Consider the following 72,089-nt stretch of genomic DNA (forward strand, 5'->3'; position numbering starts at 1 on the left):
TATGAATTTAAAATTTTTTTGTTCTAGTTCTGTGAAAAATGCCATTGGTAATTTGATAGGGATTGCAGTAAACCTGTAGATTACCTAGGATAGTATAGTCATTTAACAATATTGATTCTTCCAATCCAAGAGCATAGTATATCTTACCTTCTGTGTCATTTTTTATTTCTTTCATCACTGTCTTATAGTTTTCAGAATACAGGTCTTTGGCCTCTTTGTTGTTGTTCAGTCACTAAGTTGTGTCTGAAACTTTGCAACCCCATGGACTGCAGCACACCAGGCTTCCCTGTCCTTCATAATCTCCCAGAGTTTGCTCAAATTCATGTCCATTGAGTCACTGATGCCTTCCAACCACCTCATGCTCTGTCTCCCTCTTCTCCTCTTGTCCTCAGTCATACCCAGCATTAGGATATTTTCCACTGAGTCAGTTCTTCATGTCAGTTGGCCAAAATATTGGAGCTTCAGCTTCAGCATCAGTCCTTCCAATGAATGTTCAAGGTTGATTTCTTTTAGGATTGACTAGTTTGATCTCCTTGCTGTCCAAGGGACTCTCAAGAATCTTCTCCAACACCACAGTTAGAAAGCATCAATTCTTTGGCATCCAGCCTTCTTTATGGTCCAACTCTCATATCTGTACATGACTACTGGAAAAAACATAGCTTTGACTAGACAGACCTTTATCAGCAAAGCACTATCTCTGCTTTCTAATATGTTGTCTAGGTTTGTCATAGCTTTTCTTTCAAGGAGCAAGTGTCTTTTAATTTCATGGCTGCAGTCACCGTTCAGTCATTTTGAGCCCAAGAAAATAAAATCTGTCACTGTGTCCTCTTTCTCCACATCTTTTTGCCATGAAATGATGAGACTGGATGCCATGATCTTTGTTTTCTGAATGCTGAGTTTTAAGCCAGTTTTTTAAACTCTCTTCTTTCACCTTCACCAAGAGGCTCTTTAGTTCCTCTTCATTTTCTGGCATTAAAATAGTATCATCCGCATATCTGAGGTTGTTGATATTTCTCCCAGCAATCTTGATTCCAGCTTGTGAGGCATCCAACCCAGCATTTCGTATGATGTAATCTGCATATAAGTTAAATAAGCAGGGTGACAGTATACAGCTTTGACATACTCTTTTCCCAGCTCCAGGAGTTGGTGATGGACTGGGAAGCCTGGCATGCTACAGTTCATGGGGCGGCAAAGAGTCAGACACAACTGAGAGACTGACCTGAACTTTCCCAGTTTTGAACCAATCCATTGTTCTATGTCTGGTTCTAACTGTTCCTTCTTGACATGCATTCATGTTTCTCAGGAGACAGATGAGGTGGTCTGGTATTCCCATCTCTTTAAGAATTTTCCAGTTTGTTATGATCCACACAGTCAAAAACTTTAGTGTAGTCAATAAAGCAGAAGTAGATGTTTTTGGAATTGCCTTGCTTTTTCTATGATCCAGCGGATATTGGCAATTTGATCTCTGGTTCCTCTCCTCTAAATCCAGCTTGTACATCTGGAAGTTCTCAGTTCACACACTGTTGAAGCCTAGTTTGAAGGATTTTGAACATAATCTTGCTAACATGGGAAATGTGAATTGTGTGGTAATTTGAACATTCTTTGGCATTGCCTTTCTTTGAGATTGGGATGAAAACTGACCTTTTACAGTGCTGTGGCCACTGCTGAGTTCTCCAAATTTGCTGACATGCAGCACTTTCACAGCATCATCTTTTAGGAGATGGAATAGCTCAGCTGGAATGCCACCACCTCCACTAGCTTTGTTCATAGCAATCCTTCCTAAGGCCCACTTGACTTCACACTTCAGGATGTCTGGCTCTGAATGAATGACCACACCATCTTGGTTATCTGGGTCATTAAGATCTTTTTTGTACAGTTCTTCTGTGTATTCTTGCCACCTCTTCTTAATATCTTCTGCTTCTGTTAGGTCCTTGCCATTTCTGTCCTTTATGTGCCCATCTGAAATGTTTCCTTGGTATCTCTAATTTTCTTGGAGAGATGTCCAGTCTTTCCCATTCTGTTATTTTCCTCTATTTCTTTGCATTGTTCACTTAAGGCTTTCTTATCTCTCCTTGCTCTAGAACTCTGCATTCAGTTAGGTCTATCTTTCCCTTTCTCCTTTGTACTTCTGTTTTTTCAGCTATTTGGAAGGCCTCCTTAGACAGCCACTTTGCCTTCTTGCATTTCCTTTTCTTGTGGATCATTCTGGTCACCACCTCCTGTACAATGTTACAAACCTCCATCAATATTTCTTCAGGTACTTTACCAGATTTAGTCCTTTGAATCTATTTGGCACCCCCACTGTATAATCATAAGGGATTTGATTTTTATATATGTTTTATATTTTTATGTATTTTATATATATTTTCTATGTAATCATAAAGAATTTGCCTTCTTAGGTAGGTTTATTCTTAGATATTTTATACTTTTAATGCCACAGTAAACTAGATTGTTTCCTTAATTTCTCTTTCTGACCTTTGGTTGGTTGTGTATAGAAATCCAACTGATAACTTTGTGCAAATTTTGTATCCTGCCAAATTCACTGATGACTTGTAAATTTGTGGTAGCATCTGTAGGATTTTTTATGTATCATAGCATGTCATCTGCAAACAGTGACAGTTTTGCTGCTTCTCTTACAATTTGGATTACTTTCCTTTTTCTTCTCTGATTACTATGGCTAGGACTTCCAAAACTATGTTGAATAAAAGTAGCAAGAGTGGACATCTTGTCTCTTTCCCGATCTTAGAGGAAATGCTTTCAGCTTTCACCATTGAGAAATATGGTTTGTCACATATGGCCTTCGTTATGTTGAGAGGTAGTTTCCCTTTATGCCCACTTTCTGGAGAGTGTTTATCATAAATAGGTGTTGAATTTTATCAAAAGCTTTTTCTGCATCTATTCAGGTGATCATTTGATTTTTATTCTTTAATTTGTGATGTGTATCACACTGATTGGAGATACAGAAAAATCCTTGCATCCCTGAGAGAAACCCCACTTGATCATGGTGGTGGTATTTAGTCAGTAAGTCATGTTGGACTCTTTGTGACCCCAGGGACTGTAGCCCATCAGGCTTCTCTGTCCATGGGATTTCCCAGGCAAGAATACTGGAGTGGGTTGCCACTGTCTTCTCCAGGGTATCTTCCCAACCCAGGGATCGAATCCATGTCTCTTGCATTTCCTGCATTGGCAGGTGGATTCTTTACCATTGAGTTGCCTGGGAAGCCCATTATAAGAGTTAAGCAACCACTAATCTGAAAACAGACGTCCACAGAGGTAGACTAAATGTCTTATACTGGTGGCTTTGGTACACTGTTCTTTTGTACTTAATATGAAATACCAAGCAAGATAGAAGGCATGTCTTACCAAACACTCAGAAAATTTGGAACACTCACAAACACACACCTAGGATTCTGAAAGTATGAGGAGGTCTGACATGCCCTCTGACTCTAGTCATATGTTTACTGGAGAAGACAGAAATGGGAAAAGATTTCAGAGATCAGAGATACTTTGCCTTTATTGGGGGGGGAGGGGTTGGGTGGGCAGAAATCATCTGACACCATTTAGCATGGATACCCTGGAGATTAAAAAATAATAAAGCTTTAGAAATTATCCTTGGTTATGGATCCAGCCTTTCCTTTTTTTTTTTTTTTTTTAGGGGAATCTCACTAAAATACACCAGAGGACAATGTGTGTGAGCATAAGAATGTACAATGTGTTTATGTATTTGGTGCTAAGGAAAGAGGGTTTTAAACATACTTGACCTGAGAAGATGACTTAAAATGCATATTCCTGAACACCATCCTAAAGCATCTGGGGTAAAACCATAATACTGTAGCTTAATGCGCTTCTCAGGTGATTCTAATGATAAGTGAGAATTGTCTTCTAGTCTTTATTTTACTGATATCCTCTATTATCCTAATAATTGTTCCTTTGTATGTTATCTTTTTTCCCTACTTGCTCTTCAATTAGAGTTTGCTTTTCTTCAGTGTTCCACTCTTCACAGGATTAGCAGTGGATTTCTATATTGTGTAAGACTCAGTGTGGTTCTTCAGTCTGAGGTTTCACGGCTGTTCTTAGTTCTGGAAAGTTCATAGCCATTTTCACTTAAAATATTGACCCTTCCCCATTTTCTCCTTCTGAAATTCCCACTAGTCCTAAATCAAAACTTCACATTTAGTCATTCATTTCTCTCAGCCTCTCTTTTGGGTTTTATAACTCTTTAACTGTCCCAATCTGATTTTCAATTGGCCATTATATTTTATTCACAGCTTTTCATTTTGAATTGTTCTATTTGGTGGTTGTTCCTATATGCCTGTTCTTTTTAAACTCCCTGGTTGTTTTTCATGAGGGTTTTTTATTTCTCCTTTTATTTCTTCAATGATTATAAATATACTTAATTTATAGATAGCTTTAGCTCATTACATCTCAGGTTCTTGTGCTCATTCCTCCCACATGTATCTGCTGACTCTCTCTTGTGGTGAACCACTTCCTTGGTTAGACTGTACTTCTTAATTGTGAGAATATTTTCAGCCAAGTTGTTTTCCTTGTGGAGTCCCTGTGTGTACTTGTACTATTTGATAGTAACTATTCAGAGAAATTTACATTTGATTCTTCTGAGAATTCCAGGAGTTTCACTGGTATGAAATATTTCCAGTATCTACATGTCGATTCTAGCTCTGTGCATAACTTAGATCTTTAAATTGACATTTATCACGGGGAAATTTTTCCCATCCAGATATCTCATCAGTGAGAACTCTGCCAGTTGCTTTTGTCGTAAGTGAACGAAGCATCATAGTCACCTTCTGTAGTGAGAGCAGTTCTTTCTCAGTCCCAGCTTTATGCATGAATTTCACAGTTCTACCTCCTCACCTTTCACAGACCCAAGGGAAAGTTATTCTAGTTGTGTGTTTAAAAACCACAACCCCTAGCTCTTTGGTCCTATCCAACACAGACATCCTTCTGTGTACTACAGGGTGTCTAGTTGGAACTAGAAACCTGCATTAGTCAGGTCAGAAGACTACCAGCAAGTGCAGTAGAGAATACGTGACCTTTGACACTGGAACCAGAGTTTGAACTGTTTACTATTTATTCTTGAATAGGTGTGCTGCGGTTCATGGGGTCGCAAAGAGTCGGACACGACTGAGTGACTAAACTGAACTGAAGCTCTGCTAAGTCATATATTCACTCTAAGTTTTTATTTTTCTCATCAAGAAAATAGCGATAATATTATTACTGATTTTTCCTTATATGTTCTTCCTTATTGCTCTCAATTCCTTCCTTTATAAATTCAAACCATTTTCTCCATCCTCCATTCCTACCAGAGTTGAAGCAGACTGAAAGTTTCTTAGAGGCAAGAACCATAGACTATTCAATATTTTCTCTTACAAAACAAATAATGAGATAGTAGTTGATTGAGTGACCTCATTAATTTCCTTTTATTAATGTACTGTTTTTCTGTACCACCTGACTGAGAAAAACTGGTTAAAAAAAGAGACACACCTGAGGTTGAAAGAAATGATGCATTTCATTTCTCAAATTTGCAAGAGTAAAGTGAGTGGTGGACTTACATCTCTGCAGAGTTCCACCCCTTAGACTTCTCCTCCCCCTTTCCCTAGAGTGTGTGTGAGTGAAATGTATATTGGTTTAGAGGTTCTGCTTGGATAAATGTTTCAGAGCCAATAAATCTGTCACAGTAGCTCTCAGGCTGAGCCAAGGTGAACGATCGCACAGTCATTTCTCCAAAGCCTCAGGGTACCAGGCAGCACAAGCAGAGAGGTCACCAGATGCCTCCTCACCTTATGCCCAGAAGCAGAGATATCACCCCACAGGAACAGGAGCTTTCCTCAGATGCTGCGCCTACCATGTGGCAAAATTCCTTGTCAAACAGCAGAGCAATCAGATGTAAAACACAGAGGAGAGAACAGAAGCACATAAAAATAACCGGTGCTCTCAGTGATTCTGGTGATTGGTAGACTTCAGGTGAAAATAAGTGTTCATTATGCAAGGCAATGTGGTGGTGTTGCTCAAAAAAGGTTAGTGTATACCTCCTTTGTTTCAGCTTCATATGCCATAGACACCCACTCACACAAAAGTGCTAGGTTGCCCATAATGGTTTAATTTTTTGCAGTTTATTTCTAGTAGTGAAAAAATCTGGAAGAGAATAAAAATTCTCATAAGATAGGAGTTGATAAGCTACATCATACAATGGAGTGTTCTGTAAGTACTCAAATTACACAGATCTATATATACACAAATGGAAGGTTTCTGAGATATACTCTTCATAGTGACTGGGAGCATGAACTTTGGAGCCAGTCTGCCTGAGCTCAAACGCCTGTGTGACACTGGGCCATTAGCTTCCCAACTCTGTGCCTCAGTTTGTTCGCATATAAAATGAGGGTAACAGTAATACGTAAGCAGTAGAGTCATCGTGAGCATCAAAATGAGCTCCTATGAAAAGTGCTTATAACAATCTTGGATTCACATAATAATACTAAACTGCTAATTATGTGAGCTATTACGTTATATATGAGCTATTATGAGTAGTAGTGGTAGTAACTAAAAATAATAAGCTAATGCTTACTGCTTATGTCTGGGGCTTATACTTGTGGGGCTTGAAGTGAAAGAGTAGCACTTTCCATTTTCATTTTAGACCATTGGGATTAGTTACAGTGAACATAGTACTTATGTTAAAAAGTAATTAAAAGTATTCAGAAGTATATTGGATAAGAAGACTGCTGTTTTGAAAGTCTGACATGTAACAAACAGGGACTTAACCAAAATCACAATTACTGAGGGCTGTATTTTTAAAACATTAGAAACTGAGTAACATAAGCAGTTGCTGACACTGAATCCCTTGTGGCTGTATTGCATTTCACACTTAGCAAAATGTTTTCACGTTCATGAGTTGATTCAATCCAACTAACTGGATTATTAACGAATTCACTTAATCCTTATAAAGTGAATGTTCATATTTATTATTCCAAATAAGGGAAGAGAGAGAGGAAGTGAGAGAGTTGGCTGTTGGTTGTTTGGGTTTTGTTGTCATTTTTGTTGTTTCCCTGCTCACGGCAAAGCTGGACAGGCTACGAGATTGAAGCTTAGAGTATTAAGGGCTTGCTTAAACTCAGACAACTTCTGAGTAATAGAAATGGAGAAAATCCAGGTTTCCCAAAGCAAAGCTCTTTCTACCAAACCATAATTACCCTGTAAACATGATAGATTTATAATTCTACCCTATACACAGAAACTATCACGTATTTAGTTTGGTAAGAAGGTGGGATTTTAGTGGATCAGCAGGAGAAAACATCTAAAAAGTCAGTTCTCCAAGTTTATAAACAAAGCTTATGACTGCCCCAGGAAATTATGACCTGTGGGAATGGCAGCTGACAATATAACATATAGTTGACTCCTGTCCAAAGCACCCTCAGGTGGGATAATGCTAATAAGATATGACCCTAGGGTGAGATGATAAACAGATGAAATTGGTAGAGCCAAGAGTGTAATTAAAGATAGTTGCTTTGGGATGTGGCTGAGGTCACTAAAACAATGAACAAATTTTAAAAAGTAAGCCAAATAGCAAGATAACTATAAGACCTTTGGCAAGTTGCTTTTCTCTCTGGTTTCTTACCTCTAAAAGTGAAGATGTTGGACTAGCTGACCTCTAAGATGCCTTTCATCCATCTATTCATCCATTCAACAAATAGGGATTGAGATTTTGTTTGTTTGTAGATCCAGGTACTAATGATACAAATTGAATGAGATTGATGAGGTCACTTTTCTCAAGGAGTGGTGGGGGCTGGACAAGAAAGAAAAATATCAGACAGTGATAAGTGTTACCCAAAGAATTAAAAATAGGCTGATGGTAAAGAAAGTGATTAAATGAGTAGTCTAGGTGGGTCCCTATGAAGGATTCTCTGAGGAGGTGACTTTTTACATGAGAATATTGAATGTACCCTGTAAGAATGAGAGAAGCTCCTAGGCAGAAGAAGAGCTGGTTCAAAGACTCTAGGGAGCGAATGAGCTTGTGTTGTGAGGAACCAAATGAAGGATTGATAGGCAAGTGAGCACATGTACGGTTCTGTAAATCATAAAGACTTTTGGAGGATTTCAAGCAGCAGCATGGTCTGATTTATGCCTCTAAAAAGTTTACCAGGATTGCTATGTACAAGCCTGGAAGTAGGTATCCCAGGTAAGAAGCTACTGCAGTAGCCCAGAAGAAATACTATGATCTCTTTAAGGTAAGAGTCAAGAAAATGCATAAAATTGGACAGATTTAAGACATTTATGGGAGTAGAATCAATAGTATTTATAGATAAATGGCTTTTGTGGGTTAAGTGAAAGAAGAATTTCAAGGGTAATTGTCAGATTTGGAGCTTGAGCAAGTGGCTGGATGTTAGTGCCATTTTCCAAAATGGGAAAAAAGAAAGAGATATATAAGGGTTAGTTAGGATGTGTACAGATAGCAGTGACTCTGGAGTTCGATAGTGGTCATGCTAAGCACTGGATGTCGATTGAACACCTGTATAAAGATGTGAGAGTAGGCAACTAGAGTCAGGAGTCATGAAAATACAATATGTTGTTGTTTAATTGTGTGTAACTTTTGCGACCCCATGGACTGTAGCCTGCTAGGCTTCTCTGTCCATGGGATTTTCCAGGCAAGCATACTGGAGAGGGCTGCCATTTCCTTCTCCAGGGGATCTTCCCAACCCAGAGATTGAACCCGAGTCTCCTGCATTGGCAGGATGATGCTTTACTATTGAGTCACCAGGGAAGATTGTATCTGGAGATACAATAGAGTTGAAGATAAATGTGTGGGAGTCATTAGTATAAAAATATGAACTAGATGGAATCACCTAAAGAGACATGATAGACAGTAGAGATGGGGTGAGTAAACAGGATCCTGGAGTAATCTTGACCTTGAGGATGTCAACCTAATAAAGGAGGAGAGGAAAGAGTGGCTAGTGTGATAGGAGATAGAAACACAACCAGGAAAATGTGGTATCCAGGGAAACTTTAAGAAGCAATCCAGTGTATTAAATGTTGCTAGGAGGTCCACTTAAAATAACACCAGAAAATCAAGTATTTGATTCCACATGAAGGAAATCATGTTTAAGATCCAGCTATGTCTATCACTACTGTGTTTCTAGATCTTGAGGACTTGGGGAGGAATTCCTGGCAAATGTATTGTTGAGAGGTCTAGAGCATTGAATTGAAAGTCCTATCCAGGACAGTTTGGTGTGACTGTTCCAATATGTAGAAAATCTTAATCATCAAGAGGATAAACAAACATGTGGTTTCAGCAGAACCATTGAAAAAGGAGATGACTGTGTACATCAAGATAAATGTAATTAATATGTATGTAATTATCTTAATGAGTAGAATGGATCTACATGCAGTAATTACATGTTATACAGAAGTAAGGATTATATATAAGTTGGCATCAATCCAGAAGTCAAGTTTATAATAGCTATCGTGTAACTATTAGATTTTTTACCTCAACAGTTGATGTTTCGGTATGTGGCAGAAACTGAAGAATGATCCTTCTATTGGTTAGATTGCCTTCCTGTAGGAAAATAATTTATAAAGCTGACTAGGGGTAGAAAGAGAATTCTGAGGACATAGGTGAGCAAGAACCAAAGAGCTCTGCCTTAAGATGAGTAAGAATTTAGTAGTGGGAAGAGAAGAATTTGAAAAGCAATATAGTGGGGAGACAGAGTTGAAGATGCAGACATAACAGGAGACGTTTTAGGAACCGCATATCTCACACTCAATTTTTAGTTGTTTGTGCTGCCGTAATAGAAATTGTCTCAGTCTTGTCAAGACTTCAATTTTACATAAATAAATACATTATATGCTTAGAGAAAATCCTGTAGGTCCTGACATTTAGAAATCTCTCAATTAAAAAACCAATTCATCACCCAGTTATTCTACAGTCCACTTTAGAGTTAACAAAAGTCTAAGCACATGGAGCATCCAGAATTTATTTTAACATAACCTTAAAAAAAAATAAGTACAGAAAACCAATGATTGCTTGACAGTTGAAAAAAGACTGTGATGTAAAAAAGACATCAAAACAGGAGCAAGGAAGAAAGAAAACTCAAAAGAGACAGCACACTAAAAAGAAGAAAACTTTAATAGAATTATATTTAATGACCTTGGAAAGAGAAGATAAGCTATTGCTAAAACAAGGTCAGGATACTATTGAAGGAGGAAACAGAACAGGCTCCATCTTGAAAGCAGGACTCCATCTTGGGCCAGACTGTGGACTTTGCGCTATATGCCCAGCATCTATGAAAATGACATACCAACTAGAAGACCAGACCTCCCAGATGGAAGAGCCCCAGGGCTCGTACCTAGACTCTCTGTCACCTAAAAGAATACCCTAATTATCTGCGTAACCAAACAGAATCATAAATTCTATTATGCTTATTGGGGTATGACCACAGGCCTATTGATAATTGTCCTCTGTTAACTACCTAGGCTTAAGGCATAGGAATTATGGGTTAACTTTGATTGTATCTTTCTTTTCCTTTGTTCAAACTAGTTTCAGAGGATTTGGGAATGTTGGTTTGAGCACGTACACTTAGGGTACATAAGGTCGGGGTCCTTGGCTAAGAAGGGACTCTGCCTTGGGTCCACCAGTGTAATAAACTGCACTCCATTATCTGCATTGTCCTGAGTGAGTTTGTTTCCTGGAATGCATGGCTACAACATTCTCAAAATGCATGTTGTAGGTGAGGGGCCTGGTGCCATTCTCTGAGTTTTGAGACATTTCCTTTCTTTAATTAGCAGACTGCTAGTAGCTATGTAACATTCAGCTAAAGACTAGCAGGGGGGCACTCTTTCTGCCCTCTTCTGATGTCTATGTCAGAAGCTTTCTCTATCTCTTTATACTTTAATAAAACTTTATTACATAAAAGCTCTGAGCGATCAAGCCTCATCTCTGGCCCTAGATTGAATTCTTCTCCTCTGCAGGCCAAGAATCCCAGCGTCTTTTGTGGTTCGGCAACAACCATTCAATATCCCCTCACACCCAGTTAAAATGACCATCATTAAAAACATCTACAAACAAAAAATGCTGGAGAGGGTATAGAGAAAAGGGAACCCTCCTGCATGGTTGATGGGGATGTAAATTGATACAACCACTATGGAGAACAGCATGGGGGTTTCTTTAAAAACTAAAAATGGAGCTACCGTTTGACCCTACTGGTACATACCCTGAGAAAACCCTAATTCAAAAAGACATATGCTAGTATAAGAAAATTACTACAGTTAATTAGTGAGTTTAGCAAAGTTGCAGGATATAAAATCAATACACAAAAATCACTTGCATTTCTATATACTAACAATGAAAAATCAAAAAGAGAAATTAAGGAATCAATCCCATTCACCACTGCAACAAAAAGAACTAAATAATGAGGAATAAGCTTACCTAAGGAGACAAAAGAACTGTACACAGAAAATTAAATAAGACACTGATGAAAGAAATCAAAGACGACATAAACAGATGGCGAGATATTCCATGTTCCTGGATAAGAAGAATCAATATTGTGACAGTGACTATATTACCAAATGCAATCTACAGACTCAATGCAATCCTTATCAAATTACCAATGGCATTTTTCACAGAATTAGAACAAAAAAAACCACAATTCATATGGAAACGCAAAAGATCCCGAATAGCCAAAGCAGTCTTGAGAAAGAAGAATGGAGCTGGAGGAATCAACCTTCCTGACTTCAGGTTATACTACAAAGCTACAGTCATCAAGACAGTATGGTACTGGCACAAAAACAGAAATATAGAACAATGGAACAAGATAGAAAGCCCACAATAAACCCATGCACCTATGGGTATCTTGTTTTTGACAAAGGAGGCAAGAATATACAATGTGGCAAAGACAGCCTATTCAATAAATGGTGCTGGGAAAACTGGACAGCTACATGTATAAGATTGAAATTAGAACACTTCCTAACACCATACACAAAGATAAACTCAAATGGATTAAAGACCTAAATGTAAGAGCAGAAACTATAAAACTCTTAGAGGAAAACATAGGCAGAATACTCGATGACACAAATCAAAGCAAGATCCTCTACAACCCACCTCCTAGAGTAATGGAAATAAAAACAAAAGTAAACAAGTGGGACCTGATTAAACTTAAAAGCTTTTGCACAGCAAAGGAAACTATAAGCAAGGTGAATAGACAACTCTCAGAATGGGAGAAGATAATAGTAAATGAAACAATTGACAAAGGATTAATTTCCAAAATACACAAGCAGCTCATACAACCCAATACCAGGAAAACAAACAACCCACTCAAAAAGTGGGAAAAAGACCTAAACAGACATTTCTCCAAAGGAGACATACAGATGTCTCATGAAAAGATGCTCAACATCACTCATTATTAGAGAAATGCAAATCAAAACTACAATGAGATATCAGCTCACACTGGTCAGAATGGCCATCAAAAAGTTTACAAACAAATGCTGGAGAAGCTGTGGAGAAAAGGGAATGTTCTTGCACTGTTGGTGGGAGTGTAAATTGATACAGTCACTATGAAAGACGGTATGGAGATTCCTTAAAAAACTAGGACTAAAACCACTATATGACCCAGCAATCCCACTCCGAGGCATATACCCTGAGGAAACAAATTTGAAAAAGACACATGTATCCCATTGTTCACTGCAGCACTATTTACAATAGCTAGAACATGGAACCTAGATGTGCTAGAACAATAGCATGTCCTAGATGCTATATAGATGGCCTAGAACCTAGAACAATAGCAACCTAGATGTCCATCGACAGACAAATGGATAAAGAAGTTGTGGTACATATACAGAATGGAATATTACTCAGTCACAAAAAGGAATGCATTTGAGTCAGTTCTGATGAGGTAGATGAACCTATAACTTATTATACAGAGTGAAGTAGTTAGAGAAAGAGAAAGATCATATTCTAATGCACATATACAGAATCTAGAAAAATGGTACTGAAGAATTTATTTACAGGGCAGCAGTGGACAGACAGACATAGAGAATAGACTTATGGACATGGGGAGAGGAGAGGAGAGGGTGAGATGTATGGAAAGAGGAACATGGAAACTTACATTACCATATGTAAAATAGATAGCCCGTGGGAATTTGCTGTATGGCTTAGGAAACTCAAAGAGGGGCTCTGTATCAACCCAGAGGGGTGAGATGGGGAGGGAGATGGGAGGGAGGTTCAATGGGAGGGGATATATGTATACCTATGGCTGATTCATGTTGAGGTTTGACAGAAAACAAAATTCTGTAAAGCAATTATCCTTCAATTAAAAAATAAATTTTAAAAAATGAATTAAAAAAAAAAGACATATGCTCTCCAATGTTCATTGACAGCATTATTTACAATAGCCTAGACATGGAACAACCTAAATGTCCATCAACATGCGTGGATGGGGAAGATGTGGTACATATATACAACGGAATATTACTCAGCCATAAAAAGGAACAAAACTGGGTAATTTGTAGAGATATGGATGGACTTGGAGCCTGTTATACAGAGTGAAGTCAGTCAGGAAAAGAAAAACAAATATTTTATACTAATGCATTTATGTGGAATCTAGAAAACTGGTCCTGCTGTGCTTAGTCACTTAAGGCAGGAATAGAGACGCACATGTAGAGAATGGACGTGTGGACATGGGGTTGGGATGGACTGGGAAACAGGGATTGACATAAATATGCTACAGTGTGCAAAATAGACAGCTAATGGGAACCTGCTATATGGCACAGGGAACTCAACTCATCAGTGCTCTCTGGGGACCTAGATGGGTGTGATGGGGAGTGGGAGGGAGATCTAAGGAGGGAGGGGCGATATTATACGTATAGCTGATTCACTTCATTGTACTGCATAGACTAACAGCAGTATAAAGCAATTACAGTCCAATAAAAAAATTAGTACCTTGAATCTTATGGGCTCATGGAGGGGCTGAAAGTGAAGTTGTGTCTGACTCTGTGCAATCCCATGGACTGTAGCCTACTGTCTCCTCCGTGCATGGAATTTTCCAGGCAAGAGTAACTGGAGTGAGCGCTGGGAAACTGTAATACACACGCAGAGAAAACTAAGTCCAGTTTTTAAAACATAAGTAATTTATTAGCTCTAGGAAAAAATGATAAGTGAATAAGAAAGGAAACATAATAATTCTAGGTTTCTTGGCTCAACAGTGACCATTCCAAAGTCAGAAACTGCAAAAGAGTGAAAACTGTAGTGTAACAAACTGGAAGGACAGAGGAAGGATAAAGGATATGAGATAACTCTTTACCACAATAGGAAGTGAATATAGGTAGCATTCTATTTGGAATGAGGAATTAAATACTAAAAGGAATGAGGAAGTATGTTTAAAATAGCCCTGAAAGAATAGGACATTGTAACGATGGCCATTCAGGTACCACGGTAAATGACTGAGTGGGTGAGACAGACTCAAGAGGAGCGGAGGCTGCTGCTGGGGACCCAGAGCACCAGCTTCCACGAGCAGCCTCAGGCTTAGGGGTCCACTGTGGGGTTGGCACCGCTGGAAACAATGGGAGGAAGAGAAGAGCTGCCCCACTGAGCATTCTAACCCAGAGACCCTGAATATGGATCCTCCCCATCCCGGGAAGGTTCTTGGCCTGTCTGGAATAGGGCCCTACAGGGCAATCTAATTCTAAAAATTGATGGGGAAGACTTACCTTTTAGACCTCCACCACCTTGGCTTGACACTACCACCCTTCCTATATATTAACAAAAAAAAAAAAAAAAAGATTACATTTTGTGTTGAAATCATACTTTCTAAAACAGAAAGTCATGACAAAATCAATATTTGAAGACACCTAACTGACATATAAATGAAGCGATAAATATTTCTGTTGTGCTATGATATTAAACAGATTAAAAGGATTGTGCCCATGAACAACCAGAAGAACGAGAGAGAAGGCATACAGGTTGCCCATGCAAGGGTGAAGCTTAAGGAAGATCTGATATTGTCTGAGCTCCAGCTGATGTTTCAAAGACAAGCCAAGTGGTGAGTACTCTGACGGCTGCCCCACAGGTATCAATGTTGGCTGGCATGCTTCCACGCCAGTGACCCATCCCTGGGGTTTGCCTCCATTCCTGAAAAGGCTCCCTTTTCACTCAGGCCCCACACTGTCTTTAAGGGCTGAATAAAACCACAAGGCTAGCCAGCATGGAGGAAGTCACTTAATAAGCATTTTCCTGTCTCGGGGACAGATGTGTTTGGATTTCAGTGAAGGAGCTGAAATTTCAGCAGCTGAGCTGGAGAAGGCTGCTCCAGAAGCCCGGAGGGAGATGTAGGGGTCTTATGTTTTGTACCGTCTCTTGGCAACCCTCCTGACTGCTGCTGACCTGTGGCAGAGACCCAGCTCCTTTGCAATGGGCCTTGAAGTAATCACATTTCCATCTGTGTCCAGAAGAAACAGTGTGGTAAAGTCACAGGGACTTCTTGCTTGGGTCACAGAAACACCAGACACCAGCCGAGAATGAAACCCCACACAAAACAGAAATCCATAGGCATTTTACAGCAGCCATGGTAAATGAGGATTTTTTAAGAAACAAAGTAAGTGCAGATTTTTTTTTTTTAGAATGTTTGAAATCCTAAGTAAATGGCCTTCGATTTATAATGCCCGTGGATTTTTGGTGTTTTCAACAATAAACAGGAATACTGAGTTTTGGGGTTTTTTCCCAACAATAAGCAGGAATATTGAGTTTGGGGTTTTAATTCCTCTAAGCATTTTCCTATAAAACTATTTCTAAAAAAAGCATTTTCTAGAAAGTATTTCCAATTTCTCCCCTTTTTGCCCTCTAGGTTAGAGCTATGATAAAAAAGAAGCCAGACGAAAGGAACAAATATTTGTAATGTGCTCATTTTGTGTTGGCATGGGCTCAGAAGCTTTGCCTATATACCAAGTTTCTTCTCACAAATCCAAACCCAGACCTTTGTTTCCTTGTAGGCACTGCCAGTAACAAAGAGATTACATTCCATTTATTCACAGAATTCATCTAGGACAACACCATCAGTTCAAACTGTGAGAGCGAATGCACTTGTCTCTAAGTTATCAATTAAGATTCGTGCTGCGACTCATTTCTCTCTTTTGCCAAGTATTTAAAAATCCTCATTATTCGCTGCTCCTCACCTTTCCCAGTGAAAGTTGGCAAGCACTGTTATCCTCACTTAATAACCCATGTTACCCAGGGAATAGCCTGGCTTAGAAGCTATGATACCCAAAGCTCCTGGATAAGCGCTCTGAGTCTCCTGTCTAGACTTGATGAATAATTCACGGGTCTAGTTGGTGGAAGTCCAGTCAGGAGTCTGGCAGAGTTGATTGCTTCAGAGCCGTGACATCCAGGGCCCTACTCTTGCCTCATTTTCCTTCTCTCTCTCTGATGCTTCAGCTTAAGGGAAATTCTCTTATTTCTCTATTTTTTTAAGAGTTGGGGAAGCACGAGATTCAGATCCCAGCCCTCTGCTTGGTGGTTCTCTTCACGCATTCAGCCAAAAAAGGAATGAAAGTGGGTCATTTGCAGAGATGTGGACGAACCCAGAATCTCTCACATAGGGTGAGGGAAGTCAGAAAGAGAAAAATATTGTATATTAATGCATACATGTGGAATCTAGAAAAATGGTACAGGTGAACCTATTTCCAGGGCAGGAATAGCGATGCAGATGTAGAGAATGGAGATTTGGACAAAGGGTGGGGGAAGGGGTGGGAAGACAGATTGGGAGATTAGGATTAATATATATACACTACCATGTGCAAAATGCATAGCTAGTGGGAAACTGCTGCATAGAACAGGGAGGTCAGCTTGGGGCTCCCTGGTGACCTAGATGGACGGGGTGGGGGTGGGAGGGAGATTCAAGAGGGAGGGGATATATGTATACATCATACAGCTGATTCTTCTCTTTGTATAGCATAAACACAGCATGGCAAAGCAATTATACTCTTAATAAAAAATTTTTTTAATTAAAGTATTTGGGCTTCTAGGACATGGGCATGTCAACTGCCTGTTGGCTTTCAGAACTATTTCTGGCTCTTCCTCTATTCTGCTGTGTCCTACAGGCTCCCTTGCCCTCTAGCTTCTGGTAGTTATTTACACTTTTTGGGAGGAATGGTATAAAGTTGGAGACAGAGAAAAAGAAAGAAGACCAGATCTTTCTTTCTCTCCCTCTCACCCTTCCTTCCTTTGAGTTTCCAGATCCTGGATCCCACTGGTCCCCCCTCTAGGCACCCCTGTGTGGTTCTAGCTCCTGTCAGACAATGGGCTCCCTTCCTCCCCCACCCCTCCAACCCTGGTGAAGATAGCAGCTTCCAGCTATTACTGACCTGCAGATTGCTTTGTTTCTCCATTTCTTGCCAGATTTTCCGTCACCCTTTTAACCAATTATCTATATTAAATCCCATCTGCCTGAAAGATGCAGAAGACTGTTCTCCTGGCTCTATCCTGACAGACACCATTCTTAGTTACAAGTTATAGAAACCAACCTTGACATGTTGGCAAGAAAGAATTTTGTTATGAAAGATACTGGAGAGATCAAAGGATCTCTGGGAGGACTGCAGAGATTTCCAGGCTCGGAAATTGCAAGGGAAGGAGAAATGCTCGAAAATCTGCAAGTGAAATTGTGTGGGTGCGGGCATGCTTGATGTCTTGGGTCATGCTATGTGCCATCACCAACACTGGATGCTGGAAGGTACCATTTGAATTGTTGTCTGTGCTCTCATCTCTCAACAGAATCAACTCTGGGCCCTTCCTACTTCTCTATGACATTTGCTTCCAATTTGGAGAGAGTGGAGGTGGGTACATCTGATGGTCAATGCCTAGGTCATGTGCCCACCTGTGGCCACAAAAGTATCTGACATTTTCCATTCCTATCATGTGAGATGGGCTCTTTTTAGGCAGAATTCCCTAAATACAGGAGAGAGACTTGGCAGCTGGAGAGACTTTGAGGGAATGAGTGATAGTTGCTCAGTTGTGTCTGACTCTTTGCAACCCCATGGACTGTAGCCTGCCAGGCTCCTTTGTCCAAGGAATTCTCCAGGCAAGAACACTGGAGTGAGTAGCCATTCCCTTCTCCAGGGGATCTTCCTGACCCAGGGATTGAACACAGGTCTCCTGCGTTGCAGATTCTTTACCATCTGAGTCACCAGGTATGTCTACTATTAAGAGACATTTCCAAGTATAAAGACAGGTCAATTTAAAAAGTACCTGCGGATATATGCTTGACTTAATCTTATAATCTATAGATAAAACATTAGAATATGTAATGAATCCATACACCTTTTCCAAAGGAATACCCAAGACAGAAGTAGCAATACAGTTATAAATGACAATCATCAGTCAGATGAAATAATTTAGATGAAGCTTATCTCTCTCGAAGAGATGGGGACTGGGTGGATTCAAATGTAACTAGCTTCTTTGGGAGCTATGGTAATCCCTGGAATCGCTGGTAAGGAAGTGGAGAAAGTAAGATAAGAAGTGAGTGAGTGAGAGTTGCCCAGTCATGCCTGACTCTTTGCAACCCCATGTAGCCTGCCAGGCTCCTCTGTCCATGGAATTCTCCAGGCAAGATTACTGGAGTGGGTTGCTATTTCCATCTCCAAAGATAAGGAAGGGAGTGTAAATTATCCATCGAGTTATTGCTCTGGGGTAACTGGATCTAAATCCTCTAAGGAGAACATGGAGCCAGTGTAGAAGACATGCCTGAGAGTCATCCCAGGCGCTGCAAGCTGAGGTTTTCTACACCAACTATATACCCCCTGCCACTGAGAGCCGCTGGGGTGGCGCTTAAATTCTGCACTCATATGCGAACCGAGTGGACCTAATCGGACAGAGAAAAGCTTCGGGCAAACAAAAGCTGCCAGGGAGAGGAGTTAAAAGTTGGACAGGTGTAAGCTGAAAAGGTAAGGGAGAAATGTAACAGGGAACCTGACCCCATCTGTTACGGGGGTAAGATGAATATAAACGTCCACTAGGAACTGCTCAGCATTAAAGATACCACAGTGCCCATCAGACAAGCATTCCTGACTTCGCGATACTGGTGGTCTCAAGACATGGGAACAGGCAAGCACAATACAGTGGGGACGAGAGCAGTAATAGAGGCCGCCTACACAGCTAGAGGTGAACCTCGGGCTGCTGAGACCCAAGAGGACAAAGACGGTATCCTACTCATTTTTGCATCTCCAATGTCTAGGATGGTACCTGGTCTGTATATGCTTTCTGACTCAGTACTGACCTGTCAGACGCACTCCTGGTGTGTTATATTCACTGTCTCTGTTTCATGCTATAACCCAACAACCTAGGAGTGTCAAGGTAGTCACGATTATTCCTAACCATCTGACCGCCCCCAGTCATTCTTCATATATGAGGCTTGATGTAATTTCTCCAAAAGTTTTGCCTACACAGTGTGCCCCATTTCCACGCCTGGGCTATCCCTATCAGAGAACTTAGCCTCTGAAAGGTCACTGGCAACTCATTCTCATGTATCTTCAGAAACTAAGCTCTTGGAGAGCAGGAAATATACTAGTTGTGTTTCACAACGTACACTCAGTGTCCAGGCTAGTGCTGGCACATTCTGTATGGACAAGCTTCATTTACACCAGTGATTTTTTGGATGACTTGAATAAACGAATAAAGGTTATAGATGTTGAGTAATGACCAGCTGCACATCTAAGACATGGCAGAAGTGAGACTTGAACTGCAGTCTGTCTGACCCCCAAATATCTCTTATATTTTGCTGCTCATTAAGCAACTTACCTGTCCATGGTAACTAGAAAATTTAACCTGGTTTAAAGGTTGCTATTCTGAGGTCAAAAGTAATGGGGTACGAATTGTGTAAGAACTTACTATAATCATCAGGCTGAGGGATTATCAAGCAAAACTCTGGACCTAAAGTTGGAAGAAGGTTCTTAGAGGATTTGACAGGACTGGACAATATTTAAAATTCCCAGAAGTGAGAACACTGTTTAACACCATACATAATAATAAAGCAGATTAAAAACCTAAATGTAAGACCTGATACTATGAAACTCTTTGAGGAAAACATAGGCAGAACATTCTGACATAAATTGCAGCAATATCCCTTTGGATCTGTCTCCTAGAGTAATGGAAATAAAAACAAAGCTAAACAGGACCTAACTAAGCTTATAAGATTTTGCACAGCAAAGGAAATCATTAAAAAAAAAAAAAAAAGACAGTATACAGAATGGAGAAAATATTTGCAAATGATGCGACCAAGGGATTAATGTCCAAAATATACAGTTTTTGCAGCTCAATATCAAAAAACCCAATCCAAAAATGAACAGAAGACCTAAATAGACATTTCCCCAAAGATGCCATACAGCTGACTAAGAGGCACATGAAAAGATGCTCAACATCACTAATTATTAGAGAATGCAAATCAAGACTACAGTGAGATATCATCTCACACTAATCAGAATGGCCATCATCAGAAAAAAATTTTTAAGTTTAAAAAAAAAAACTAGAAGTAGAACTACCATATGACCCAACAATGCCATTCTGGGGCATGTAGGTGAAGAAAACCATAATTTGAAAAGATACATGCCCCCAGTGTCCACTGCAGCACTATTCACAACAGCCAAGACATGGAAGCAGTCTAAATGGACATCAACAGATGAATGGATTGAGAAGATGTGGTACATAATATACAATGTACTATTACTCGCCCATAAAAAAAATGAAGTAATGCAGTTTGTAGCAATGTGGATGGACCTACAGATTATCATACTAAGTGAAGTAAGAGACAAATATCCTATGATATTGCTTACACACAGAATCTAAAAAAATGATACAAATGAATTTATAAAACAGAAACAGACTCACAGACTTTGAAAACAAACTCATGGTTAGCAAAAAGAAAAGGGAGGGCAGAGGGATAAATTGGGAGTTTGGGATTAAAATATAAATAAACATGCACAAAGTAGATAAACTGCATGGCACAGAGAACTATACCCAATATCTTGTAATAACCTATAAAGGAAAAAAATCTAAAAAAGTATATATATACATAAACATATATATATAACTGAATCACTTTTCTGGACACCTGAAACAAACATTATAAATCAATAATATTGAAATAAAAATTTTAAAAAATTTTAATATCATATCTTTTTCTTTTTTTTTTTTTAATAAAATTGGTGATCTTATCAGAAGGGAGAATATTGGAGGAAGGAGAGGCAGAACATTCTCTGCAGGATAGTGAGATACTTGAAGGAGGCAGGAAGTCTGGACAGTGGCAGTGGACATGGAGGAGACAGTATCAGAGCATATACACACTGCTATATGTAAAATAGGAAACCAACAAGGATCTACTCTATAGCACGGGGAACTCTGCTCAATATTCGATAAAAACCTAAACGGGAAAAGAATTAGAAAACAGATACACGTATCACTGACTGTACACCTGAAACTAAGGCATTGTTAAAAAACTATAGCTCCAATATAAAATAATTTTTTTAAAAGATTTTACCATTCCAAAGTTTTATACTTAATCTCTAGGTAAAAATGCCCCTTCTAACATCAGTAACAATTGACATCGTTAGGTTACTAAACCGATTTTAAAATATTGGAAATAAAGTGATAGTAAGGCACCTGATCCATCTTTTGTTGCTCCTTTAGGCACTGCAGAAAAAGTCATCACCAACTTCTAGCTGTCAGATGTATACGGAACCATGTTCAAAATACAGAGGAAGAGGGAGGTATAGTTTTGAAATCTTCAGTCAAAGCAATTCTTCTGCCTTATTTACCATGTTCTCATTCTTTCCTTTTGACAGAATCAAAGTCTTGCATCCTCCATGCATGCATTTCCCACACTTTCTTGATTCTAAAATGGCCAAGCAGTAGCGTAAATTTAACAACAGTTTTTGGTTTGGGGAGGTGGGAGGGAAAGTGCTCCATGAAATGTCCAGAGATTACAATGTACACAGCTCATTTTTAGAGTGCTAAAATGTGGCCCCAAGAAAGTCTTGGAAGTAACAGACAATACATGTAATCAAATATAAAATCTTCAAGTAGCATTAATGAGGAGCCTATATATTTTGTCCAAATGTGACTGCTAGATATAACTACAAAATAGTGGGAACAACAAAAAGAGTTTTCACAGTAATTACAGTTTTGAGGAAGTAAACATGCATTTTAAAATTTCCTGAAGCATATAAACTATTTGGATTTGTTTCTGAAAACTAGTAAATTGAAAAATTATTAGGCTAATCAATATTTAAATATATAAAAAAACAGGTGCTTAACTAGATCTAATTTCTATGTTAGCTCTTTGACTTCTGGAGAAACAAAATGTCTGTGCGCCATCATCTTTTAAATGGAAATCTATAAATGCAAAACATCAGATTAACTGTTCATTAGTTACCTTTTGACTTGATCACTGATTCAGAAATTCAGAAGTGGAACACTGGGTTATAGTCATCTAGTTCTCACTGCTTCATTATGACGTTCCAGCCAAGCCCACCCACAGTGCCCACCAACAGAGCTAGAAGAGCAGTCAAAGGAAAACACCTTTCTCAAAGGATCAGCACATCATAAACCCCGCAAGGATCTCACTCAATAATCTGAGATACCACAGGGAGAATTAAAACCAGGACAAAGACATTGAATGTATATACCAAATTAAGAGAAGGGGTGGAAGAAAAACATATACTTCTGCTTTATTGACTATGCCAAAGCCTTTGACTGTGTGGATCACCACAAACTCTGGAAAGTTGTTAAAGAGCTGGGAATACCAGACCACCTGACCTGCCTCTTGAGAAACCTATATGCAGGTCAGGAAGCAACAGTTAGAACTGGACATAGAACAACAGACTAGTTCCAAATAGGGAAAGGAGTACATCAAGGCTGTATATTGTCACCCTGCTTATTTAACTTATATGCAGAGTACATCATGAGAAATGCTGGGCTGAAGGAAGCACAAGTTGGAATCAAGATTGCCGGGAGAAATATCAATAACCTCAGATATGCAGATGACACTACCCTTATGGCAGAAAGCGAAGAACTAAAGAGCCTTTTGATGAAAGTGACAGAGGAGAGAGGGAAAAGTTGGCTTAAAGCTCAACATTAAGAAAACTAAGAGCATGGCATCTGGTCCCATCAGTTCATGGCATATAGACGGGGAAACAGTGACAGACTTTATTTCGGGGGGTTCCAAAATCACTGCAGATGGTGACTGCAGCCATGAAATTAAAGAGAAGCTTGCTCCTTGGAAGGAAAGTTATGACCAGCCTAGACAGTACATTAAAAAGCAGAAACATTACTTTGCCAACAAAGGTCTGTCTAGTCAAGGCTATGGTTTTCCAGTAGTCATGTATGGATGTGAGATTTAGACTATAAAGCAAGCTGAATGCCAAAGAATTGATGCTTTTGAACTGTGGTGTTGGAGAAGACTCTTGAGAGTCCCTTGGACTGCAAGGAGATCCAACCAGTCCATCCTAAAGGAAATCAGTCCTGAATATTCATTGAAAGGACTGATGTTACAGCTGAAATTCTAATACTTTGCCCACCTGATGCAAAGAACTGACTTATTTGAAAAGACCCCGATGCTGGGAAAGATTGTAGGCAGGAGGAGACGAGGACAACAGAAGATGAGATGGTTGGATGGCATCACCGACTCAATGGACATGAGTTTACTAACTACGGGAATTGGTGATGGACAGGGAGGCCTGGTGTGCTGCAGTCCATGTGGACGCAAAGAATCAGACACAACTGAGCAACTGAATTGAACTGTGGGAAAAAAAACACTAAGATCAAGAATACAGCGATACAGCAGGGGGCGGGGTGGGGGGGAGATATATGGCAGAAACCAACACGATATTGTAAAGCAATTATCCTCCAATTGAAAATTTTTTTAAAAGGATAAACAAAAAAAGAACACATGCCCAAATTTTACATCATGGAGACTAAGACTAGAAAATACCCTGATATTCTGTTGCCTCCTTTTTTGCCCATTAGCTGAGCCCTGATCAACCTCAGGGCCAGAAGCACACTCAGAACCCATCTTAACGTATTTCCTCAAAATACCACTCCAGAAAACGGGAAATAGAACCAAGAAAGAATTCTTTGCCCCCACCCCTGCCGCTGATATCTCCCATTTATCTTGTATCTGGCCTGCACTGAGCTACTCACCATCCTGAAGTGTGCCAGACAGCTTCAAGCACCTGCACCTTTGTTTCTTCTGTTTCCTCTATCTGTAGATATTTTTGTATCCTATGTGGCTCTACACACAAAAAATTCCACTTTTATGAGGCAAGTCCCATTCATATCCTCTAACCATAATTAATTGTTAATAGCTGTTCCTTTATTTCAAGAGTTCCAGCTAGAGGGCCTGAAGGATCAAGAAGAAAAAGTTTACCAAATAATGAAAGTAATCATTATATATAACATATATATATATATATATATATATATATATAAATAATACATTTCAGCCCAAACACAAAGCTGAAGAGGAAAATAATGATGAGACTTATGAACTAGAATTTCTTTCCCCATTTTGTTTATAAAGCTGTAGCTTCTACTATAAATATATAAAAGTTTAGGGTAAGCCTGGATTCCTATTGTAAAATGTAATAAGGAGAGAAATTCAAGCATAATATCACTTTGTTTTGAGCTATAAAAACTCTATCAAGGCAGAACACCTTACCTTACAAAAGTTACTTCAAAAGTTAGCAAATATTCCTATTCAGTCATTCCCACCCTGGGCCGACACCCAGAATTTTAAGAGGAACTTTTGAAGGATATGGATTTCTTGGCTTCATTCATGGCCTGTGAGCCAGCATTTTAGGGGAGTGGGTCCAAGAATCAGTATTTTATAAAGGTTCCCCTAGGTGAACTGAAGAACAACCAGGTTTACTCTCTTAACTGATGGTTTTAATAATTGTCTGAGCTGGGCATATCAGTAAATGTTCTTTACAAGGACACATCAATAAACATAAGCATTGGGGGTCACAATATCTGAATTCCATGTATGATGTCAGTTTCAGGAAAGATACAAGCACCAAGTTTGCATTGTTTGCTACTTTGGCATTGTTGTGATGGGGGGAAAAGGACTGGAAAAAGTTTTAAGTCTCTAACAAATTCCTAAAGAATGAAATGTTGACTGAGCTTAAAAGAAATGTTTCATGGCTGTCTTCAGTCTAAACAAGAAAATATTTGGGGGCAAAACTTTGTTAAAATTCACTTTGACTGATTTATCCAACCGTGAATAAAGACTGTTTTTTCACACTTTAAAAGGCAGTGTGAAAGTCTGTTTTTCTTTTATTTTTCACATGTCAATCACCAAAAGAGCTTAGTTTATAAGACTTTGGTTATATGATGATGACATCTTCTTAAATGAGAGAAGAACTTGGTTATGTTCAAAGAAATAAAAATTAATAGTAATAGAGTTTCTAAAAATTAGAATCCCTGCAGATCTAATTTACCGCTAATTTGGGGCTAATAATTCATACTGTAAAATAAAGGGAGATGTGAACCTAGTAGGCTCCATTAATTGGATGCTTTCTGACAATTCTCTAAGTGTTACTCTATGGGTAATCTATACATACCTGGTGATTAGTCCAGTGTTAATATGTTCTCTTGCGTGCATGCCACAGTGGGAACCAAGGACTCTAGGGATACAAGTGAATCCTTAATGAGCCTTAATCAAAAATGATAAATGCATTTGACTTCTCACATGTTAAACTTAACATAGCCTTAAGTGTGGCTGGTAGGTTATAAGAACACCAATATGCATTGAAGGAGAATATTTGAAATTGTGTTGCAAATCATACATTTTCATGAATCTCCTTTCTGGGCTCTTTTGTTGTATTTGAGAAGTAAGCTCAGAGGCAAAAATAATACACCAGTTTCCTGAGTCCAACCAATAAAAATAGACTTTAACTGTCCCTATAATGTGTCAATCTGCCTTTTAGGCTATGATAAATTTGACAGTACTCAGGAAAGCTGATCTCAAAACCATGGCTGTGCTAAGCATGAATAATACTACAATACTGAAATTCTTTTGGTTCCTTACATAAGAATTCACAGCTCTCACAATGCATGAATATGGTTTTTGGAGTAAAGGTAAGTTGCAATACTCACATTCAGCTGGGCAGCCAAGCAGCCCTGGGCTGTTTTCCATCTCTGCTCTGGAGCTGTGTAGTACAGATCATGTCAGTAAAGAGAGGACTTACTGGGCCGGGTTTGTATTTTCCAAAAATGGCCACATTAGTATTTCCAGTCCCATGTGCTCTTGTAGAACTTGCTACTTGCCCATCAAGGGATAGAGTTCATTTTTCCTTTCTTCCCTTGACGAACAGAATGTGAAGAAAGTGACCTCTGTGACTTTGGAGGTTAAGTTAAGAAAGTTGACACAGCTTCCACCCAACTCTCTCTTGGGACACTCACCTTTGGAACCTGGCCACCATACCGCAGGGAAGATGAGCAGCCGTATGGAAGGGCCACATGGAGGTTTTCCAGCCACAGCCCCACGTTGGTCCCAGACAACAGTCAGCGTCAGCTACCGGACACGTGAGTGCCCTTCAGATGATTCTGCCTTCAGCCTTCCAGTCAACCCACCTGATGTCCAGTAGAAAAGAGACAAAATGTCCCTATCACACCCTGACTCCACCCCTCCCAAACTGCAAATCTGTGAGCAAAATAAACACTATCATTAAGCCACAGGAGTGGTTTGTTTTGCAGCAACCAGAATACTTATCAAGTATCTTGATTCTATTTCATCTTTTGTCAACAGTTGAAGTCACTTTCATCAGGAAAGCAATAACTATTTAACAATGATTCTATCTACAATGATTCATATATTATGGTAACTGCTGTTTGTCTACTATGCATTTGGTCACTGTTGGACTGACATCATATGAGACAACTCTGTGTGTGCAACTTGGACAGTGAATAAAATTAATTTTTAATTAATTAACTAATTAATTTTTAATTGTTTTATTAAGAAAATAAAATTAATGAATAAAATTAATTCATACTCATGATTCAAAATTCAAACTGTACAGATTTTTAGTAAAGAAAAAGCCCCATTTTGTTAACTTCTTCTCAAACTCACATCTTTTTGAGGTAACAATACCAAATCCAGTGTGTATCCTTATAGACCCCTTTCTGCTTTTCTTTACCTTTACACATACGCACTCACTCACTCATAAATATGTATCTTGGACATCCCCTCACCACCACCCAGAGATGATGGTTTCTTTTTAGCATGTTGTTAAAGCACTGTCATACATAATATTGATGATAATTATGATCAGGACATATGATAATGGTTGCCATGCTTGAGTTCTTTTGTGCCAGGTAATATAGAACATGGAGAGACTGAAATAGGCAAATATTAAAAACCGGAGCTTTTGTTTCTAGAAAACTAAATCTTGTTAAACCAGCAAGGACCATGTTGGTCTTTGCCAACTGATTCTCCTCCAGCACTTAGGAAAGTGTCCAGCACATGGACGACTCTCAATAAATATTTGTTGTATGACCAAATTAATTAAAGTTTTCACCACAAGCTCCTGGCAAACTTGATTCCAGCATGTGCTACAACCAGCCCAGCATTTCTCATGGTGTACTCTGCATATAAGTTAAAAAAGCATGGTGACAATATACAGCCTTGACATACTCCTTTTCCTATTTGGAACCAGTCTGTTGTTCCATGTCCAGTTCTAACTGTTGCTTCCTGACCTGCATACAGATTTCTCAAGAGGCAGTTAAAGTGGTCTGGTAGTCCCATCTCTTTCAGAATATTCCACAGTTTATTGTGATCCACACAGTCAAAGGCTTTGGCGTAGTCAATAAAGCAGAAATAGATTTTTCTGGAACTCTTGCTTTTTCGATAATCCAACAGCTGTTGGCAATTTGATCTCTGGTTCCTCTGCTTTTTCTAAAATCAGCTTGAACGTCTGGAAGTTCACGGTTCACATATTGCTCAAGCCTGGCTTGGAGAATTTTGAGCATTACTTTACTAGCGTGTGAGATGAGTGCAATTGTGCGGTAGTTTGATCATTCTTTGGCATTGCCTTTTTATGGGATTGAAATGAAAACTGACCTCTTCCAGTCCTGTGGCCACTGCTGAGTTTTCCAACTTTGCTGGCATATTGAGTGCAGCACTTTCACAGCATCATCTTTTAGGATTTGAAATAGCTCAACTGGAATTCTATCATCTCCACTAGCTTTGTTCATAGTGATGCTTCCTAAGGCCCACTTGACTTCGCATTCCAGGATATCTGGCTCTAGGTGAGTGATCACACCATTGTGATTATATGGGTCGTAAAGATCTTTTTTGTATAGTTCTTCTGTGTCTTCTTTCCACCTCTTGTTAATATCCTCCGCTTCTGTTAGGTCCATACCATTTCTGTCCTTTATTGAACCCATCTTTGCATGAAATGTTCCCTTGGTATCTATAATTTTCTTGAAGAGATCTCTAGTCTTTCCCATTCTAATGTTTTCCTCTATTTCTTTGCACTGATCACTAAGGAAGGCTTTCTTATCTCTCCTTGCCATTCTTTGGAACTCTGCATTAAAATGGGTATATCTTTCCTTTTCTCCTTTGCTTTTCACTTCTCTTATTTTCCCAGCTATTTGTAAGGCCTCCTAGGTCAGCCATTCTGCTTTGTTGCATTTTTCTTGGGGATGGTCTTGATCCTTGTCTCCTGTACAATGTCACAAACCTCTGTCCATAGTTCATCAGGCACTCTATCAGATCTAATCCCTTGAATCCATTGCTCACTTCCACTGTATAATCATAAGGGATTTGATTTAGGTCATACCTGAATGGTCTAGTGGTTTTCCCTACTTTCTTCAATTTAAGTCTGAATTTTGCAAACAGGAATTCATGATCTGAGCCACAGTCAGCTCCTGGTCTTGCTTTTTGCTGACTGTATAGAGCTTCTCTATCTTTGGCTGCAAAGAATAGAATCAATCTGATTTCAGTATTTACCATCTGGTGGTGTCCATGCTTAGAGTCTTCTTTTGTGTTGTTGGAAGAGGGTGTTGATTTAACTTATACACAAAGCACATCATAAGAAACGCTGGGCTGGAGGAAGCACAAGCTGGAATCAAGATTGCCAGGAGAAATATCAATAATCTCAGATATGCAGATGACACCACCCTTATGGCAGAAAGTGAAGAAGAACTAAAGCGCCTCTTGATGAAAGTGAAAGAGGAGAGTGGGAAAAGTTGGCTTAAAGCTCAACATTCAGCAAACTAAGATCTTGGCATCTGGTCCCATCACTTCATGGCATATAGATGAGGAAACAGTGGAAACAGTGACAGACTTTATTTTTGGGGGCAACTGAACTGAACTGAACACATGTACTGTGGGAATATACGTACATGCACAGACTTTATTTTTTGGGCTCGTGGGAGATGAGGAAGAAAGTATAAATAATGAAACCATGTATAAAATAGATACACGTGCTTCAAAGCGCTTAGCTCCGTGCTCTGTGACGAACTAGATGTGTAGGAATCAGGGCTGGGTGGGAGGGAGGTCCAAGAGGGAGGTGATCCATGTATGCATATAGCTGATTCACTTCGTTGTACAGCAGAAATGACATTATAATACAATTATACTCCAATTAAAAAGTATAACTATGCTTTAGAGAAAAAAAAAAGATAGGAATCCAGGCTTTGTTTTCTGTCAGTGGAAGAAAAATCATACCTGCAAAGCGGCTGCCACCAAAATTAACCAACTACCCAGATAAATATAAGCAGCTTACACATTTTAGGCCTAAAAGACCCAAGCAGCATGATAATGATCAGATCGGTGACAAAAGCATTCCTGGAGAGCAAAACCATGGACATTATTTAACCATCATAACATGCGCCAGGTTTCAGATCACTGACAATAATTATGATTTGTAGAATGATAGATGTCAGCATGGCACTTCCCCAATTCCATCTCTCCTTAAAATACAAATGCTTCCCAAAGTAGATTTATCTTTTCAATTAACCTCCTTGTGGGCGCCAAGAAATTCTTTTGGGTTAGGCTGATAGGAAGGAGGTGAATGGTGGTGGTATCGGTGTTGATTTACTCACCAGTTATTATTTAGGGCTGGCTCCTTCCAGTGCTGGGCTAACAAATGAATATTTAGTTGAATATTCTTTTTTTTTTTTTTTCATCTTTTTCTGAGTTTTGAAATTTCAGGAAATGTTGAGAATCCCTGTTTGGTTTCTATGAAAAAAATTACAGTATTATAAATAATGGTGTGGCTTTTGTGAGAGGCATACTCACCACTGAAAAGTAGATATCCTGTGATTCCTTGCTTCTGAGACATACCATGAATTTTCAACACTGAAACATGCAGCCATCATTCTTATAGTATTTCCAAAATCAAAGGCACTGGGAAAATGCAAAGAAGTCAGGAGGAAGCCATGTATTCCTCTGTAGAAATAAAAAACAATAAAATTAAAGGAATGCCTAAGAAAATTTTCGGCATGCCATGGCTTTTGCAGGTCAGCAAAATAAATTATTAAGAAATCTTAAGAGTGGAAAAAAAAATCAAAGCAAGGCACATTGCAAAAGTGCAAGAGTGAGTCAATGTTAGTAAAAAATCTATTAATATAATTCACTAACTTATAAGCCAAAAAAGAAAAGCGACTTTCTTCTCCTTCTCATCCTACCCCTCTTCCCCTTCTGACCTATTCAGCCCAAAAGCCAGCATCCAGGGCCAGGAATAAATGGGTGTAGATTAGATCTTGAGTGCCGCGAGAAGGGCAAACACAGGGAGGCAGCAGTGGTGCTGAACAGAAGATTGGTTTTACACAAGAATTTTATCACATATGTCACGCTCGTAAGGATAATAAAGGTCAGATTTCTTACTCTCAGAGGATGGATATACAAATGTGCAAAGGCAGAAAACTCAAACTATTGAAGTAAAAGTATCACTATAAAGTCATGGCATTCCATATATGGATGGATGGATAGATACAGATATTAATAACATAGAGAACCACACAGATGTAAGAGAGTGTACATATATAGGAATCTACATATATTCTTTAGCTCAGTCCACTGAGAGGGGTGTGAAGCAGTGAAACCCTTCAAATCAGAGTGAATTCCTTAGAGATCAACTCTTGGTTTCTAAGTAGCATTTTCTTCTAAGAGGAACCAGTCTTTCTTGGGAAAATGACTGATTCTAGGGCTCAAGAAAGCAGAACACAAACTGGAGCATTTTGTTACACCAGAGAATCATTTGGAATCACTCACAGCATGAAGGGGATATGCTAAAAGGATATAGATGCCAATTTGAGAAGATTCATGGGTCAAATCTAGGGTAAACTGACATCAAAAAGGTAATTTTAGTAACAAATCATAACATGGCAAATTAAATGCTAAAACATGGGTTCATACTAATAAATGAATACAACTTTGACAATGAATGGATTTTTACACTCTTCCAAAGTAACTTTCCATAAAAGAAAATTATTCAGAAGGGAAAGGAATAATACATTTATAGGAGAGAAACCTAACAGGTAACACCTTAATCACCTGGTCAAATTGAACATCATTGGTAATGGGACAAATCAAAATCATGTATCACCTGATAAGATACAATGCAAAGAACACAGTATTCCTTCCGTGAGATTTCCAGCTCTGATGCATAAGCTGAATGTAATCATGGGGAAATATCAGACAATCTAAAATTGAGAATAACCTACAAAAGAACTGGCCCATAATTTTCAAAACTGTCAAGGTCAATAAAGCCTAGAAAAGACCGAACCACTGTTCCATATTGAGGAGACCAAGGGGACATAAGTAAGTGCAAATACAAATATTTTCTTTAATAACAGCTTTATGAAGATAAAATTCATAACACAAAAATTTCACCCTTATAAAGTACACACTTTGATGTTCTTTTTACTATATTCACAGAGATGTGCAACTATCACTACCACTTAAAAACATTTTTATCACCCCAAAAAAGAAGCCTTGTACCCAGTAGTAATCACCCCTATTCCTTCTCCCAATATCCCCCAGTCCCTAGGAACACTAATCTACTTTCAGTCTATGGATTTGTCTGTTCTTCCCTTTCATATAAATGGAATCACATAACATGTGATCTTTTGTATTAATATAACAACTGGCTTCTTTCATTTAGCATAATATTGTCACTCAGAGGTAGAGCATATGATTGCACTTCATTCTTTCTTTTGGCTGAATAAAATTCCATTACATGGAGATAACACATTTTGTTTATTCATCAATTGATAGACATCTGGGGTTGTTTCCATTTTTGGACTGTTATGAATAATGTGGCTATAAACATGTGTATACTTTTTTTGTATGGGTAGCATGTGATTCTGAACTGGATATTATCGGGATGTGGTTGGGACATATGACAGAACTTGAATGGAATCTACATATTAGATGTTAGTAATGTTTCAGGGTTTGGTTTTGGTGGTGGTATTTTGATAATGCAAGAGAATATTTCTGGTTTGTAGGAAATATACACAAAGATACTTGGAGTTTGTGAATATTATGTCAGCCACAAACTCTCAAATGGTTCCAGAAAAATAGTTATTTGTATTATACTCACAACTCGTCTCTAAATTTGCAATTGTTTCGAGAGAGAGAGAGAGCTCACGAGGGAGAGACCACATTCATATAAACAGATGCTAAAATATATTTGATAAAATTCAGGAATTATTCTTTTAAATTGTAGAGATAGTTGAATAAATTGACATTTACTTAGCAAATACATATTTGTTTTGATATATATCTCAAACAAAAAGCCAGTATCATGCTTAATAATTAAGCATTAAGGTATTCCTATTAAAGTCAGAAACAAGGATGTCCATAATCACCACTACTATATACCATTGTCCTTCAATTTCTAGCTAGCACAGTAAGACAAAAATAGATATGAAATTCAAATATAAAATGAATGTGAATGTTTAGTAAGCTCACCAGTTAAATAACACATGCACAGAAAAACATAATTTTTCTATAAATCAAGAATAATCTGATAGAAGACTTAATCCAGAATGCATCTACTTATAATGAAATAAAAAGCCAAAAAGCAAATAAACTGAGAAAATTGGGGGAGATAAATATTCTTTGCACTAAAATAACTACTCCAAGCCATCAAGCCATTAAGAAAAAATAAAAATGCCCTAATAGAAAAATGGAAACAGGTATGAAAAGTTAATTCTCCAAAAGAAGATGGCAATAGACAAGTGAAAAAAATGTTCACTCTCACTAGTTATTAAAATGCAAATTAAAATAACAAAATATTACTTGGTTTTGTTCTAAAAACTGTCAAAAATTTTTATGAGTGCAAGTGTGTAGAGAAATCGGTATTCTTGCTGTTGCTGGTAACACATCCACATTAGTACCGTATTTCGAGAAGACAATATGACTTATACAAACTAAACTTTAAATATTCTGTCTTTTAGTCCAGTAATTTCACTTCTAGGAATTCACCTTAACAAAAAATCTTGACTCACAGACAGAAAACAAACTTAGGGTTACCAAAAGAGAAAGAGTGCAGAAGAGGGATGGATTAGGAGTTTGAGATGAAAGATTTATACTACCTTATATAAAATAGATAAGCAACAAGAATTTACTGTATAGCCTCAGACGGTAAAGAATCCACCTGCAATGCAGGAGACCTGGGTTCAATCCCTGGGTTGGGAAGATCCCCTGGAGAAGGGAATGGCAGCCCACTCCAGTATTCTTACCTGGAGAATCCCATGGACAGAGGCGCCTGGTTGGCTAGAGTCCATGGGGTGGCAAAGTGTTTGATGTGACCAAGTATACAGCACACACATAAGGAACTATATTCAATATCTTATAATAACTTATAATTGAAAAGAATCTGAAGAAGAATATATATATATCTACATATATATATATAACTGAATCACTTTGCTGTACAAATTAAACTAACAATATTTTAAATCAACTACTATTCAATAGAAAATTTTTTTAAATTTAGATTCATGGATGTTTATTAAAGCATTAATCATAATGACAAAAAAATTCATAACCTAAATGTCCAACAGCAGAGGACTGGTTGACTAGTCTATAAAATTTTGATATGACTAAATATGCAATTAATAAAAATGTTATGTGAAACATGTTCACAGAGGACAGTTCAGCTCTATTGCAAAATGCCATCCACAATACATATGCATCCCTATGCATAAAAACAATAGGTTTATACATATCAACCTGTTAATAATGGTCATTTTGCTTGTTCACATTTTCCACTTTTCCCAAAATTTATTTCTATAACCACAGAAGTCACCACATCTTCTTTAAAAAAAAAAAAAAAGGTCCAGAAGTGTTAGATAAGTCAATAACACCCAGTGAGAAAAAAACAGAGCTTTTTCTTTTTTAAAACTTTTCATCTTGTGTTGGGGTATAGCCGATTAACAAACCATGTTGTGATAGTTTCAGGTGACCAGCAAAGGGACTCAGCCATACATGCATAAGTTGTCCATTCTCCCCCAAACTCCCCTCCCATCCAGGCCGCCACATAACATCGAGCAGAGTTCCCTGTGCTGTATGGTAGGTCCTTGTCACTTATCCATTTTAAACATAGCAGTATGTACATTTCCATCCCCAAATCCTCAGCTATCCCTTCCCCACATCCTTTTTCCTAGCAACCATAAGCTTGTTTTCCAAGTCTGTGAGTCTTGTGAGAATAACAGGGCTTTTTCTTATCAACCAAGTTCATTCTAGATCTGAAGTCTCAAGGAACTGCCAACCAACCACAACTGAGGACTCTCTGGAAGAAGTGGAGGTAGGTAATAAGTCCACTTTACATTTTGATGTTTGGGCAAAGCTTGGAACATTGTGTTCAGCTAGGAGAGGTACACTTAAGGTACACAGTTTTCTGGAGAGTCTGGTTTTCTCCCTCTGGGAGAGAACCAGAGGGTTCTATGATTAGCAGCCAAAGGAGATGAAAAGCTTTAATCCATTGAAAAGAAGAATTAAGGGGAAGACATAAAATGCTCTTCAAATTTTCCAAGTGGCTGTCATGAGAATGGGAGATTTGATTCATTATCCTAGTGGTTCCAAAAACAGAACAAGGACCAATGCACAGAAATTTCCCAGATAGTATCTAGGGACAAGAGAAAACTGTAAGATGGAAGATGCTGTCTAACTCTCCAGCTTCTCCATCCCCTTAGGCTTCCAAAGTCTTCTTTTGCTACTCCTTTTCCACAACCTACTGAATATCCATGTTAATAATTTGTTCCTAATGGCAGAAGACCTAAGGGTGATTTGTGATAGAGTTGTATAATATGCATGCAAATTAATGTAATCTGATAAACGATTATATTCCATATTGGTGGAAATTTATTGGAGGAGGAATCCTCCTAAAATCCATTGACAGGTAAATGAGCATGAATGCAACCATGTATACTCTCCTTGAGCCCAATGAATGAGAACAAATCAAAAGCTCTGAACTTCCTATCTGATTCTCATTCATCTCATTCATCAGTCCTACACTCGAGATGGCAATCTTAGGCTGCCTTCCCATCTTTCAGACTACTGCCGAGGGAAAAATGGCATCCTGCCTTCCAAGCAGCACCTTCACATTATTAGTCCTGTCCTCTGGGACAGCCCTGTTAGAGACATGACCTTCCAACTCTCCATTGCTGATAGTCCAAAACTTCTAACAATAGTGGAAACATAACCAGACCTCAAGCATAAGACAAGAACCAGAGCATTTAATGACAACTGGATCTTAAATGATGGGAAAATTAGACTTCACTTCCCTGGTAGCTTTTTCTTCCAGTCTCTCAGCTCACAATCCTTTATCCTGTGGAATAACCAACTGCCTCCAGCACTCCATAAACACAAGCCTTTCCACACCTTCCTGTTACCTCCATCTGGAATGCCCTTTAGATTTGTTATTGCCTGGATAACCTCTGCCCATCCTTGACTCGGCTCAGGATGCATCTGCTCCTCCAGGCAGCCTTCCTTCAATCCCAGGCTCCATGGCATGCCTCCTTGATGCATCCCGTTTGAACCTCCACTGCATCATCTTAGACCAAGTGCTGTCCAAGAGAAATCTAACAGGGGTCACATATATTTAATAGCACAGTTTTTAAAAATTAAAAAGAAACAAGTGAAATGAATTTTAAGTATTTTATTTAGCCCAGCATATCTAGGGCTTCCCTGGTGGCTTAGATGGTATAGAATCTGCCTGCTATGCAGGAGACCTAGGTTCAATCCCTGGGGTTGGAAAGATTCCCCTGGAGAAGGAAATGGCAACACACCCCAGTATTCTTGCCTGGGAAATTCCATGGACAGAGGAGGCTGGCAGGTTATAGTCCACAGGGTTGCAAAGAGTCTGACATGACTGAGTGACTAACACATACACAATCCAGAATGTTATCAACAGGTAATATCATACTAAAAATTATCTATTAGCTATTTCACATTCTTTTGTCATTTCAAGTCTTCAAACTCCACTGTGTTTTTCACATGTAGAGAACATCTCATTTCAGACCAGCTACATTTTAAGAGCTGAATAGTCACTCGTGGCTAGTAATGACTGTGCTAGACAGCCAAACCTTAAACTGAAATAATCTGCTCATGGGTTTGCCTTTGCTACTGGAAGACAGGCCACTCAAGGACAAGGTCAGTTCCTTGCCTGTGGTTTCATCAGTGTTGCATCAGGGCCTGACATACACTGAGAATTCAGCTAATGTTTGCTAAACTAAACTGACCTGAAGGTATTTTGAGAGAAGGTGGAATTTTAGCAGCTGCTCAAATGAAGAGCAGCTTGTGTGTACTTATAATAATAATGGTGATAGGAAGAATGGCTGCTATTTTGGTCTTGGACCTCATGTTCTATGCTTTTTAAATATATTATTTAGTCCTCACAACCCCAGGTACTAGGTAGCCTTATTACCTCCACTCTCCACTTTATGGTTAAAGAAAATTGCCCCAAATCATACTGTTATTAAGTGGAAGAGCCAGGACTTCCTGAAATAGTTACAGAAAAACAAAGAAAACAATACACACACACCCCATAATAAATACAAAGTTGAAAGAAAATAAATGATATTCACAGATGTGATAAACCTACTCCAATAGGTAAACCTACTCTCGAATCTCCTTTACCAGCTTCACCACCATCTTTTTTGGGGGTTTCATGATCTGCTGAGTTTTACCTTATATAGGTGTACCTCTTTCCATGTTCCCGAACCAGCTCTTTCTGATTTAAAATCACATATCTTTCAAGATCGCCTTCTTAGCTGCTTGCATTCTGCCTGTCTTGTCAACATGGCAGCGCTTTTCACAAACTACTCCAGTGAACAGTCGGCTTTCTCAATGCCTAAGCCTCTCCCAGGGTATGGAGAGAGAGTGGGGTATAAACTGTTTTCCTCCACACACTTCCCCCAGAGGACCCCTCCGCCTCGCTCACATGGCCTGGGGCGAGGAGGGTTGGGAGGGCGGTGAGCCCTCACGGCTGATGGTGCTTTGTGTAAGGGAACTAGGCTGAACTGTGCTTAAGAAAAATGATACAGATTTCCAGTTTTGTGTGTGAGTGTGTACAAAAATTCCATTATCTCTAAACCACAGGAACCAGAACCACATCTGGCAAAGGAAATAAAGCTGGAGACGCAAGAAAAGAAGAGATTAGGAGAAGCCTTGAAAGCAGGCCGCCGCGTTTAGATTTGATGTGGTGGGAAATAAAGATCCCTCGGGGGTTTCTGAGCAAGGGAGTGATGTGATGAAAACAGTGATTAAGGAAGATGAAATGCAAGTGGGACAAATTAAATGGCGGGACGAGGATCTGGCAGGAGGCAGTCACCCGGGTTCTGGGAGACAGAGACAGTGAGAGAGAAAGCCAGGGGATTAGGAAAGGCAACCGTGATTCTCCATGAATGAACAGATGCCATCCTGAAGTCACTTTACTACCACGTTACCTCCAGCTCTTTATGCTCTTACCCTATTTGGAAAGGCAAAAACAAACCCACGAGGAGCTGAGTGTTTTCATTAAAATGATGATAAAATTTCATCTCTGTGAATGTAATGGTTTAAATGTATGTGCACCCTGCTGAGTAAATGGGCTTCACTGTGAGCCTGTGGAACAGTTAGCGGGGCCGAAATGGAGCTCAGAGAAATTGATATTAGGCCTTCATTCACAGAATAAACAAATACGGTGAAAACAAAGCAGTTTTTTATGGAGAAAGATAAACATCATATGATATCACTTATATGTGGAATCTAAAAAAAATCATACAAATAAACTTATTTACAAACCAGAAACAGACTGAGACACAGGAAACAAATTTATGATTACCAAAGAGAGGGCGGGATAGGAGCAGGAAGGGTAAATAGGAGTTTGGGAATAAGAGGTGCACACAGTTATATATAAAACAGATACATAACAAAGTCTGACTATATAGCACGGGAAGCTACATTCGATATCTTGTGATAACCTATGATGGAAAAGAATCTGAAAAAGAATATATATAATATACAATGCTTTTCAAGTGTGGAGCTGGAGAAGACTCTTGAAAGTCTCTTGGACAGCAAGGAGATCAAATTAGTCAATTCTAAAGGAAATCAATTCTGAATATTCATTGGAAGGACTGATGCTAATTCTTTGGCCACCTGATGTGAAGAGTCAACACATGGGAAAAGACCCTGATGCTGGGAAAGATTAAAGGCAAAAGGAGAAGCAGGCAGAAAAGGATGAGATGGTTAGATAGCATTACTGACTCAATGGATACGAGTTTGAGCAAACTGTGGGAGAGAGTGAAGGACAGGGAACCCTGGTGAGTTGCAGTCCATGGAGTCGCAAAGAGTTGGACACAACTTGGAGACTGAACAATAATATATATATATTATATATAAAACTGAATCACTTTGCTGTATACCTGAAATTAATACAACATTGTAAATAAACAATACTGCAAATAAAAAAAAATCCGTTAAAGCAGCCTCTTTTGGACGTAGCCCATAGGACAGAGTACACTTGGCTGTCCCACAGGGGCAGTCCCAGCCACGAGTGCCCCGAACTTATTGCCCTACAGGACTCTGAAAGCATCCTTTCCAAGTCAGATTCCACAGTGTTAGAAATCCATAAGGAACTTGGGTTAACCAACACTTTTTGCCAATGCCCTATACCCTAAGTCATCATGTGGTCTAATACTGGCTGCAATTTTAAAGGGTCCAGAGATGCAAACGTTCTTTTCATTCAAGTTTAGATCTGGAAAGAGACTTGAGAACATCTAAACCAATAGTTTCAGAATATTTTTGAGCTGCACACAATGGAAATACAATGGATAAATATTGAAATGGGCTCCTTGGGTTGGGACTGTGGTAAAAGGCCCCAAATTCCACCTCCTCATTCTCCTCCTTTTGCTCCCCTAAATCCCACTCTCCCCACAACTTACACACATTAGAACAGAACCTGAAGTCCTCCTCAGGACTTTGGGACTGAAGGGAAAGTAGTCTGCAAAACACTGAAGAATCTAGTATTTTGTTTTATTTCGACTTCTGGTAACAGATGAAAAAATTGAAACCTAGAAAGTGAAAACAGAACTTTCATTTCCAGCCACTAAATAACTCAAAAAGCTGCCTCTTAGAAACCCCTAGAATGCTGGCTATATGCAAATATTCATTTAAATGCATCGAATGAACTCACAAAGGTATAAACTCCTCAATTTGAAAATGAGTATAACCTATGACCCAGCAATTTCATGGCAAAGTATGTGCCCCAGACAGTATGGAGATGCACTACTGGGTCATGGAATTACTTTAGTAAATTGCAAACAGCCTATTTTTTTTTTTGTATGTGAAATAGACTAAATCAAACTGTATCATAGCTGAACAGACAACAAGAGTGTTATTTTGAGGAACTTTTCCCCCACATACAGTGTATACACAGATACACAGAAATGTACACTTGTATGTTCTGGGTTTCCATGTAAAGTGTATGCTTTACTGTGGGTATAGACAAAACATTTTTGAGAAGCTTTTGTATGTTAGAACAGAAAATGAACAAGAACACTGGTCAAGAACATTGCTTACCATAGTGCAAAATTAGAAACAATCTAATTACTTATCAACAGGAGAATGGAGATAGATAGATAAACAGGTGGACTGATGTCTGTTCACAAATCATTAGAATATATACTAGTTAAAATGAATGAACCAGAGATTTGTTGTTGAAAGCTAATGCTAAATTCATTAAAAAAGCAAGTTGCAGAATATGTAGATCAAGTTTAAAGTTTTAAAACATGCAAAACAGAGTACCCACTGTTGAAAGATACATGTGTATACAGAAGTAGTACGAAAGATGTAAATTCAGGACAGTGTTAATCTCTGGGGTGGGAGGAAGGGAATCTGGGATAAAGGAGGAATCCACAAAGAACTAGGTCTGACATGAACTCATCCCAATGTTGGGGCTGCTTAGAACTCGACAACACACACAGTTTTGTTATTGTATTCTCCATAATTGTTGTTGTTGATTAAAAAAATATTTTGTAAGTCACAGATACTTACCTGAGACCAGATGGCTGATTGGTGGGATCATCTGGAAGAAAGCTAGGCAGGACCCTGAATCTGATTTCCAGTTCAGTCCTCTTCCCACTTGGCTCCCAAATGAGGATCTGTTTGCAAATGAAGGATTTGCATCATTTTGGTGTGAATCTTAGCAACTTATTTTTACCTGAGAGATACTGTTCCCTCCAGTCCACCAAGGCCACATTTGCTCTGACTAGAAATAGCGCAAAGCATACTTGTTCTGTGAGGCTGAGCTGTTGCTTCATAGCCTGTCACTTGGCTCTGCTTTCCAACTTCGCTCATGCGTTGAAACAAAACACTGAGCCACTGAAAGGTCGGTAGAAAGATGATCTAAACATGCAGAAAGTATCAGCAAAAAGAGAAAGAAAAACAGAAAGAGGAGAGGGAAGACTCAGCTGCATGTGAGCATCTAGACAAAGTCAGGAGTCACCATCAAATTAAAGCCAGAAAAAAAAAAAATTAAAGTCAGAATACTGCTAAGGAGCCATCAAACACACAGAGAAGGTTGTTTTAGAAGATGGAAAGAACTTGAAATAATAGCATTTCATACCTTTCACAATCTAATACACAGTCTAATGGGAGGGGGTTTATTAACATTTTTTCTAGTCTATTTTAAGACAAAAACGAAAAGACAAATCATACCTTGGCAATGGCTGGAGAGTCTTATGCAGAGATTTATTATGCTTCAGAAAAGTTCACGGCAGTGGTTTTTATCATTGGATCCTTTATACTCTTCAAGTTACATAAGAGGTTCTTCCTCCTTTTCATTTCTAAGTGTAACTTCTGGGTCAGCTCTAGCTTTTTGAGTGCATAAGCCAGAGCTTTCTGCTGTTCAAAAAGAAGATAACTCTTGCAGTAGAGTGCCAGGAATACATCTTACTCTGGAGTTAAGCATTAAACTGTATGGGGATATGTTTTTAGATGCTTCTCACCCTAGAATGCCTGTCTGTTATCATGAGCTATGAAAGTATTCTTTTCAAGACTTCCCTGGCAGTCCAGAGGCTAAGATTCCACACTCCCAATGCAGGGGGTCTGGGTTTGATCCCTGGTCAGGGAACTAAGATTCCATGTACCACAACTAAAGATCCTTCACACCACAATTAAAATTTGGAGCAGCCAAATAGCTAAATAAATTTTTTTAAAAAGAGAGAGAAATTAATCTTTTCATACTGCCGGAGAAAATTCAGACATGTGACAGAATTCCTTCTGTTGTCCTGAGAGCAAATGTAACAACAACTGACATTTACTCAACATTTACTCTTCTAAATACCTGACTTCATTTAGTCATTACCACTTTCTCAGGAAGACACTACTGCTACCCCATTTTGTAGATAAGAAAATTGAGATACTGGAAGGTTAAGTATAATAATATCCTTCAGGTCACCCAGAGGAAGTGGTAGGGCCAGGATTTGAACCCAGCCAGTTGGTTCTAATAGCCTGGGCTTCTATGCACCACTCTGTCAAGGAGGTGGTATTTAAAATAAATGAAGGTGGTTATTGAAATGACAGCACCAGGTTATGTTACAGCCAGGAGCCTCTGCTTCAGATACAGGAACTTTAAGAGGGAAGTATTTACACACCAGTGAAGGTGACACCAGAATCCTTTCCTTACGGCTCGTAGCAACCTAGAACATTGGCTTTGGGGCTCCTGTGTATTCTACCCCATCTAAGTTATGGCTAATTTCTGTTATGTTCCTCTGTCCCCAGAGAATGCAAGTAGTGATGGATTTGGAAATGATATTAGATAAAAGTCAGGAGGCTTAAGCTTGAGTTCAGTATTGCCACTTACTAACTAAATGGATGCATTTTCCTCATCTGTGAAATGAGAAAAAGAATGCCTGCTCTATAGGGTAGTGAGAGTGGGGCCAGACAGAGGCAAGGAGAACTGTGATCGTACACTTTTCACATTGTTGGCCCAGGAATTCTTTTCCTCTTGTTTCATGAGTCAAAGCAAAACAACAAAATGATGTAAACAGTGGTGAAAGACCCATGTGGATACCCAAAAACTTTCTATTGTAAAATTAATTTTAACTTTGGTTAAGTCATTTTTCCTTTTTATTTCTCATCTCTTAAGAGGAGGGATATTGATCACTGAAATCTCTTCCAACTTTAATATTTTGTGATCCATTTCATCCTAGATCTAGGAGAAGCAAGCCAGGGTTTTTACTTATTTTTAAAATTTATTTATTTTCAATGAAACAATGATGAATATTTTTAATGATAAAAGGCATAATTTCACAAAGAATATAGACATCTTACACTATTAGACAGCTTAACAGCAAAAAACCAAAGATACATAAGGCAAAAATCAGAAGAAATATAAGGGAGAAGAAAAAATATATAGTCATAGACATACTAACATTTCTCTGAGAATATTTTATCAAGTGCAGAAAAAAATAAGAATAGGAGCATTGTGAATGATGTCATTAATTTAAATATAATAGATTTATATTTAATTGATTTATATAATCATATCCTACACAAATACATACAAAATTTTTTATCTCACATGTTATTATTAGAAAATAATGAGCCAGGGTTTTTAAATGATAGTTTGGCTACTTGCAGTCCACCTTACCTCCTAAAGTGAACACATGCCTAACATCTGATCAGTCATATAGGATCCATGAGAAAATGTGACAGCTCTAATAATTAATTGTTCCCAAGTTCAAGTGTTAAGGAGAGTTGAATTCTACACCGGAACTAGGTGGATATCTGGTTTAGCTGGCAACCTGCTAGAAGTAGGGGTGGTGGCATTCCAGCACTTTCGTTCTGGGTCATGCCAGACATGTAAGAAATGCCAGATAGGATAACCTTGGAGGCTGCTTCAAGCCCTATGATCTCATGTGACTGCTTCACTGATAAGTATCACTTGAAAATGATGCTGGGTATGACCAGCTGTAGCAAGCTGGGAGCCAGAGCCAGGTCTTTCCACAGAAAGACACATCAAATGTGGCCAATGTAACTCGAGGAAGTGACTGGAGCATGGTCTTGAAGCAGCTTCATGCCAGCTGAATGGTCTGCCAGCCCCTCCAGGGAAGGGCCAATCCATTTCAGAGGAAGCCAGCCCCCCAGGGAGCCTATGTGGTGCGCTGAGAACAATGGTCCACTCATCAAGGGCAAGGGCATGATCAGTCACTCCAATCACAGTCTGTTACCCAGGCTCCCTGCCCCCAGCCATCCCATCCTGGCCTGAAGCAGATGCTGGGAACAGTCACCCCATCAGCAGCCTCGAGATCCATCACAATGCCCGCGAGCTGAGTGGCGGGAATGGTCACAATGAGATAAGCATGGGTGGCCTCCGGAATCACCATGCACTGGACACCCATTAATAATTCAGTCTGTGTGTCCAGCCCACCATGCTCACCCTGCCAAGGGCCTCTGCACTGGCCATTCCCTTTGGAAAAGCTTGGTCTCTGGGTCTCATATAGCTGCACCTTTATGCAATTCAAGTTTTATTTCCAGTGTTACTTTCTTAAGTCTTCTATGCTCACCCCCACCCAGACTCTCTACCACAACACTCTGTTTTATATTTCATATAGCACTTCTCACTACTTGGAATGATTCTGTTCATTTACTTTTCTGGTTTATTATCTATTTCCCCTTTAGAACGTTAATTTAATGAGAACCAAAATCTCCTCAATCTTCTCTAATCTATTCCCAACATGTAGAAAAATATCTAGCAGATAATAAGGGATTGATAAAAAAAATTATTAAAACCAATGTATGAGTTAATGAGCTAATTCCATCTAGGACAGGTGTGTCCTGGTGCCAAGAAGGTTCCCCTCACTGTGCTCTGCCACGGTAGTAAGATTTCAGGGCTCCAGGGGAGATTTCATAGACACCTCTAAATATGTCCCCATTTCCTGAGCTATCTCTGTCTTCTCCCCCATTAAAGCTCTGAGAATCACTCTTTGATCTGGAGGAACTGGCTCCCAACATCTATAGTTATCCTATACAACTTTTTCACTTAGGAATGATTTAGGTTGCAAGTAACAACAATAACAATCTAATATAGTGCACTGCAATGTCAACAAATGGATCATTTTCTCAAGAACCAATCGAGAGGTATTGAGTCTGGTGTCAGTGTGACAGCGCTATTATATAGACCTCTTGGCTTTCTCTCCTTTAAACCCCCTACTCCTAGGATACACCTTTCATCAGGGGCTTGTCATATCTCAGTCATATCATGGCACCACTGGGCATCACGTCTGAACTCCAAAAAAGGGGAAAAACAAAGGGAGAAAAAGCCATGCCATGTGAATTTGTTGTTTCTTCTTACTGGGAAAACAAAAACTCTCTCAGAATCCATACCCAGCCCTTTTCTATTTACATCTCCTGCCCTAGTATCCGGTCTTAAGGCCATCTGCAGACCAGTTCCTGACACAGGGCAGTGAGATCACAGTGACTGGTTTAGACTGTCACACCATATCTCCTGGGGCTGGAGAAGGGACCCACTTTCAACGAGATCAAGATGTTGCCACATGCTCCTGAACCATCAGATACATAATAACTAAATGGCCTTAGAGTAAACATTTCACCCAAAATCGGAGCTGAGACTCTGGGAAACTAAGAGTAGAAAGCAGACCCCTTGAGCCATCAAGCTTCTGAACTTTCTGAAGATTTGACTCTTCCAAGAGTTTAAATTCCATCATATGCTCAAGTATCTACCCAATATATTCTTTTTTCCTTAAGCCAGCTCAAAGATTGTTTCTGTTATTCAACACCAAAGGGTCTTTGTTACAGGAACATCTAAACACCAGCATCCAGCAAGGCCAACCAGGCGGAATGGTTGCTTCAGGGTGTCAGACATTCCACTTCCATCCCCCTCAGGAAAGGCAGCCCTTTAGATCAAACACTCTGCTCCCCTCAAGGTGACCCACCTGCTTAGACATTATGTCATCAGCCTGATAACTTCCTCCTCTTCACCTTCAGACTATATTTGCTAAGGTCCCCAGTAGACAGAGAGGCTTGCTGGGTACTAAAGGCCTGCCTCATGACAGAGGGACGGGGTTTGTGCAATAACAACCATGCTAACTGGTGGAGATGTCACATCTCACATCTATGGTATCAGACCTTCTGATTATGAGCCCAGTACTTTTTTTTTAAGCTATCTGATTATCCAGGACACACACACACACATACTCATACTCTCTCCCTTTCTCTCACATGTGGTTGTGTTAGCCACTCAGCTGTGTCCAACTCTTTGCGACCCCATGGGCTGTAGCCCGCCAGGCTCCTCTGTCCATGGGATTCTTCAGGCAAGAATACTGGAGTAAGTAGCCATTCTCTTCTCCAGGGGTTTTTCCCAACCCAAGAATCAAACCCAGGTCTCCTGCATTGTAGATGGATTCTTTACCATCTGAGCTATCAGGGAAGCCACACATACACACACAAAACAGTCATCTACCCCCGCACAGTTAAGAAAGATCTTCATGAGTGAAAAACCTGGCTAGGCTATTTTAGTACTCCATCTTTGCTAATCAGCCACAAGGAATATTCCGCGGAGATTACAAGAATTGTGAGTCACTCAAGTATCCAGTCTTACTCTGGTGGCTCAGACGGTAAAGCATCTGCCTACCATGCAGGAGATCCGGGTTCGATCCCTGGGTCGGGAAGATCCCCTGGAGAAGGAAATGGCAACCCACTCCAGTACTCTTGCCTGGAAAATCCCATGGATGGAGAAGCCTGGTAGGCTACAGTCCATGGGGTCACAAAGAGTCGACTGAATGACTTCACTTTCACTTTTCAAGTATCCAGAGAGAGAGAGATCCCTGCAGCTCTCTTGCTATATTACCTATAAACTTGATCTAAGTTCTTTTATATTTTGCCACACCACACAGCATGTGGGATCTTAGTTCACCAACCAGGGATTGAACTCCTGTCCCCTGCACTGGAAGCACAGAGTATTAACCACTGAACCACCAGGAAAGTCCCACCAATTCTTTTCCCGTGTATATATTTCTTTGACTTAAGCAAGTTTTGTACAAGATTTCTCAAAATGTGCTGCCTACGTCTTACAGGTTTACATGAACAAATGGTTCCCTGCTCAGAAGACTTTGGAAACACCTGACTAAAGGAAGCTCAGTGCTGCTTCTTGCAAGATGTTGCCAAGCCTTCAATATTCCAATATGCATGATGATAACTAAAAGAGGGATGCAGTGTGTGGCATCTTCCAGATTTCTTTAACCACTAAAATTTCTTCCTTGGTGTATACTGAAAGGCTGGTGATGCAATAGATACGCTTTGGTAAACTGCTAGAAGGGAGAAGTACAGAGGGAAAATTCCAGAAACGAATACCTCTTTGGCTCAGACAGTAAAGAAGCCACCTGTAATGCAGGAGACCTGGGTTTAATCCCTGGGTTGGGAAGATCCTCTGGAGAAAAGAATGGCTACCTACTCCAGTATTATCACCTGGAGAATTCCATGGACAGAGGAGCCTGGCGGGCTACAGTCCATGGGGTCACAAAGAGTCAGACACAACTAAGCAACTAACACTTTCACGTCACTACCTCTTCTAAATACCAAGAGGCAGAGTCTAAGAGTTGGTGAGGTAGGCCATGTGCAGATTTATGTGCAGCCCTATTGGATGTCAGTAGATAGTTAGAAATGCCACTTTATCTGCTGTTCCCAAGTTCTACATTACAGCGGCCAACCTGGGTGGAAAGTCTGAGAGACAGTGTACTTGTGTTCTTGGGCTGATCATGTTAATGTTATGATCAGAGGATCATCAGGTTTCCCTCCTTCAAAATGAGGATGTTAGGCCATGTGAGAACAGGGAGAATGTGGTTGTTACCAAAGAGTTCAACACCCCATTATTTTTTTCTGTTCTGACCTTTAATAGAAGCAGTTTTCATTAATGCAAGGATAAGCAAACCACATTGACCTTGGTGATATGATATATGAACTAAAAACTTCTAAAACAAATTTGTCTTATTTAAATCCACCTTTTCTAAATGACCACTTGATAAAACCTAACAAAAATAACCTGTCTACCAATGTGCAAACATTTTGCTAAGATATCTGGTGCCACTTGGGCTGCTTTATAACCATCATAGGCTTTAAGCATCCCTACACTGACAAAATGATTTTAGGAGAATTAAATGGCAGGATTGGCAATTGTTCTGCCAAAGCTTTATCAATAGGACATCTAGAAGGAAAACTTACTTCCCTGGAAGCCTTTTTGCAGGGACACAGAGACCCAAATAAAGAGGAAAATAACTGCACAAATGCATTTATCAACACAATGTCATGTTATAAACTGCAATTTATAAAATAAGTATGGGAGAACCTAACACTCTAATTCTAAGGTTCAATAATTTCAGTGATGTAATACAAATTTCATGACTTATCTTTATCCCAAAGATGACTATTTTCAGGCTTTATTAATAAGGATCCTTACTATCTGAAATTTACTTTGACCTTATATTTCATCTAAATTGAATCATTTGAAATGTCTGAGAAAATACAAGGTTCAAATCACATCTCTGTACCCTACCTCTGTGAAAAATAAAATGGTTTTCTTTGCATCCGTGGGAACAAGAATATTAAATGGCACGTGGTGTAGTAAGGGTGAAAAATACCTAACAAAGGCATCAAAAGATCAAGATTTAAGTCTGTCTTTAGACAACTATTGTTATGAGTTGAACTGTGTCCCTCCACCAAATTAGCAACTTGGAATCCTAAGCCCTAGTATGTTAAAAAAAATTGACTTTCTTTTGGAGATAGGGTCTTTATAGAGATAATCAAGTTTAAATGAGGTCATGAGGTCATCCAGTATGAATGGTGGGCTTCTAAGAGGAGGAAATTTGGACACAGACACACATAAGTGGGAATGTGGTGAGAACAGATATGGAGAAGATCGCCACTGATAAGCCAAGGAGAGAGGAAGCCTGGAATAGGTCCTTCCCTCACAGGCATCAGAAGAAACCACCCCTGCCAACACCTTGGCTTTCGACGTCTAGCCTCCAGCACTGGGAGAATACAGAAAATACATTTCTGTTGTTTAGTCCAGTCAGTTGTGGGTGCTCTGTGACAGAGCCCTAGCAAATGAATACAGCTGTGTTCTTAGCCAAGTCTTCTAATATTTCTGTCTCAGTTGCATCATCTATAGCATTAGGAGGTAGATGAGCTTTGAAATTGCTTTTATCTCCAATAGTTAATGATCAAGGATGAAGGAAATAGCAACCCACTCCAATATTCTTGCCGAGGATATCCCATGGACAGAGGCGTCTGGCAGGCTACAGTCATGGGGTCACAGAGTCGGACTGAGTGACTAACACTTTCACTTTCAAGAATGGACACAGACTCTCATCAGTTCTTCTGAGATGTAAACATGCAGCATCTTCTGAGAAAAGCTTTCCCTCTTGTCTATAGATCAGTGGATTACAGACAAGCTGACATCATCTTTGATAATCCTGTCTGGTCATCCTAATTCATATTTAGGTAATGACTCTGGGAAGCAAAATAAGGAAGAAAGGAGGATCAAAAAAACTCTAACGAAAGGCTACAAACTTATAAGCTTATATCTTTCTTCAAGAAATTCATCATTTGTTAGTGGGAAGCTGCTGTATAATGAAGGGAGCTCAACTCGGTGCTCTGTGATAACCTAGACAGATGGGATGGGGAGTGGGAGGGAGGTTCAAGAGAGAGTGGATTTATGTACACTTATGGCTGATTCTGACCTTATGGCAGAAAGTGAAGAGGAACTAAAGAGCCTTTTGATGAAGGTGAAAGAGGAGAGTGAAAAGGGTGGCTTAAAACTCAACATTCAAAAAACTGAGCTCATGGTATCTAGTCACATCACTTCATAGCATATAGATGGGGAAACAATGGAAACAGTGAAAGATTTTATTTTCTTGGTCTTGAAAATCACTGCGGATAGTGATTGCAGCCATGAAATTAAAAGATTCTTGCTCCTTGAAAAAAGCTATGACAAACCTAGATGCATATTTAAAAGCAGAGACATTACTTTGCCAACAAAGGTCTGTCGAGTCAAAGCTATGGTTTTTCCAGTAGTCATGTATGGATGTGACAGTTGGACCATAAAGAAGGCTGAGCACCAAAGAATTGATGCTTTCAAATTATGGTGTTGGAGAAGACTCTTGAGAGTCCTTTGAACTGCAAGGAGATCAAACCAGTCAATCCTAAAGGAGATCAACCCTGAATATTCACTGGAAGGACTGATGCTGAAGCTAAAGCTCCAATACTTTGGCCACCTGATGTGAAGAGCTGACTCACTGGAAAAGACCCTGATGTTGGTAAACATTGAAGACAAGAGGAGAGGGGGATGACAGAGGATGAGATGGTTGGATGGCATCACCGATTCAAAGGACATGAGTTTGGGCAAGCTCCAGGAGATGGTGAAGGACAGAGGAGCCTGGTATGCTGCAGTCCATGGGGTTGCAAAGAGTCAGACATGACTGAGGGACTGGACAACAACAATGGCTGACTCACATCAGAAGAAACCAACAGAACATTGTGAAGCAATTATCCTCCAATTAAAAATAAATTAGTAAAAGAAATTAATCATTTGAAAAAACTGGCTTATAACAGATTCAAAGAAGGTGCTGTGGTGGGTTCAGATGAAAAGATCAATAATAAATAGTAAATCTCATGACATGGTTCCCTATGTTAGAACCTCTGTACACAAAAAAGCACACATTTTGTGCTGTCTTCACAACTCATTTCTGGGTGTTCTTTCTTCATTTCCCCCACCTCTCACTCCAGGGTTTATTATGAAAGAAAAGATGTTTCAGGCATAACCATTGAACTTCTGGGTAGGATCACCCTATTCCATCTCAGCAAAAAACCAGTTAATAATAATGACTTTGTACAACCTTTATCAACCTCTCATCAGTGTATATCATCTTGGTATAAATCCCAGGCTATTAATGCACCTTCAAAGCCTAGAATACAGTTTAATGCCAGAATCACAATTGGTAAGAAGAGCATTTTGGCAACTGAAATTACTATTCTAAATGCTATAAAACAGAACTGATGTCCTAGTTACCCTTCGCTTTACCTCATTGAATGTACACTCTCCTGCCAAAGAAAATATGAAGATAAGCATTCTATTCTATGAGATGATCTTATCATTGCTAAGAAGCAATCATAAGGTGACCTTCTTAAGAAGCAACTGGCTAAATTACATGAAATAGTAGCATCAACAATATCAAAACAAAAATCACACTTAGCCAGCACCAATCTCACAATTAAATGGACAGTGCTTGTACTAGTTGGGATCCCGATAAGATGGAATACTCAAATCAGAATAATGCAAAGGCTTATGTACTAAGGAACTTTTACAAAAGTGTACTCAGGGTAAAGTAAAACCACAAGGAACTTGGGGCAATAATTGGGGTTGGGGATTGAGCCACTGTTACCAACTCTAGGCTAAAGGAGACGAGGAGGAGGGGGTGTTGGCAGAACCTGGAGAAAGAAAGTCATGTAGAGAAGATTGTCACGAAGAGAGTAATGGTTTTCCATCCAGGGATGCAGTCCAAGGTGACCCCAACAAGATAGGAGGAAGGAGGATAAACACCCTGCCCTCCTCCTCCTCCCCCTTTCAGTGTTCTACCAGGGTCCCCACTGATCAATACCAACCAGAGACAGAATAGAGGGCCCACTGAAGAGGTCCATTAAGAATCAGCCTCTAATGATCAGGGTGAGGAGAGCTGGAGGGGCAATTGGGTGATACACAGCAGGGTGCTACCTAACCCAACACACTCATAGAAAACTTATAAATTTTGTAAGAGCAGAAAATGTCTCAGTCACCACTTTATACCTAGCTATATCCACTCCAGCATTCCTGCATGAAAAACCCCATGGACAGAGGAGCCCGGCTGGCTGCGGTCCATGGGGTTGCAAACAGTCAGATATGACTGAAGCTACTAAGCACAGTGTATCATTCCAACTCCTATTTTCCAATTCCCTGACACCTATGGGTGTCCAATAATTAAATTCAATGTGACATTAACTACCCAGAGTTAGCACAGACCCTGCTAGTTAAGGGCTCAGTCCCATTTTAGACACTAGCCTCAAATGGGGTCCCCAGACAACTTTCACTTCTGCCTAGCCAACTATAAATATGGAGGTTCCCACAACCCCACTCAGGTTCAGTAATTTGCCAGAGTAACTCCCAGCTCAGGGAAGCTCTCTACTTTCTATTACAGCTTTATTGTAAAGAATACAACACAGGAACAACCAAATGGAAGAGATGCATAGGGAAGGTATGGGGGTAAGGAGGGCACAGGGCTTCCATGCTCTTTTCGAGTGCACCACCCTCCCAGCACATCAATGTGTTCCCAATCTGGAAGCGTCATGGCATAGGCATGATTTACTAAATTTTAGGCCACTGGTACTTGAACTCAGTCTCCAGTCCCTATCTCCTCCCCAGAAGTCAGAGGTGGGACTGAAGGGTTTTATCCCTATAATCACATGGATTTTTCCTCTGGGAACCAGTCCCCATCCTGAAACTGTCTCAATACCCCATCTTTAGTCACCTCATTAGAATACAGAAGACACTCCTATCAGTGGAAATTCCAAGGAATTTAGCATGCCAGGAACCAGGAAAAAGGCCAAATATATTTATTTGCTTAATCATGCCACACCAGCATGTTGTATCACCATGTCTGGCATGTAACAGACACTCTGTATTTGTTACTAAATGAATCAGTCTCCACTGTGTTAGTCTGAAGTTCTTTCTCTTTTCCTTCTGGGTTTTTGAAAGATTACTAATTTCTAAGAAAGTGGAGAAAACCAGTAGACCATTCAGGTATGACCTAAATCAAATCCTTTAAAATTATACACTGGAAGTGAGAAATAGATTTAAGGGACTAGATCTGATAGACAGAGTGCCTGATGATCTATGGATGGAGGTTCATGACATTGTACAGGAGACAGGAATCAAAACCATCCCCAAGAAAAAGAAATGCAAAAAAGCAAAATGGCTGTCTGAGGAGGCCTTACAAATAGCTGTGAAAAGAAGGGAAGCGAAAAGCAAAGGAGAAAAGGAAAGATATACCCATTTGAATGCAGAGTTCCAAAGAATAGCAAGGGGAGATAAGAAAGCCTTCCTCAGTGATCAATGCAAAGAAATAGAGGAAAACAATAGAATGGGAAAGACTAGAGATGTCTTCAAGAAAATTAGAGATACCAGGGAACAGTTCATGCAAAGAAGGGCTCAATAAAGGACAGAAATGGTACGGTCCTAACAGAAGCAGAAGATACTAAGAAGAGGTGGCAAGAATACACAGAAACTGTACAAAAAAGATCTTCATGACCCAGATAATCATGATGGTGTGATCACTTATCTAGAGCCAGACATTCTGGAATGTGAAGTCAAGTGGGCCTTAGGAAGCATCACTACGAACAAAGCTAGTGGAGGTGATGGAATTCCAGTTGAGCTATTTCAAATCCTGAAAGATGACGCTGTGAAAGTGCTGCACTCAATATGGCAGCAAATATGGAAAACTCAGCAGTGGCCATAGGACTGGAAAAGGTCAGTTTTCATTCCAATCCTAAAGAAAGTCAATGCCAAAGAATGCTCAAACTACCGCATAATTGCACTCATCTCACAAGCTAGTAAAGTAATGCTTAAATCTCTCCAAGCCAGGCTTCAGCAATACATGAACCGTGAACTTCCATATGTTCCAGCTGGTTTTAGAAAAGGCAGAGGAACCAGAGATCAAATTGCCAACATCCGATGGATCATCAAAACAGCAAGAGAGTTCCAGAAAAACATCTAATTCTGCTTTATTGACTATGCCAAAGCCTTTGACTGTGTGGATCACAATAAGCTGTGGAAAATTCTGAAAGAGATAGGCATACCATACCACCTGACCTGCCTCTTGAGAAACCTGTATGCAGGTCAGGAAGCAACAGTTAGAACTGGACATGGAACAACAGACTGGTTCCAAATAGGAAAAGGAGTACATCAAGGCTGTGTACTGTCACCCTGCTTATTTAACATATATGCAGTGTACATCGTGAGAAACCCTGGGCTGGAGGAAGCACAAGCTGGAATCAGGATTGCCAGGAGAAATATCAATAACCTCAGATATGCAGATGACACCACCCTTATGGCAGAAAGTGAAGAATTAAAGAGCCTGTTGATGAAAGTGAAAGAGGAGAGTGAAAAAGTTGGCTTAAAGCTCAACATTCAGAAAACTAAGACCATGGCATCCGGTTCCTTCACTTCACGCCAGATAGATGGAGAAACAGTGGAAACAGTGGCTGACTTTATTTCGCGGGGCTCCAAAATCACTGCAGATGGTGATTGCAGCCATGAAATTAAAAGACTCTTACTCCTTGGAAGGAAAGTTATGACCAACCTAGACAGCATATTAAAAAGCAGAGACATTACTTTGCCAGCCAAGGTCGGTCTAGTCAAGGCTATGGTGTTTCCAGTGGTCATGTATGGATGTGAGAGTTGGACTATAAAGAAAGCTGAGTGGTGAAGAATTGATGCTTTTGAACTGTGGTGTTAGAGAAGACTCTTGAGAGTCCCTTGGACTGCAAGGAGATTTAACCAGTCCATCTTAAGTGAGATCAGCCCTGGGTGTTCATTGGGAGGACGGATATTGAAGCTGAAACTCCAATACTTTGGCCACCTGATGCGAAGAGCTGACTCATTTGAAAAGACCCTGATGCTGGGAAAGATTGAGGGCAGGAAGAGAAGGGGACGACAGAGGATGAGATGGTTGGATGGCATCACTGACTCGATGGATATGGGTTTGGGTGGACTCCGGGAGTTGGTGATGGACAGGGAGGCCTGGCATGCTGCGGTTTATGGGGTCACAAAGAGTCAGACACGACTGAGCGGCTGAACTGAACTGAAGTTTTTAAGCCCAAACTATACATGCCTTTAAGCTTTCCTTCCCCTCTGTCACATAATCTAGAGAAGACAAACCCTGAGTGGCTTCTAGAACCCCAGGGCACTTCACACCTCTGATACCCAAAGCACTGGGAGACTCAAAGGAGAAACACAGGTATTTTTTAGAGATGGAATCTGAACTGTTGACAAACAATCTGCTCTAGTCTCTTCAGGGTTGTGTGCCTTTTTGTCCCCTTCACTATCAGCAGATTCTGTGGCACTAAATAGACGTAGGATGCTAGGGCTAGACCTTTGTGGGGTGGTAAGCTATTTTTGCTGATATAAGGTATCATACAACATGCCATGAAAAGAATTTTATTTTGTTCTGGGGAGTTTCCCAATGATACGAGTCCCACCTTGTGTTTTTATAATCCCCAGGTGACCAACATTTTACATGTCAGGGAAAACTGGATCTCTATCAGGAGAAAACCTGAAGCCAGGGATGAAGAAAATACAGAATGGAGTGGGGATAGTCTAAATCCATTAACAGAAAAAAAAAAAAAATCACTGGAAAACAAAAAGATCCATTCAAAGCTGATATGCCTTGAAAATACAGCACAAAATTTCAGTTTAAATGGGATTTGGGGGAAGCACATTTCCATCTGATGGAAGGACATATTCCATACACCAGCAGACCTAGCTATTAAACTGATGGACTGTAAGTTTTCTCTATAGCAATAGCCTTTTTAATATTAACATAAATGAACCAAGCTCTATGACCAAACTTTGAAGTCTCAACCTAAACAATTATCCAAAGGCTTGATCAGGTCCTGATCAAGAATATGTTTAACCTGCTCACACATTCCTGGCCCATCTTTCTATGGAAAGGGGCTCCTAAATTTCTTCAGCTGAGTGTGATCTCTAGCCACTGCATTCTCTGTGTATGTGATGTCTCCTTTGATCAACAGCACACAATATCATCATTTCAGGCACTGATCAGAAAATGCATCTAAGAATAGACAGGGCTTCCCAGGTGGCATGAGCAGTAAAAATCCTGCCTGACAATGCAGGAGACATAAGAGACACTAGTTCCATCCCTGGGTCAGGAAGATCCCCTGGAGGAGGGCATGGCAACCCACTCCAGTATTCTTGCCTGGAGAATTCCATGGACAGAGGAGTCTGGTGGGCTACAGGCCATGGGGTCGCAAAGACTCAGATGTGACTAAAGTGACTTAGCATGCACACACAGGAGCTTGCTAGACACACCTGATAGTGGAAAGAAATGCCTAAGGCAGTTGTTCTAAACCCAGTTGATTGTTCTAAATGACCTAGGGAGAAGGAAGATAAGAATGGCCAGAGGCCCTGGAAAGAAAGAGAGTGAGAGAGAACTGAGTGGGTATCTAGGCCCACCCAAGTACATGGAATCATATCTAGAGGTGTCCTTTTTAAGACACATTAATCTAGCCCCCCTCCCCCACTCCACCATACAATGGAAGAGACAGACTAATTTTCCTTTTCCTATCTCTAAACAATACACTGGATTAGGTAGACTGGGATTACACAGGGAACTTTTTCAAAATAAGTTACATGAGCAGGATTCTCCCTACCCACTCACCCCGCCATTCTGAGGAACCTCATGTACTGGCACCCTATAAATTTTGCAAGAGGTCCCTAAGTTATTTTGACCCTCTTCTCTTCCCTTCATCCTGCCCCAACCCCAGTTAAAATCCACTAAACACTAGTTCCCTATTACACTCAATTACCAGAAAGAAATGTATTTGGGTCACATATCTTAACTTCCTGCTGAAATACCTTAATGGCATTAATATTTAACAATACACACTTGATTTAGGTCAAAAATGCCTGATAAGGGTTATCTACTTGAATTTTACATTGTTATACCTTCTGGAAAATCAGTTTCAATCATCTAATAACCTTACTCAACATCTATTACATAAAGCTTCACAAAATACCATGTCTGACAAGAAATGGTCCCCCTAGCAGAACATGTCTATGCCTTTCTAACAAACAGGGATAATGAGGTATTGCAAAGCATCTGCCCTGGTGCCTCAGCTGCTAGAAAACAAGCCTTTTTTTTTTTTTTTAAGTACTAACTAATACTGGTGAGGATCCTTAGAAATGGCTTGTAAGACAATGTTATTGATAGAATTTTCTGTGATATTATAAGTGTGCTACATATACCCTGTCCAGTTCTACAGTTAATAAGTACATGTGACTTGTGAGCACTTTAAATTGTGACTAGTGTGACTGAGGAGTGAATTTTAAATATTATTTAATTTCAATTCATCTGATGCAAAGAGCCGACTCACTAGAAAAGACCCTGATGCTGGGAAAGGTTCAAGGCAAGAGAAGAGGATGGCAGAGTATGAGATGGTTGGATGGCATCATTGACTCAAAGGATATGAGTTTAAGTAAGCTCCAGAAGATAGTGAAGGACAGGGAAGCATGGCATGCTGCAGTCCATGGGGGTCACAAAGAGTTGGACACAACTGAGAGACTGAACAACAACAATATAAATTTAAATAACTGCATGTGGCTACTGCCTACACGGAGCCACATGGTTCCAAGACCACGTTTTATATTTAAATAGGGTGACACAAGAAAAAGAAATGCAAAAAGGCAAAATGGTGTCTGAGGAGGCCTTACAAATAGCTGAGAAAAGAAAAGAAGCTAAAGGCAAAGGAGAAAAGGAAAGATATACCCATCTGAATGCAGAGTTCCAAAGAAAAGCGAGGAGAGATAAGAGAGCCTTCCTCAGTGATCAATGCAAAGAAATAGAGGAAAACAATAAAATGGGAAAGACTAGTGATCTCTTCAAGAAAATTAGGGATACCAAAGGAACATTTCATGCAAAGATAGGCACAAAAAAGGACAGAAATGGTATGGACCTAACAGAAACAGAAGATATTAAGAAGAGGTAGCAAGAATACATAGAAGAACTACAAAAAAGATCTTAATGACCCAGAAACCACAATGATGTGATCACTCACCTAGAGCCAGACATCCTAGAATGCAAAGTCTAGGGCCTTAGGAATCATTACTATAAACAAATCTAGTGGAGGTAGTGGAATTCCAGCTGAGCTAGTTCAAATCCTAAAAGATGATGCAGTTAAAGTGCTGCACTCAATATGCCAGCAAATTTGGAAAACTCAGCAGTGGCCACAGGACTGTAAAAGGTCAGTTTTCATTTTAATCCCAAAGAAAGGCAATGCCAAAGAATGTCCAAACGGCCACACAATTGCACTTATCTCACATGCTAGCAAAGTAATGCTCAAAATTCTCCAGGTAAGGCTTCCACTGTATGTGAAATAAGAACTTCCAGATGTACAAACTGGATTTAGAAAAGGCAGAGGAACCAGAGATCAAATTGCGAACATCTGTTGGATCACCAAAAAAGCAAAAGAGTTTCAGAAAAATATCTACTGCTTTATGGCCTACACCAAAGCCTTTGACTGTGCGGATAACAACAAACTGTGGAAAATTCTGAAAGAGATGGTAATTCCAGATCACCTTACCTGCCTCCTGAGAAATCTGTGTGCAGGTCAAGAAGCAACAGTTAGAAGTGGACATGGAACAACGGACTGGTTCCAAATTGGGAAAGAAGTATGTCAAGGCTGTATATTGTCACCCTGTTTATTTAACTTTTATGCAGAATATATCATGTGAAATGCCAGGCTGGATGAAGCACAAACTGGAATCAAGACTGCAGGGAGAAATATCAATAACCTCAGATATGCAGATGACACCACTCTTATGGCAGAAAGTGAAGAGGAACTAAAGAGCCTCTTAATGAAAGTGAAAGGAGAGCATGAAAAGTTGGCTTAAAACTCAACATTCAAAAAACAAAGATCATGGTACCTAGTCACATCACTTCATGGCATATAGATGGGGAAACAATGGAAACAGTGACAGACTTTATTTTCTTGGGCTCCAAAATCATTGCAGATGGTGACTGCAACCATGGAAGTAAAAGATGCTTGCCCCTTGGAAGAAATGCTAAGACAAACCTAGACAGCATATTAAAAAGCCGAAACATTACTTTGCCAACAAAGGTCCATGTAGTCAAAGCTATGATTTTTCCAGTGGTCATGTATGGATGTGATAGTTGGACCATAAAGAAAACTGAGCACCAAAGAATCGATGCTTTTGAACTCTGGTGTTGGAGAAGACTTTTGAAAGTCCCTTGGACTGCCAAGAGATCAAACCAGTCAATCCTAAAGGAGATCAGTCCTGAATATTCATTGGAAGGACTGATGCTGATGCTGAAGCTCCAATACTTTGGCCACCTGATGCAAAGAGCTGACTCACTGAAAAAGACCCTGATGCTGGGAAAGATTGAGGGCATGAGGAGAAGGGGACGACAGAGCATGAGATGGTCGATGGCATCACTAGCTCAATGGACATGAGTTTGAGCAAGCCCTGGGAGCTGGTGAAGGGAAGCCTGGCATGCTGCAGTCCATGGGGTCACAAAGAGTCAGACATGATTGAGTGACTGAATTGAACTGAATATGACACAAAAATCTTATAGCAGTTTCAGCTTCAGCACAAATGGTATGTACTGTAAGCATCCTCAGCTTTTAGTAATATTATTCAAAAGGATTTCCGGGGTTGACTATAGGAACTTGCCTGCTCTCAATAGAAAGCAAGGTCAGGTCATATGCCCGATGCAGCCTGATCGAACTGTAAGTGCCTTCATGCCGGGGCTCTTATTGTTGGAACTGCTGGGACCCAATGGCAGACGAGCAGACCTTCCTCTGAGCAGGACCACTGTAACCCCTCTGAATGGACAGTGTGGACATTTACTCGCCCCTCAGCTCAGACCCCTCCACTGTTCTAACTTCACGTGGTAAAGAGAAGGCAGGAGTTGGTCTTGAGGCTTTCCTAATTCACACCTGGAGAGTGTGCTCTCTTTCTGATGAAAGGTCCAATGGGTTTTCAGGGTCTCTCATCCTCAGCACAGTGACATTTTGAGTCCTGTGCTTCTGTGTTATGGGGACTGTCCTGTGTGTTTGAAGATATTTAGCAGCTTCCCTGGTCTCTAGTCACTAGACGCCAGTAGGGTCACCCCAGCCTTCCTGGCAGTGCTCACCCAATATTTCTACAGACACTGTCAGATATCCCCGGAGGGCGAAAATCTCCCCTGGGTGAGAGCCACCAGTCTAAGCAGTAAGTTCTTAGACTATGGGCTACTTAATAAAGAAGACCAACCTTAGTTTTTTGTTCCGTTTTTAAAATCTCCAGTACCTGGCAGATGCCTGATACTGTGATAAACACTCAAGCATTGCTTGGATGCCTGAATAAAAAGCCAATATTATTTTTTAGCTTTGTAAATATCTCCCCCAGTGCCTAGAAGACTCAATCAACAAGTATTTTCTGGCTCATTAATATTCTTAAAGGTTTAAAAAAGTAGGAATTCCTATGAATGACTATTTTTGAGGAAGGAAAATGATAGGAAAAATAGATCTTTCTTCATAACTTAATGTATACGAAGCAATTTCCTGGCTTGTTACGATTTTTAGTAAACAGAGTAAGTCTGAAAATACAGTCTCACCAGTTCCAAATTAAGTAGCATAATTTAGGGGGGTTTACATTAGTTTTTTTTTTTTTTAGGTTCTCATTACCTATCTATTTTATACATAGTATCAAGAGTGTATATATGGCAATCTTAATTTCCTAATTCATCTCACCACCCCATCCCCCGTTGGTGTCCATTCATTTTGCTCTCTATGTATGTGTCTCTGTTTCAGTTTTGCAAATAAGATCATCTCTACCATTTTTCTAGATCCCACCTATATGCATTAATATATGATATCTGTTTCTCTCTTTCTGACTGACTTACTCTGTGTGACAGTCTCTAGATCCATCTGTCTGTGTGTGAGGAAGCAAGGCTCCATCACCTCTTAGCCTCTGTCTCTTCACTGAAGTTGGTCCAGGTGCTGGGGTCAGCAGGATCTCTTCCTCACTGACTGGTAGAGTAGTTATCTCCAGCATCAGATTTGATCCCCAGGAACACATAACTGCCAGGTTCCCTAGCTGAGAAACATAGACGGCTCAGGTCAGTTGCAAGTTCCTGAACTTTAAAGCTGCATTTGCCAGTGCATGAAGCTTTTACCTTTTTTTCAAACATCAGAAAATAAGCCTATTGTCTCCGGAAAGCCCAACCTTTGTACCTAAAACTTAGCAGATGTTTTACCTCCATGTACCCATGGCGTGGGCTTTCCAGGTGGCTCAGTGGTAAAGAATCCACTTGCTAATGCAGGAGACACAGGAGATAAGTGTTCAATCCCTGGGTTAGGAAGATCCCCTGGAGGAGGAAATGGCAACCCACTCCACATTCTTGCCTGGATAATCCCATAAACAGAGAAGCTTGGTGGGCTACAGTTCATGGGATCACAAAGAGTTGAATACGACTGATCACGCACACATGTACATGTGGCATAGAATTAGAGAGAAATGAAAGGCATTGCCACTACATTCAGATTTAAACCAACAGTATGTTTAGCATAGTCTACAATTTCCTGTTTCCTAAATAGTTAATGGTATTTTAAGCTTCTTAAACAAGATTTTTTTTTTTTTCATTTAATGAGAAATATCATTCTCTAGCTTCCCTGGTGGCTCAGACAGTAAAGAATCTGCCTGAAATGCAGAAGACCCAGGTTCGATCCCTGTGTTGGGAAGATCCCCTGGAATAGAGAATGGCAACCCACTCCAGTATTCTTGCCTGGAGAGTTCCATGGACAGAAGAGCCTAGCAGGCTACAGTCCACAGGTTCTCAAAGACTTGGACACTGAGAGACTAACACTTTCACTTTCATCATTCTCTAAGTTCTACATTGCTGGCTGCACATGTGAAAAACTGCTTTATTCAAACAACCAACATCATTAAATCATACTGCTATTTTGCTAGGGACAAGGTCAGAGTATATATTATAATTAGAAAGAAAAAAAGAAAGAGCAGCTCACTATAAAGACCTTCCCTTCCTTTAGAGCAGTGGTTTGCTGAAGACATATCAGAACTACCTGGGCAGCTTTTTAAAGTCCCAAAGTTCAAGCCACACATCAGACAAATTAAATCAGAATCTCAGGGTAGTACTCAGCAGTGCAAATTCTTCTATGTAAATGTCGTATGGCTTCCCTGGTAGCTCAGATGGTAAAGAATCCACTTGCAACTCAGAAGACCTGGGTTCAGTCCCTGGGTTAGGAAGATCCCCTGGAGGATGGCATGGCAGCCCACTCCAGTATTCTAGCCTGGAGAATTCCATGGACAGAGGAGTCTGGCAGGCTACAGTCCTTGGGGTTGCAAAAAGTCAGACACGACTGAGTGACTAAGCACACACAAAACAGTTTTAGATTTATGGAAAATTGCAAAGATAGTACAGAGCTTTCTCACACTCTGCACACTAGTTTTCCCCATTATTAACCTCTTACATTACTATGGTACATTTGTTATGATTAAGAAGCCAATATTGATACATTATTATTAACTAAAGGCCACACTTTTTTTCATATTTCCTCAGTTTTCCCCTAATTTCCTTTTTGTATTCCAAGATCCCGTCTAGGATTTACATTTAGTTCTCTTCTTGGCTGTCACAGTTTTATAGACTTTTCTTGTTTTTGATGACCTTGATGGTTTAGAGGACTACTGGTCAGATATCCTGTAGAATGTCCCTGAACTGGGATTTTTCTATTGTTTTGCTCATGATTGGACTGGGGTTATGTGCTTTGGGGAAGAAGACCAAAACAATAAAGTCATTCTCATCACATCAGATCAAGGGTACCTGTATCAGTGTGACATCACTAGAGATGCTGACCTCCATCATTTGGCTGAGACAGGGCTGTAATGTCTCCAGTATAAAGTTGTTCTTTCTATACTGTACTTCCCTTTCTCATACTGTGCTCTTTTGAAAGAAGTCACTATGTTCAACTCAAGAAGTGGGGAATTATATCCTTGAGGGCATAGGATCTACATAAAATGTTTAGAATGCTTTGTTACAGAGAATTTGTCTATTTCCCTTTATTTATTCAAAGATCGATCCATTTCAGTATGGACTCATTTATTTATGTTCTACTTTCATTTTCAGTCCTACACTACTTCATTTATTTTTGTTGCTCCCATGTTCCTGCTTTGGCCATTGGGAGCCCTTTCAGGTGGCTGTAGCCCTCTGACACATCCCCATCACTGTGTCGTTGTTCTCTGAGCACTTTCTTATTTTTTGGTTCAGTAAGATGATCCATGCTTATACTGTTTATTTTATACCCTAGACCTAAAATCAGTCGTTTATCCAAGTCCTGGTTCCTTTTTAAAAAAACTTCTAAATTTTTAACTGGAGGATAATTGCCTTACTATGTTGTGCTGGTTTCTGCAACACAACCAGGTGAATCAGCCATAAGTATACATATGGGAGTCTGGTTTCTTTTGTTGAAGAAGAATATTAGAAAGCATGATCTGGGTGCTTGGTGTGCTCACTGCTGCTGGAGTGTCATTGCCTCTAGGCCCTCTCAGCTGACAGAACAAGGAAGCGTGTGTGTGTGTGTGCAAATCCATGTATATACACATATCTATAAGTGTCTCTAAATATACCCATCTGTGTTTATATTAAGCTAACATGATCCTATATTGATGTGTCCAACTCTGTTATCACACGGATGATCCAGCCTCCTCTTTTAACTTATCTGTAACCTCCAACCAAACTTGACTCCCACCATTGCCCATTCCATTACTTAGTTGTTGAGTTTCAGTATGCATGTGTAGTGCTATTAAAATCATTAATATGTACCCCCCTGGGAAACAGTTTTTATCAACTAGAGCTGAGTGCTTACATACAGTTCCTTTTGCCTTTAGTCTTACAGACTCTACTTGTTTCTGAGGTTACTTAGGTCAGCACTTTTGTTCCTCTACACATTTTAGAGAGGTTGTTTAACACATTTGTAGTATGGTTATATTGTTTTATCACAATTCTGCATTTTATCCTGGCATTCCCAACATACTACATGATTTTTTAAATTTGCATATTTAAGTTTCACTCTTTGTTTTATAAAGTTCTATGGGTTTCTGACAAATGCATAATATCATGTGTCCATCATTACAGTTATCATACAGAATAGCTTCCCTCTGTTAAATAATCCTCTGTCCTTCACTTACTTCAACCCTTTCCTGTTTTCCCTATGCCCCCACAGAACTGGGACAAATAAACTTAACACTTGCATGGAAACCTGAAAGACCTCTAATAGCCAAAACAACCTTGAGAAAGAAGAACAGAGCTGGAAAAAAATCACGTTCCCTGACTTCAGATTACACTGCAAATTTACAGCAATCAAAACAGTATGATACTGGCAGAAAAATGAACACATCTATCAAAGGGCCAGAATAGAGAGCTCAAAAATAAACAAATAAACCTACACACTTATGGTCAATTAATTCACAACAAAGGAGGCAAGAATATACAATGGAGAAAAGATAGTCTCTTCAATAAACAGTGCTTGGAATACTGGACAACTACATCTAAAAGAATGAAATTAGAACATTTTCTCACACCATGAATAAAGATAAATTCAAAATGGACTAAAGATCTAAATGTAAGACCTGAAACCATAAAATTCCTAAATGAAAACATAGGCGGAATATTCTTTGACATAAATTATAGCAACATTTTTTTGCTTGTCTCCTGAGGCAAAGGAAACAAAAGCAAAAATAAACAAATGGAACCTAATTAAACTTAAAAGCTTTTGCACAGCAAAGGAAACCATCAATAAAACAAAAAGACAACCAATAGAATGGGAGAAAATATTTGCAAATGATATGACCAACGAGGGATTGATATCCAAAATATATCAACAGCCCATACCACTCAATATCAAAAGACAGCTTAATTAAAAAATGGGCAGAAGACCTGAATAGACATTTTTCCAAAGAAGACATACAGAAAACCACAAAAAACAAATATTGGTGAGGATGTGAAGAAAAGGGAACTCTAGTAAACTGTTGATGGGAATGTAAATTGGTGTAGTTACTGTGGAAAACAACATGGAGGTTCAACAAAAAACTAAAAATAGAACTACCATATGACCCATCAATTTCACTCCTGGCTATATATCAGAAGAAAGTGGAAACACTAATTTGAAAGATACATGCACCACAATGTTCACAGCACCATTATTTACGGTAGCCAAGATATGGAAGCACCATTATTTACAATAGCTAAGTTTCCATAAACAGATGAATGGATAAAGAAAATGTAGTATATTTAAATATAATGGAATACTCCTTAGCCATAAAAATAACAAATTTTGCCATATTCAACAACAGGGATGGACCTCAAGGGAATTATGCTGAGTAAAATAAGTCAGAGACAAATATTATACATTATCACTTATATGTGGAATCTAAAAACTAAAATGAACTAGTGAATGCAATGAAAAAGAACAGACTCACAAATATAGAGAACAAACTAGTGGTTACCAGAGGGGAGAAGGTGGGAGGGGCAATCGAGGAGTACGGGATTAACATACAAGCTATGTGTTAATTAAATAAGCTACAAGGATATACTATACAGGGAATATACCATACAGTCAATACTTTATAATAACTAAAAAGAGTATAATCTAAAAAAAATTTGAATCACTGTGTTGTATACCTGAAACTAGTTTAATACTATAACTCAGCTATACCTCAATGACAAATAAAACACTTAAACTGGCAGGGACTTTGTAAAAGCAGCAGTTTGAAATGACCCAGCATAGGGATGAGCATGTAGCAACTGACCAACCAAAACAAATTCCCTTTCCCCATTTTATTTGCTTTCTTAACTGTTTCCATAGAGTACTCTTTGACCATTTCATTCCAAACATTATGAAGAATTGGCATAGTTATTATTATAAAATATCTCCCAATAGATGCATAAACATGTAAGATGGGTTATAATCCAGAGTCTTGTTCCCTCTCCCTTCTCCTGGAAACTGGCTACCTAAAATAAAGAAATAAGCCTATTTGACAATCTTTTTAGAAGGAAATGATTTATATTGAATCCACAGGAAATTAACACTGGTCTATTCTTAACTATTAGGGGAAGGGATAAAAATTTACTAACTGCATGGAAACAATAATAAGCAGCAAATAGCACATATGATAAAAGAAAAGGGGGAGGAGTGAAGAAAGTGATGAGGTATTTTTTTAACAAGGCAAGCAGGACAATGACCAGGAAGGAGAATTTTTTTTTTAAAGCAACAGTGAATCTTTTTATGACTACAGCTTTGTACTTTTAAAATTTTGGACGCTTGTATAAAAGTGAGATTATTAGGTAAAAGGTATAAGCAGTTTAAAGATTTTGGTACAAATTTCTTCCTGTTTTCTGAAAACTCATCCTTCATAGTAAAACAAATACATATTCAGGCAAGCAAACAAGCAACAACAATATAACTAAAAGCCAGAGAAGGTAAGAAAGAGGAGAAAATGGAAAGAACTGCTTTTATCAAGTGTTTTAATGCTCCAGGTATGCTAGGAATTATACATAGTTAAATTGCTTAATCCCCATGACAAATTTATACCATTCTCACTTTATATATTAAAATTGAGGTCTCAGGAAACCTAAGTAACTTGCCACAGACAGTGTGCATGACACAGCCGGGAAGCCAAGTGCGCCTCAAAACCAAGCCCTCTAGTTCCATCTCAAAATCCTTGTACCACAATGGTCGAACTCTTTAATTTCTGAAAAGGAAAAAGAGCATGGGAAAATTTTTAATTTCCCCAAAATACAACCAAAGTTCCTAAATACTTAATAAACTGAGTCCTAAATTCTGATTATTTTCTTCTGTGGATGGCCTAAGAATTTCTTTAGCAGTTCGGAAAGGAAAGAAATCATCTTTCATTTTGTGCAAGACACAGACAGGCGCATTTTCACAATGACCTCCCTAAGACAGTAACCCTCCTCTTGCATCTCCCCAGGAGTCATTAGTGAATCCCTGAGTCCTCCATTCCTGCTTTCAAGAGATCTGCCAGCCCAGCAGTAGTGGCACTAATGAGACCTGGCCACCACGTAACAGATGCCAAGGACTCGGAGGAGAGAGGGGCCTGGTTTCACCATGCCTCTCCCCCTTGCTACAAACATTAAGTCCAGTCGAATTCCTCACAATAAAACTGATGACAAAACTTACAGAAAGGAAACTGTCAGGGGGTCAGAAGTCACAGAAACCACTGGAGAACCAATTAAAAGTGGGGATTTTCCAGCTTCCCTGTGACAGATATTTTTGTGTCCATTCCCCCCTCAACCTCAAGGAAAATGGTGAGATATTTTAGGTTGATAAAAAAGTAATTGCAGTTTTGGAATGCGAATTTTAAATCATTATAACTAGGCTCAGACAGACACATCTGTATTAATCAAAATAGGAACCATTACAATTAACACATTTTTGCCAATGAGAAATAAGTTTGTTTATTCCTGTAGCATAAAAATCCATGCTTCAGGATTTGATGAACTTTTGGAAAACATTTTCTGCTTCATGCTGGTTGTAGAAGCATTTTCCCTACAAAAAGATGATTGAATAAGTGGTAGTTGGTTGACGAGATGTCAGGTGAATATGGAGCATGAGGCAAAACTTGTAGCCCAGTTTGTTCAACTTTTGAAGTGTTGGTTCTGCTGCAGCATTGTCACTGAAAAGAATTGGGCCCTTTCTGTTGAAACCAATGCTGGCTGCAGACAATGCAGTTTTCTGTGCATCTCATTGATTTGCTGAACATACTTCTCAGATGTAATGGTTTTGCTGGAATTCAGAAAGCTGTAGTAGGTCAGATGGGCAGCAGATCACCAAACAATGACCATAACTGGTTTTTGGTGCAAGTTTGTCTTTGGGAAGTGCTTTGAAGCTTCTTCTCAGTCCAACTGCTGAGCTGGTTGTTGCCAGTTGTCATATAAAATCCACTTTTTATCACATGTCACAATCTGATCAAGAAATGGTTTGCTGCTGTTGTATAGAATCAGAGAAGATAACACTTCAAAATACCAATTTTTTAAATTTTCAGTCAACTCATGGGGTACCCACTTACCGAGCTTTATTACCTTTCCAATTTGCTTCAAATGCTGAATGACCAGAGAAGGGTCAGTGTTCAACTCATTGGCAACTTCTCGTGTAGTGGTAAGAGGGTTAGCTTTGATGATCCTCTGAATTGTCACTGTTAACTTCTTATGGCTAGCCACTATGCTCCTCATCTTAAAGACTTTCAACTCCTTTGCAAAACTTCTTGAATCACCACTGCACTGTACGTTCATTAGCAATTCCTGGACCAAATGCGTTGTTGATGCTTCAAGTTGTCTCTGCTACTTTACAATCCATTTTGAACTCAAATAAAAAAATCTCTCAAAACAAGATGGTGGAGGAGTAGGTGGACATGGAGGACATCTCTCTTCATGGATACATCAGTAATACACGTTCAGACACAGAAGAGCATGCAGAGTACCAGCTGAGAGTGGACAGGAGTGTCCAAGCAGAGGAAAAGAATATATAGAACAATATAAAACTCGAGCTCAAGCCTTGAGCCTTTGGAGTGGGAGCACTGAGTCCAAGACCCAAGACTACCAGAGAACTAACTCTCAGTTCAGTTCAATTCAGCCTCTCAGTCATGTCTGACTCCTTGCAACCCTATGAACTACAGCACGCCAGGCCTCCCTGTCCATCACCAAGTCTTCCTCTTGGATTGATCCCTTGATCATTAGGTAGTGTCCTTCCTTATCTCTTGTAATCTTCTTTATTTTAAGGTCTATTTTGTATGATATGAGGATTGCTACTCTGGTTTTATTTTGCTTCCCATTTGCAAGGAATAATGGGAAGCAGAAGAACGAATCAGTGAGCTGGAAGATAAAATGGTGGAAATAACTTCTGAAGATCAGAATAAAGTAAAAAGAATGAAAAGAACTGAGGATAGTCTCAGAGACCTCTGGGACAATAACAATGTACCAATATTTGAATTATAGGGGTCCCAGAAAAAGAAGAGAGAAACAAAGGGTATGAGAAAATTTTTGAAGAGATTACAGTTGAAAATTGAAAGAGTTTCTAAAAATCTTTTTAAAAACTGCAGAGGAAGGAACACTTCCAAACTCATTCTATGAGACCACCATCACCTGGAACAGACTGGTTCCAAACAGGAAAAGGAGTATGTCAAGGCTGTATATTGTCACCCTGCTTATTTAACTTTTTTGCTTACTTAACAACAAGGAAAAGGAATAGTCCATCAAGTCCAAGAGTCACAAAGAGTCCCATACAGGATAAACACAAGGAGAAACACACCAAGACACATACTAATCAAACTAACAATGACTAAACACAAAGAAAGAATATTAAAAGCAGCAAGGGAGAAGCCACAAATAACATACAAGGGAAACCCCATACACTTAATAGCTGACCTTTCAGCAGAAACTCTGCAGGCCAGAAGAGAATGGCAGGATATATTTAAAGTATTGAAAGGGGAAAATATACAACTAAGATTATAGTACCCAGCAAGGATCTCATTCAAAATTGATGGAGAAATATAAAGCTTTTCAGACAAGCAAAAGTTAAGAGAATTCAGTACCACCAAACCAGCTTTACAACAAATGTTAAAGGGACTTGTATAGCCAACAAATACAAGAGAAGAAAAAAGATCTACAAAATAAACCACAAACAATTAAGGAAATGGCAATAGGAACATACATATTAATAATTACTTTAAATGTAAATGGATTAAATGTTCCAACCAAAAGACACAGACTGGCTAAATGGATGCAAAAACAGAACCCATATATATGCTGTCTACAAGAAATCCACTTCAGACCTAAATACACATACAGACTGAAAGTGAGAGGATGGAAAAATATATTCCTTGCAAATGGGAAGCAAAAGAAAACCAGAGTAGCAATCCTCATATCAGACAAAATAGACCTTAAAATAAAGAAGATTAGAAGAGATAAGGAAGGACACCACATAATGATCAAGGGATCAATCCAAGAGGAAGACATAATAACTGTAAATATCTATGCACCCAACATAGAAGCACCTCAATACATAAGACAAACACTGACAGACATAAAAGGAGAAATTAACAGTAACACAGTAATAACATGAAGCTTTAATACCCCACTCACACCAATGGGCAGATCATCAAAACAGAAAATTAATAAGGAAACACAAGTCTTAAATGATACATTAGATGAGATGGATCTCATTGATATCTTCAGGACACTCCATACAAATGCAGAAGAATAACCTTCTTCTCAAGTACACATGGAACATTCTCCAGGATAGACCACATCTTGGGTCACAAATCAAACCTCAGTAAATTTAAGAAAATTGAAATTGTATAAAGCATCTTCTCTGACCATAAGTCTATGAGACTAGATATTAATTACAAGAAAAAAAAGTCTAAGAAACACAAACACATGGAGATTAAACAACACATTTCTAAATAACCAACAGGTTACTGAAGAAGTAAAAAAAATTTCTAGAAACAAATGACAATGAAAACACGACATCTCAAAACCTATGGGATGCTGCAAAAGCAGTTCTAAGAGGGAAGTTTATAGCAATACAATCCTACCCTAAGAAACATGAAAAACATCGAATATACAGCCTAACTTTACACCTAAAACAACTGGAAAAAAAAAGAACAAAAACACCCCAAAATTAGTAGAAGGAAAGAAATCACAAAGATTCAAGCAGAAATAAATGAAAAAGGAATGAAAGAAACAATAGTAAAGATTAATAAAACTAAAAGCTGGTTCTTTGAGAAGATAAACAAAATTGACAAACTTTTAGCCAGACTCATCAAGAAAAAAAAAAAGAAAGAAGAATCAAATCAACAAAATTAGAAACGAAAAAGGAGAGGTTACAACAGACAGTGCAGAAATACAAAGGATTATAAGAGACAATATGAACAACTATATGGAAATAAAATGCATAACCTGGAAGAAATTGACAGATTCTTACAAAAGTTCAATATTCCAAGACTGAACCAGGAAGAAATAGAAATTATGAACAACCCAATTATAAGCACTGAAATTGAACCTGTGATTTAAAAAAAATCTCCCAAAAAACAAAAGCCCAGGACCAGATCGCTTCACAGGAGAATTCTATCAAACATTTAGAAGAGAGCTAATGCCTATCCTTCTAAAATTCTTTCCAAAAAAATGCAGAGAAAAGAACACTTCCAAACTCATTCTATGAGACCACCATCACCTGGAACAGACTGGTTCCAAATAGGAAAAGGAGTATGTCAAGGCTGTATATTATCACTCTGCTTATTTAACTTATACACAGAGTACATCATGAGAAATGCTGGGCTGGATGAAGCACAAGCTGGAATCAAGATTGGCAGGAGAAATATCAATAAGCTCAGATATGCAGGTGACACCACCCTTATGGCAGAAAGCAAAGAAGAACTAAAGAACCTCTTGATGAAAGTGAAAGAGGAGAATGGGAAAAGTTGGCTTAAAGCTCAACATTCAGAAAACTAAAACCATGGCATCCAGTCCCATCACTTCATGACAAATAGATGGGGAAACAGTGGAAACAGTGGCAGACTTTATTTTTTTGGAGCTCCAAAATCACTGTAGATGGTGACTACAGCCATGAAATAAAAAGATGCTTACTCCTTGGGAGAAAAGTTATAACCAAACTAGAGAGCATATTAAAAAGAAGAGACATTACTTTGCCAACAAAAGCCCATCTAGTCAAGGCTATGGTGTTTCCAGCAGTCATGTATGGATATAAGAGTTGGACTATAAAGAAAGTTGAGTGCCGAGGAGTTGATGCTTTTGAACCATGGTGTTGGAGAAGACTCTTGAGAGTCCCTTGGACAGCAAGGAGATCCAACCAGTCCATCCTAAAGGAAATCAGTCCAGAATATTCACTGGAAGGATTGATGTTGAAGCTGAAACTCCAATACTTTGGCCACCTGATAAAAAGAACTGACTCATTTGAGAAGACCTTGATGCTGGGAAAGATTGAAGGTGGGAGGAGAAGGGGATGACAGAGGATGAGACGGTTTGATGGCATCACCGACTCAATGGACATGAGTCTGAGTAAACTCTGGGAGTTGGTGATGGACAGAGAGGCCTAGCATGCTGCAGTCCATGGGGCCGCAAGGAGTCAGACATAACTGAGTGACTGAACTGATCACCCTGATACCAAAACCAGACAAAGACAACACAAAGAAAGGAAACTACAGGCCAATATCACTGATGGACATAGATGCAAAAATCCTCAACAAAATTTTCGCAGACAGAATTCAGCAACACGTCGAAAAGCTCATACACCATGATCAAGTTTGATTTATTCCAAGAATGCAAGGATTCTTCAATATATGCAAAGCAATCAATGTGGTACACCATATTAACAAATTAAAAGATAAAAACCATATGATAATCTCAACAGATGCAGAAAAAGCCTTTGACAAAATTCAGCACCCACTTATGATTAAAACTCTACAAAAAATGAAGATCAGGAACAAGACAGGAGTGTCCACTGTCACCACTATTATTCAACATGGTACTGGAAGTCCTAGCTACAGCAATCAGAGAAGAAAAAGAAATAAAAGGAATGCAAATCAGAAAAGAAGAAGTAAAGCTTTCACTGTTTGCAGATGACATGATACTCTACATAGAAAATCCTAAAGATAGTATCAGAAAATTACTAGAGCTAATCAGTGAATTTAGCAAAGTTTCAGGATACAAAATCAATATGCAG

At 39.3% G+C, this 72,089-nt stretch overlaps 1 long non-coding RNA gene across 7 annotated transcripts; it reads right to left on the minus strand.

Moving 5' to 3' along the window:
- Positions 1–5,411: 5,411 nt before the first annotated feature.
- On the minus strand, positions 5,412–60,410 carry LOC122453009. Of its 7 annotated transcripts, XR_006272905.1 has the most exons (14): positions 60,221–60,410; positions 41,187–41,369; positions 40,524–40,630; positions 30,324–30,428; positions 30,083–30,218; positions 26,438–26,608; positions 26,132–26,337; positions 25,597–25,659; positions 24,179–24,377; positions 21,641–21,872; positions 14,707–14,748; positions 13,940–14,076; positions 7,628–7,795; positions 5,412–6,150 (listed from the first exon to the last, which is right to left on the minus strand). It is a non-coding gene; the product is annotated as an uncharacterized LOC122453009 (long non-coding RNA). The 7 variants fall into 7 exon arrangements; XR_006272908.1 differs by having other exon boundaries at positions 26,132–26,184; positions 30,083–30,428; XR_006272903.1 differs by having other exon boundaries at positions 30,083–30,428.
- Positions 60,411–72,089: the final 11,679 nt, after the last annotated feature.

This window comes from Cervus canadensis, chromosome 14 (assembly GCF_019320065.1).
Source record: "Cervus canadensis isolate Bull #8, Minnesota chromosome 14, ASM1932006v1, whole genome shotgun sequence".
Classification (NCBI taxonomy): Eukaryota; Metazoa; Chordata; class Mammalia; order Artiodactyla; family Cervidae; genus Cervus; species Cervus canadensis.